Source organism: Chenopodium quinoa, unplaced genomic scaffold (genome assembly GCF_001683475.1).
Source record: "Chenopodium quinoa cultivar QQ74 unplaced genomic scaffold, ASM168347v1, whole genome shotgun sequence".
In the NCBI taxonomy this organism is placed as follows: Eukaryota; Viridiplantae; Streptophyta; class Magnoliopsida; order Caryophyllales; family Amaranthaceae; genus Chenopodium; species Chenopodium quinoa.
Window position 1 is genome coordinate 547,941 of NW_018742649.1, and position 72,089 is coordinate 620,029.

At 40.0% G+C, this 72,089-nt stretch overlaps 3 protein-coding genes across 3 annotated transcripts; 2 read left to right on the forward strand and 1 right to left on the reverse strand.

Moving 5' to 3' along the window:
- Positions 1-18,623: 18,623 nt before the first annotated feature.
- Positions 18,624-19,351, forward strand: LOC110721953. The gene is made up of 3 exons (XM_021901188.1): positions 18,624-18,869; positions 18,979-19,183; positions 19,296-19,351. The coding sequence occupies exons 1-3, from the start codon at positions 18,624-18,626 to the stop codon at positions 19,349-19,351; spliced, it is 507 nt and encodes a 168-aa protein (XP_021756880.1).
- Positions 19,352-19,927: 576 nt separating this feature from the next.
- On the forward strand, positions 19,928-21,592 carry LOC110721968 (glutaredoxin-C9-like). Its single transcript, XM_021901201.1, has one exon. The coding sequence runs from the start codon at positions 20,005-20,007 to the stop codon at positions 20,506-20,508; it is 504 nt and encodes a 167-aa protein (XP_021756893.1). The 5' UTR covers positions 19,928-20,004; the 3' UTR covers positions 20,509-21,592.
- A 209-nt stretch (positions 21,593-21,801) lies between these two features.
- Positions 21,802-37,667, reverse strand: LOC110721967. The gene is made up of 4 exons (XM_021901200.1): positions 37,193-37,667; positions 36,657-36,766; positions 33,105-33,209; positions 21,802-22,890 (listed from the first exon to the last, which is right to left on the reverse strand). The coding sequence occupies exons 1-4, from the start codon at positions 37,536-37,538 to the stop codon at positions 22,084-22,086; spliced, it is 1,368 nt and encodes a 455-aa protein (XP_021756892.1). The 5' UTR covers positions 37,539-37,667; the 3' UTR covers positions 21,802-22,083.
- Between the last annotated feature and the right edge of the window lie 34,422 nt (positions 37,668-72,089).

Here is a 72,089-nt window from a genome sequence, read left to right on the forward strand (position 1 = left end):
TGTGCTTTAACTGTAATCAAAACTTTCATACCATGAGAGTTCAAGTGATGGTGAATTGAACTTCTCTACATACCTTAATTGACTCATGATGCACTCATAATTTTCTAGATTCACATTTGGCTGAAACACTTAGCTGTAAAAGTGAGATATTAAAAGGATAGTCAGTCATGGTGGTTGATGGAAATAACTTGGTGAGTCAAGTTATGTGTAGAGGGTTTACCTGGTTCCTTGGTGGACAGGAGCATACTGCAAATGTTATGTTAATACCTTTGGGAGGCTGTGATATGGTCTTAGGAATTCAATGGCTCAACACTTTAGGGTCGATTTCTTGAAATTTCAGACAACTTACCATGAAATTCAGTAGAAACAATGATAAGGTGATGCTAAAGGGTATGCCTAGTCAGAAACTGAAAGTGTTACAGGACACCCTTTCTTCAAGGTTAATATCTTGTGCTGCTAAATCTGTTTCTTGCAGGTTTCTAATATGACAGATGAAAGTCAGCCTGCTTGTTTCCTCTAGGTGTCTGGTGAGGATAAGGAACATGAAGCATTGGAATCTTTGAAGACTTTATTTGCTAAGGTGTTTGAAGAGCCTGAGGAGCTACCACCTAGTAGAGGGGTTTATGATCGCATAATTGAGCTAGAACTTGGGAAGGGAGCAGTTAATATAAGACCCTATAGGTATCCACTCAAGTAAAAGGAAATTATTGAACAGTTAGTTCAACAAATGCTGGAGAGAGGATTGATTAGAATTAGCTCCAGCCCTTTTGCCTCCCCAGTTGTCTTGGTGGGTAAGAAAGATGGGACTACTTGGAGGTTATGTGTGGATTATAGGGAGCTCAATAAAAGGACAATAAAAAACAAATTTCCAATGCCTGTATTAGATGAGTTAATTGATGAGTTGTCAGGTTCTGTGGTGTTCAATAAGTTAGAGCTCAAAGCAGGATACCACCAACTAAGGATTCACCTAATTAATGTTTTCAAAACTGCATTCAAGACTTATAAAGGGCACTATGAGCTCTTGGTTATACCCTTTGATCTCACCAATGCTCCTTCTTCTTTTCAAAGCTGCATAAATGGTGTTTTTAGGCCTTTAGCGAGGAAGTGTCATCTGGTCTTTTTTTTTATGATATTCTGATTCACAACAAAAGCATTACAAAGCACTAGCAACATTTGAGTATTCATATTAATGTCATAATACTCATTCTATGCAAAGTTAAAGCAAATGCTCTTTTGCTTCCAATGTAGTTGAGTATTTGGGGCATTTCATTTCAGCTAAGGGAATGGAAACTAATCCTAATAAGGTAAGTGCTGTTAATTCTTTGCCAAGCCCTAAGTCTGTCAAGAAATTGAGAAGTTTCTTGGGCCTTACAGGTTATTACAGAAAGTTCATAAGAAATTATACAAGCATTTGCAAACCTCTTACTGAAATTTTGAAGAAGGGAGCATTTGAATGGTTTGATTTAGCTTAGACTACCTTTGACACATTGAAATCTGCTTTGGTAAGTGATCTTGTTTTGGATTTGCCAGACTTTTCCAAGCAGTTTGTGATGGAGATAGATGCTTCTAAGATAGGTATTGGAGTTGTGTTGATGCAAGACAGTCATCCAATAGCTTTTATTAGCAAGTTCTTGGGACCAAAGTGGAAAAGGCTCTCGGTATATGAGAAGAAATTGATTGTTATGGTCTTTGCTGTCCGAAAATGGGAACAATATTTGCTAGGGGCTTCCTTTATGGTCAGAACTGATCAAAAGAGCTTGAAATGGTTACTTCAGCAAAAGATTTCAACCCCTTTTCAACAGTTTTGGCTTTCAAAACTAATGGGGTATCCCTATGAAATCCATTACAAGGAAGGTTCTGAAAACACTGTTGCACAAGCTTTATCTAGGTAGCCTGGCTCAGAGATTTTGTTTATGGCTATCTTAGTGATTGATTCTGATCTTAGCCAGGATATTAAGTCCAACTATGCCTTGGATGATAACACTAGATCTATGGTGGAAAAGTTGAGTCAAGGTGACGTGCTAGGCACTTTCAGTTTACAGTAGGGCTGTTGAGAAGATATGACAGGATTGTCATTGGCCCTGACCTAACTCTGAAGGGAAATTTAATGACACGGCAATATGCTTTCATGGAAGATGAACATTCTGGTAGGGACCAGACTTACAAAAGATAACACAAGGTATTCTACTAGAAGGGTATGGCTACGTGTAGACACCTATATGTGTCTCCCCAAAACCAAACCCGGTGATGAGTAACTTTCACGTCGAATCATAATCGAATGAAGCAAAAGTGTGGAAAGTCTGGTGTTGCCGAAAGTTTTAATTTCTTTCCTTTTCTCTCTGTTTTTGAAAACTAATTTTAAGAAAACAGCCAATATAGTTTGGTTGGTCCATGATATGGGTCCAATAGTAGTTTAGTTGGATGGGGCTTGATAAGACCTTTCCAACGATATATTATAAGCCCAATTCCGATGAATATTGAGGGAGTTATGGCCAATTTACTAAACTGGGCCCGTTTTGAGCCTTATATGCGGCCCAATGATCTAGGGGAGGGCCTAATATGATTTATCATTCCTAATGCAATTAGGAATGGTTTTAGTCTTCTAGATTCTTCTAGAAGATTCTTTTCCTTCCTAATTCAATTAGCATTGATAAATTGACTTTTGTTGACTTTTCAGAGTTTTAATTAAAATCAAATAGCATTTTCGAGGAAATTATATGATTTTATCCTCCAGTACGGCAAACTTATCTGATTTTCGAAAACGCATTAAAAACAGGCTTGGCGCCTGGAACCAGGCCTGGCGCTAGCAATTGGCGCCTGGCGCTAGTGTTGTTGCCTAGCGCCAGTTAGCCAGGGTTTCCGCATTCACAAGATTTAGAAACACCTAGCCATATTCGAAGTTGCCTTCGCCCTAGCCGTGAAAGGTTTAATTTCTGAGGGTTTGGTTCCAAATCTCTATTTCAATTATTTAATTTGATTGTTTTAATTATTATTTTCCTTGAAGTTACTAACGTGTGTATTTTGTTATTAGAAAGAGGTACGAGGCATCAAAGTAAGTACTTTAATTGATTTATTGATGTTATGATGTAGAAATCATGTTTACATTGTTATTATGATATTCCTAGTATCATGTTTAGGGAAAAAGTTATAATATCAAATATGCTTATTATGATTCCTACATTGCTTTATATGTTCTTCCTAATATTTATGATTGTTAGTATCATGTTAGGGTTAAAGATTTTGATTTGTATTGCTTACACTACAAGAAAAATCTCTTTTCGTAGCGATTATTTCGTAGCGATTGTACATTCGCTACAATATGCAAGTATGTTTGTGAAATAATTAAGGATGTCGTATCATTTTTACAATCGCCATGGTTTTCCCATATAAAATCGATAAGGAAAACATAATAATACATATCCAAAATATTTTTACACATTTATATAATTTTGAAAAATTGTATCATTTACAATCGCCACTAAATCCTAAAAATCGATACGAAAAGCTTTTTCAACACTAGTTATATAAATATTGTTTGACAAAGAATACATAAAATATGTCATAGCTTATTGGCAAAATATTTGATATAAGAGTTTGAGGTTGCATGTTCGAATCTTGTAAAGATCATACGCATGTTTTTTTTATTTGAAGAAAATGAGTTAAACATTTAAAGCGATTATAATCGCTACAATAATCACCACGATTGGATGTAGTTTTTCGTAATGATTATTGAGGCCAACCCCAACGATATTGAAAACGACTACTAAAGGCTAAGGCAACGGGGGATATTGTATCGAATGACCATTCGTTGGGAAAGCTTTTTGTTGCAATTACAATCGATACTAAAGGTTAAAAAAATCGCTACGAAAAGGTTATTTTCTTGTAGTGTTAGTGACATGCTAGGTTTTGTTATTAATCTTGTTAGTATCATGCCTAGGATCTTGCTATTATTATTTTTATACTTTAATATTAACATGAACATGATTATGATTATAATTGTTATAATGATGATTATGAATATTATTATTATTATTATTTTGATGATGATTATTTTATTTATGATTATTATTGTTTTGTGACAAGCGCACTTTAGGGCGCGCTTTAGAGCATATTTTAGGATGATTTTGGATGTATTTGGGGCCGCTTTGGCCGATTATTACCTTGTTATGCTTACGTTCCCCATATTACGTGCTTCACGGGTTTTCGGTTTGTTTTTGATGTGTTTTCAGGTAATATCAACCGAGTTTAATCGGATCCCGAGCCCTTGATGCGTAACCGAGCTAGCCTTGACCGGAGTCCGAGGAGTTAAGGAAGTTCAAGTGCCGTGCATTGATTACATAGCACAGGCAGCACGGCCGTGTTACCATAGGCACACCCGTGCTGGCCTATAAGCAAGCAACCCCAGGCAAGGCAGCACGGCCGTGCAAGCCAATAGCACGGCCGTGTCAGTATCCACGCACCCGCACGGCCGTGCAGGCCATTAGCACGGCCGTGCCAGATGTTGCCCGTGCCCGTGTCAGCTTCAGTATGAGCCCCGTGCTAGAGCATATTCAGCACGGCCGTGTCATTTTTAGCACGGTCGTGCCAGGAAGCTGCACGGCCGTGTCATTTTTAGCACGGCCGTGCCAGGAAGCTGCACGGCCGTGCCATATATAGCACGGCCGTGCCAACTTGAAGAAGAAACCCGGTTTACTTACTGACAAGCTAGCACGGCCGTGCCAAATACAGCACGGCCGTGCTGATCCAGGGTTAACTGCGCGCTTGACTTCTCCGAATTAGAAGACGTATATAAGGCCCGATTTTAGGAGGATTAAAAGACAGTTTTTAGAGATAGTTTTGAGAGCCTTTGTAGAGAGTTATTGAAGAACGTTCTTAGTATTAGAGATTCATTAGTTTTCTTAGAGATTATTCTAGCGATTTTAGTTTTCTTGGATTGATTTGAAGTAAGATTTGTGAAGATTCTTTGTATTATTCATTGACGACGGATATCAAAGTTCTGAACTTTTCCATTGATTCGCATCAATACAATTGGTATTATTCATTCTTGTTTATTAATCAAGCTTTATTATTCCTTAATCAGAATTCATGTTTATATCTATTATGCTTTTGGAATTCATTATTGCTTTGATTATGAATATGTGTGAGTAGTCTCCTAGCTAGGGTTTCGGGATGAAACCCAGCCTAGGTAATCTATGTAATTGAGGAATGATTTTGATAAACGGATTGTGATTAAATTGATTATATGCGATTGCATGTTAATTCATTATAATAGGAGTAGCTAACCTAGAATCTTGAATTTGATTGCATGATATCCTTGATTTGAACAAGAGATTGTGAATTGAGTATTTCATTATTGAATGTGGTTTGATTATGTATCGAGTAATGTTAAGTGCATGAGAAATCCAAGCTTAGTATTGCCCGTTGTCTTCCTATCACATGATATTGATCAGACATATAGTCTTTGCATATCCCGTTTGTCTCTGTGATTCCTTGTTGCGTAGTTACCGATGGTTTGGTGAATTCCCGTTCTCCCTAGTGTCTTAGTTTATTGATTTATTCCATCTTATTAGTAGTATTTTAGAACACCATTTTCCATTGATTTCAAACTAGCTTAGGTTTAAGATTGATTTGCAATTACTCTCGTTCCTCGTGGACCGAACCTTTATTTTCCATTGTACTTGGTTATAGGGTGTTCGTATAAGTATTGTTTGATTGAGAGTTAGATTGTAGCGACCATTTTAACCCCTGTCAAAATGGCGCCGTTGCCGGGGAACGGTGTTTGTTAATTGCTTTTTGATTTCTTGAGTCTAGTTCATCGTTAAAATCACAAAAAGATTTTTCCCTTTTGGGTACACTTGTAGCCCTGCTATTTAATTGGTTTGGTTAGTGTGTATGCGCAGGTCTAAACAGAGAGAATTAATACCCTTCGATCCAGAAATCGAAAGAACTTTGAAGATCAATCGTAAATCTCGATTGACGTCATCAAACTCTCAAGGAAAGGAACACAACACACAACAGGTTCCAATGGCAGACATACCGCGCCAACCCAATCGGCCAGCACCACGACCCCTTAAGGAGTTGGGAACTCCTGGGGCGTATAGAGCTTCAAGTGGGATTGCTCCACCCACTACTGAGGCCAATGATTTCGAGATCCGGCCGGCTATGATCACCCTCATCGAGAGAAGGCAGTTTAGTGGTGCCAAGCATGAGAGCCCTTTGGCTCATTTGAACGAATTTGAGAAGTACTGCAATACCATCAAGGTTAATGGGGTGAATCAAGAGTTCGTGAGATTGAAGCTTTTCCCCTTTTCACTTATTGGGAGAGCTCTCGAATGGTTAGAGAAGGAGGTGAAGCCGAACTCTCTACACACTTGGGATGATGTCACGACAGCATTCTTGGGAAGATTTTATTCCCAAAAGAAGACGGCCGATGCTAGAGCTTTGATCCAGGGATTTCGGCAAAGGGGTGGGGAGTCAATCTACGAAGCCTGGGAAAGGTACAAGGAGTATCAAAGAGAGTGCCCACACCACGGAATCCCAACATATCAAGTTTTACAGATTTTCTATGGAGGATTGAGTCCTCAAGGGAAGACCAGTTTGGATGCGGGAGCAGGTGGCCCCATTATGAACAAAACCGAAGAAGAAGTCATTGATATCATAGAAGATGTGGTACGACACCACATGGATTGGCAAGATGGAGAGCGAGAGGCCATGAGCAAGAGTGGAGGAGCGGTCTATTCGGTAGACCATCTTAATGCAATCGGGAATTTGACATCGCAAATTGTAAATCTAGGTAAGGAAATGTCAATTATCAAAGAGAAGCTCAACGATCCACCGCATCAAAATCTTCCATCCTATTCTAAGGGAGCAGGTATGCACTCTAACTCTAATAATATGCCTGCTGGATGTATATTCTGTGAAAACTGTGGGTCTTATGACCATGATACCTCTGCCTGTAACGTAGATTCCCAATTTCAATCCAACTATAATGATGGTAATGAGTGTGATAATGAACAAGTCAATGCCTTGTCTTATGATAATAGACCTAGGAATGACAATAACAGATATTTACCACCTAATCAAAGAAGAAACAATTATAATCAACAGGGTAATAATTCTGACTACCAACAACAAAACCAGTGGGGAAACAGGAAACCAAAGGGACCAAAATCCCCAAGGGTCTTATAATCAACATGGTAATTTTGGTAATCAAAATAATTACCAACAAAATGCAGGTAATCAAGGGCAATACAATCAGAGCATGAATGCCAATAACAGGGGAAATTGGAATAACAATGGTAACAGGAACAACTTCCAAAATCAAAATCCCCAACAGTCTAATGCGCGTGGCTCCCGAGTCTCTAATGACAACTACAATGCTCAAGGACCATCGCAAAGGACTAGTTTGGAGGAGATGATGGAAGCACAGACCAAAATGTTCAACACTTTCATGGCCACCAGTGATAAAAAGTTTAATGAAGTGATGACACATAATAAAATGCTTGAAACCCAGATTTCTCAGTTGGCTAGTGCTATAAAGGATGGGGTTAGAGTGTCAAAACTCCCACCTCAAGGTATTGACCCTAAAAACTCTGTAAATGCTATCACCACTAGGAGTGGAAAGACATTGAGGGGGAGCGATGAAGTAGTACCCCCTAGGAGTCAATCTGTGACTACACCTACCACTGATACTGTTATAGAGAGTGAGGAGGAGAGGACCGGAGAGAATGATAAAACTGTAGAGGTCTTAAATGAAAAGGAAGTAACACAAGTCAAAGAGCCCAATATATTGCAAAAACTTCCTTACCCCCATAAGTTTGTGAGACATAAGTTGGATGTTCAATTCGGTAAGTTTTTAGATACTTTGAAGCAAATTCACCTTTCCATATCATTCACCGACGCTATAAAACAAATGCCTAACTATGCTAGGTTTTTGAAAGATATTTTGAGTGGCAGGAGGAATTGTGATGGGGTGGAAACTGTTAACCTCACCGCGAATTGTAGTGCAATCATTATGAACAAGATGCCTCCCAAATTGGGAGACCCAGGTAATTTCTCAATCCCTTGTGCTATTAATAAAATGAAAATATATAATGCATTATGTGATCTTGGGGCTAGTGTTAGTCTTATGCCATATTCTGTATATCAAAGATTAGGGGTAGGAGAACTTCTTCCTACCAACATTACCCTACAGTTAGCTGATCGTTCGATCAAATTTCCTAAGGGTAAGGTAGAAGATGTTCCACTACGAGTTGGGAAATTTGTGATACCTGTGGATTTTGTAGTTTTGGAAATGGATGAAGATAACCATATACCTATTATTCTTGGGCGACCTTTCCTAGCTACCTCTGGTGCTCTCATTGATGTGAAGAGTGCCAAGATTTCTTTAAAGGTAGGAGAGGAGGTCCTTGAATTTGATCTGAACAAAAGCATGCAATATCCTTTGTCTACTTCCGAAAACTACATGATGATTGACACTATTGATTCGATTGTCTCTAGTATGCATACACTATTGCTTTCTACTAACCATGATCTTGAGCCAAGTGATACCGATGAGAGCAGGTACATAGAGGAGCAAATGCTAGAGGAAGATGATGGTGATACCGGTTTCAAGGAAATTACACCCATGTATGCACTTGCTGAGGCCACCACAAAAGAGGTAAACGAGGCCCCTAAACTAGAATTGAAACCTCTACCATTACATCTAAGGTACGAATTTCTTGGCCCTGATTCAACTTATCCTGTCATTGTGAATTCTTCTTTAGATGCGGATCAAACTCGGAAGTTGTGTGATGTATTGAGAGAGCATCAAAGTGCCATAGGTTATATCATTGATAACCTCAAGGGTATTAGCCCCGCTATATGTATGCATCACATAACTCTCGAGGATGGTGCGAAGCCTTCTATTGAGAGGCAGAGGAAACTCAATCCTCAAATGGGGGAGGTGGTGAAGAAAGAGATCACCAAACTTCTTGATGTAGGTATCATCTTCCCCATTTCAAGCTCTAGATGGGTTTCCCCTGTGCATGTTGTCCCTAAGAAGGGGGGAATGACTGTAGTTGAGAATGAGAATGGTGAGCTCATCTCAACTAGAACGGTGACCGGCTGGCGGATGTGCATAGACTATAGACGTCTAAACTCATCTACCAAAAAGGACCATTTTCCCCTCCCTTTTATTGATCAAATGCTCGAAAGACTAACTAGGCACAAGTATTATTGCTTTCTTGACGGTTATTCGGGGTTTTTCGAAATACCTATAAACCCGGATGACCAAGAGAAAACGACTTTTACTTGTCCATATGGTACTTTTGCCTACAGGAGAATGCCTTTTGGACTTTGCAATGCACCGGGCACCTTTCAACGGTGTATGATGAGCATTTTTGGGGACATGTTGGAGGCCGAGATGGAGGTTTTCATGGACGATTTTTCTGTTGGAGGAGCCTCCTTTGATGATTGCCTAGTGAACTTGGGGAAGTGCCTACAACGGTGTGAGAGAATGAATTTAGTCCTGAACTGGGAGAAGTGTCACTTCATGGTTGAAGAAGGTATTGTTCTGGGAGAAGTGTCACAAGATCTCAAATGCAGGCATAGAGGTGGACAAAGCAAAGGTTGAAGTTATAGCAAAGCTACCACCACCGGTCAACGCAAAAGGGGTAAGACAATTCCTAGGGCATGCGGGGTTCTATCGGCGATTCATAAAAGATTTCTCTCTTATAGCCAAGCCTTTGACTGCCTTATTGCAAAAGGAAGTCGACTTCAAGTTCGACAAAGAGTGCCTACAAGCTTTTAACACACTTAAGAAAGCTTTGATTTCGGCACCGATTGTGCAAGGACCACGGTGGGACCTACCTTTTGAGTTGATGTGCGATGCTAGTGATACGGCTATTGGAGGTGTTCTTGGGCAACGAGTTGAGAAGAGGGTTCACGTGATCTATTACATGTCCAAGACCTTAAATGAAGCACAAAGGAACTACACCACTACAGAGAAAGAGTTCCTAGCCATTGTTCATGCATTTGAGAAATTTTGGGACTACCTCATTGGTTCCAAAACGATTGTTTATACCGACCATGCTGCCATTAAGTACCTAATTTCGAAGAAGGAATCCAAACCACGCCTCCTCCGATGGGTCCTCTCTTTACAACAATTTCATGTGGAGATCCGGGACAAGAAGGGAGCCGAGAATGTGGTTGCGGATCACCTTTCGCGCATGGAGAGGGAGCAACAAGAAGATGATGGGCTGCCCATTTGTGATGAGTTGAAGGATGATGTTTTATACCTCCTCAAGGAGAAGATTCTACCATGGTTTGCGGATTTGGTAAACTACTTAGCTTGTGCGGAGTTTCCCCCCGATTACTCCAAGCACCAACGGAAGAAGATTAGGAGAGATGCAAGGCATTACATATGGGATGATCCAATTTTGTTCAAGAGAGGTGTAGATGGTCTCCTAAGAAGGTGCGTTCCAGAGGAAGAAGTTCATAGTGTGCTGAAAATGTGCCACTCCGACCCTAGCGGAGGTCACATGGGGGCTAATAAGACAGCCCAAAAGGTTTTGCAATGTGGGCTATGGTGGCCCCATATCTTTAGGGACGCGTGGGCATTTGTGAAGACTTGCGATGCTTGCCAACGGAGTGGAAACATTTCCAAGAAGAATGAAATGCCTCAAAAACCCATACTTGAACTTGAGATCTTTGATGTGTGGGGCATTGACTTTATGGGACCTTTCCCTTCCTCCCGTGGGAACCAATACATACTTGTGGCTGTGGATTACGTGTCTAAGTGGGTGGAAGCAATTGCCTCCCCTACAAATGATCACAAGGTGGTGGTAAAACTCTTCAAGAAGATTATATTTCCAAGGTTCGGGGTTCCTAGGGCGGTTATAAGTGACAACGGGTCACACTTTGTGCATGGGGCCTTTCAAAGGATGCTTCGAAAGAATGGAGTACATCAACGGTTCGGGACAACCTATCACCCTCAATCTAGTGGGCAAGCGGAAGTCTCCAATCGACAGATAAAGTCCATCCTTGAGAAGACAGTGGCGAAGAATAGGAAAGATTGGTCCGATAAGCTTGATGATGCACTTTGGGCATACCGGACTGCTTTCAAGACCCCAATAGGCACCACCCCATACCGTTTGATCTACGGGAAAGCATGTCACCTCCCGGTCGAACTAGAGCACCGCGCTCAATGGGCTATCAAGAAGATAAATTTTGATCTAGCAAGCGTGGGAGAGCAACGGATGTTGGACCTTCATGAATTGGAGGAGCTTCGGATGGACGCATATGACAGTGCGAACCTATACAAGTCCCGATCTAAGGAGTTCCATGACCGGAAAATAGAGCGGAAGGTGTTCAATGTTGGTGACAAAGTCCTCTTATATAACTCTAGGATGAAGCTCTTCCCCGGTAAGTTGATGTCAAGATGGAGGGGTCCATTCACTGTCAAAGATGTTTTCCCTTCCGGTGCGGTTGAGCTTTATGATTCTAGTGGGTTGCAATCCTTCGTGGTTAATGGGCAAAGGTTGAAGACATACTATGAGGGAGCCCATGTTGGTGTGATAGATGTGTTCGAATGCGGTCACAAGAGTTGAATGTGACCACGTCAAGCTATCGACGTTAAACTTAGCGCTTCCGGGAGGCAACCCGATTTTCTTGCTTTTACTAGAGTAGTTTCTTTTGTTTTGTAGTTGGTTTAGCTCCTATTTTGTGTGAGTTTTGTGTGCTCTTGTGTGTTTTTGTGCAGGTAGAAGATTGGTTAGAAGTCGGAATGAAGAGAGTGATGAGTTCCTTGAAGGAAAAGAAAACCTGCAGACTGCAGCAGACAGCACGGCCGTGCCATCAGACAGCACGGCCGTGCCATAATCCTGCACGGCCGTGCCAAACCTCAAAAGCCCACTGACATTCTAGCACGGTCGTGCCATTTTCAGCACGGCCGTGTCAAGTACTAGCACGGCCGTGCTAATTTTAACACGGCCGTGCCATCTGAAATTCAATTTCGCAAAAAGCCTGCCAAGCCAACACGGCCGTGCCAAACTTCAGCACGGTCGTGCCAGTTATAGCACGGCCGTGCAGCGCGGGTTCCGGATAGTTTTTCGTGTTTTTAAACACGATTTCACTCACACTCTCTCATTATTCTCCAACTCTCCTACCCTTTTTCTCTCTAAACTAACCCAAACCCCCAACCTCCTCCCTCAATTCCTCAAATCAAACCCTAATTCTTTCAAGATCTCGGCACCCTCCTTGCATTAGAGCATTTTTCAAGTGATTAGACGCAACATTCGGCCCTCTTTGAGCTCGCCACAACTTCACTTCGTGGAGTCCTCGGTGAATTCGTTCTTAAACTCATTGATTTCCGCAATTTTTGTCCAATTTCATTCGTTTTATTGAATATTTGTTGTTGAATTGTGCTTTATTGTTGCAAGTTTGGGTGAACTAGTGGTGTTAGGGTAGTACATTGCATGCTAGGATAGCTTCTTGCTTGTTAATTGGTATATTGTGCTTAATTTCTTGAATCAAACATGCCTAGAACAAAGACATCGACTAGGAGACCGGGTCGGGACGATGCATCCTCATCCATGGTTCCACCCACGGTGGACACCATGGGTATTGTTTTTAATAACCCGTCCTTTTTGGACAAATTTGTAGGATTATCCCACCGACCGATCCGGCCTACCAAGTTCTACGACCCTTTAGCCGCTAGGGCTCTAGGGATCGAAAGCGACATGGTTCAACTATTTTCATTTACCAATTTTGATTCTTTCCTTACCATGCATGCTCTCACTTACAAGAGGCTTACCCTCGAGTTTTTGTCTTCTTTGTACGTGCATCGGGATGAGAATAACTCACCCCGGTACTTGTCCTTTCAACTAATGAACTAGGGCACCATTCAAATGTCGGTGGCCCAAGTTAATGCCGCCTTTGGGTGGACATCCGACCTGAAATATGGTCCTAAGGATGGCCACTCAAAACACTACAACTCCGGGTTGTTTTGGCGGCAAATCACAGGGAAAATGGATAGAGATCCCCGTAGGGATAAGGCGACTTCCATCGTAAATCCCGCCTTTCGGTTGTCCCACAGGACCTTCTCCTCTACTATCTTTGCTAGAGGAGATAGTTCGGGTGTAGTCTCCAGTAGGGAGTTACAGTTTATTTGTCACCTCACCCGTGGGGACGGGCGTCTAGACATGGGAGCGTGGTTACTAGACCACCTCGACGGTGTAGCCCGGGGTAGGGGTGATATTACTATCGGTGGCATGATCACCATTCTTGCGCAATGTAATGGGATTGATTTTTCTGAATTGCAGGCTATCCCAGGCACTACGAGGCTTGATATGCGCACCTTGAGAGCCATGCAGTGGCTTGAAGGGACATCCCAGCCGGATTGATATTTGTGGCTCGTAGCAGGCAAGCCATACGCCTACTTGCCCGATCCGGAGAGGACGGTGGTTTACAACAAGGACAACTGGATCTTCGACCCCGACTTCGCCTGGAACGAGGACGGAGGCACGGAGTATGTAATCCGCAATCCCCAGCCTCACCAGGGGGATGAGCAGGCCCACGGGGGCCAAGGAGGTGACGATGCTGATGATGATGATGATGACGACGAGGGTGGCCCGGATGCGGCCCAGCAGATCCCGGCGCAAGACTTCGCCTGGCTCCGCCAAGGAATGGAAGATTTGAGGCTCGAGGTAGCGGATTTGCGCCGGTCGAACGTGGATATGACCTCCGCCTTCAGAGACCTGAAGAGGAGTGTTGATGATATGGCCTCCCGTTTCCCTTATAGCCCGGGCGGGCCTAGCTCGTGATCCCTTTCCCTTTCCCTTTAGTTACCTCCCTCTCCTTACTATTGTAAGTCCTTGATGTGTAAACATTGAGGACAATGTTTGATTCTAGCTTGGGGGGGGGGGTCTTACTTGTATTTAGGGATTTGGATTTTTGGTAGTTTAGTTTTTATTTGCTTTCGAAAAAAAAAAAAAAAATATAGAAAAACAAAAACAAAAAGATTTACTGCTTTCCTAGACTAACCTTAACTTGTTTGCTAGTATGTTTTTCCTTTTTGCAGATTGGGAACATTCGAGACGCGGCATGAGTTTGAAGAACGATGCTATGGCCGTTAATTGAAGCTCCCGGGAAGCAAATTTGGTGAGATCTTTTCTTTTTTTTTTGTGTGCTTAGGATAGTTTAGTTTAGGAAGAAGTTGAATGGTTCGAGGATATTTGATCGGTTCTAAGTAACCTGGGATCGTTGATGTTGATATCATTCGATCACTTGTTTGTCGATTGGGATTATTATGTGATTTTCATGCCTCTTTATGAGCCATTTAGCTTGTTTAGATTACTTAGTTGTTTATATATGTGTGCAATATAGGAAAAGCTTCTGTTATGAGAATGGGTAGTCTAGTTTATATGATTTGCCTCATAGTCTTTTCCTATATTTTTGGATCGTGATAAACTTGTCTAATTGCATAAACTTTTGGAATAATGCTCATATTTGGATTCGAAACGTGAATGAATGTGTGTGGAATATCTATTTCTACTTAAGCCAGTAATGAATGCACAGTTTGAGTCTATTGTTGATCAATGTAGACGAGTCTAGGCGAAGGTAGTTGGTTAGAACACTTTTGTCATGTGAAACTCTATGCCTTTGGGCTGTGGTAAGATGGAGTCGCTTCCCATTTGTGGATTTGATCCCCTTAATTGGTAGTTGCTTTGTTTTTTTTTTTTAGATCCCGTGAGGTTTATTTGTTCTAGCCTTCATCATTCTTGTTGAGTGGCATATTTGGATCCTTGATTACGCATTTTTCGATCTTTGTGTTGACTAGTAGCTCCCGAGACCGACTTGACACTTTTAAGGGAGGAAGAGGGCACCTTTTTCATTTTTCTTATTTTGTTCCTTTTGTTTTATTACAAATTAATTTTCTTTTTACATCATCTTACTTGCTAACCATGTTGAGCCTTTAATTCCATTCTTGGTTACCCATGTTACAAACCCGATGGCCGATGTTTTACCAACCCTTAGTTGTGAAGCGTTTACCTCGCAAGGTTTGTTTGAGCTTAATTGTAAAGATGTAATATGAAAATTTGTTTTTGAAAAAAAAAAGGAAAAGAAAATCAAAATAAAAAAAAAAGGAGAAAAGTCGTCCGAATTGTGAAAAAAGGCAAGGACACATAAATAAAGTTTTGAAGTTTGAAAGAGGTCATTTGAGTGTGTATTATATGGATAATTCGAGATGTGTAAGAATGTGAATCAATGAGATTGTGGAAAGTGAATTACATCTTTTGAACTATTGTTTTTGAGAATTGTGATTCTTGCGCTTCATTTAGGAATTAACCCCACTTTTTTTAAATTGTTTTCACCTACCTTACCCATTGCCAATACATTACAACCCTTTTAAGACCCTTAGACTTTAGAGGTGTTCGGTTCTCAAACGGTGGAGGGAGATACCTTTTAACCCTATGGAAAGATTATGCGTAATCGAGATGTCGGGATACCTTTGTAATTTCCTCAAAATATCATTTTTTCCGGTTCCTTTGAGGAATCACGAGGGGCCAATTAGGGTGGTGATTTGAAGCAAAAGGGGAGGACGTGGCCGGTTTGGTTGGGTTTAGAGGGAAGCATGACTTCTTTGTTCTCTAGGCTTGGTTTAGGTTTTGTTTGCATTTTGATCAACGATACCTTGGATTGTGTGTCTCGTTGCTTGTTTGAGTGAGTTTTCATTCCGTGCATGGTTGTTCTAAGTAGGATCCATTGACTTCATTCCGTGCTAAATTGGATTTATATGTAATGGCAATAGTTTATTTGATCCTGTGTGTGTGTGTATCCCTTGGTTTTTGCTCGAGGACTAGCAAAAGTGTAGCATGGGGGGTTTTGACAAGCGCACTTTAGGGCGCGCTTTAGAGCATATTTTAGGATGATTTTGGATGTATTTGGGGCCTCTTTGGCCGATTATTACCTTGTTATGCTTACGTTCCCCATATTACGTGCTTCACGGGTTTTCGGTTTGTTTTTGATGTGTTTTCAGGTAATATCAACCGAGTTTAATCGGATCCCGAGCCCTTGATGCGTAACCGAGCTAGCCTTGACCGGAGTCCGAGGAGTTAAGGTAGTTCAAGTGCCGTGCATTGATTACATAGCACAGGCAGCACGGCCGTGTTACCATAGGCACACCCGTGCTGGCCTATAAGCAAGCAACCCCAGGCAAGGCAGCACGGCCGTGCAAGCCAATAGCACGGCCGTGTCAGTATCCACGCACCCGCACGGCCGTGCAGGCCATTAGCACGGCCGTGCCAGATGTTGCCCGTGCCCGTGTCAGCTTCAGTATGAGCCCCGTGCTAGAGCATATTCAGCACGGCCGTGTCATTTTTAGCACGGTCGTGCCAGGAAGCTGCACGGCCGTGTCATTTTTAGCACGGCCGTGCCAGGAAGCTGCACGGCCGTGCCATATATAGCACGGTCGTGCCAACTTGAAGAAGAAACCCGGTTTACTTACTGACAAGCTAGCACGGCCGTGCCAAATACAGCACGGCCGTGCTGATCCAGGGTTAACTGCGCGCTTGACTTCTCCGAATTAGAAGACGTATATAAGGCCCGATTTTAGGAGGATTAAAAGACAGTTTTTAGAGATAGTTTTGAGAGCCTTTGTAGAGAGTTATTGAAGAACGTTCTTAGTATTAGAGATTCATTAGTTTTCTTAGAGATTATTCTAGCGATTTTAGTTTTCTTGGATTGATTTGAAGTAAGATTTGTGAAGATTCTTTGTATTATTCATTGACGACGGATATCAAAGTTCTGAACTTTTCCATTGATTCGCATCAATACAATTGGTATTATTCATTCTTGTTTATTAATCAAGCTTTATTATTCCTTAATCAGAATTCATGTTTATATCTATTATGCTTTTGGAATTCATTATTGCTTTGATTATGAATATGTGTGAGTAGTCTCCTAGCTAGGGTTTCGGGATGAAACCCAGCCTAGGTAATCTATGTAATTGAGGATTGATTTTGATAAACGGATTGTGATTAAATTGATTATATGCGATTGCATGTTAATTCATTATAATAGGAGTAGCTAACCTAGAATCTTGAATTTGATTGCATGATATCCTTGATTTGAACAAGAGATTGTGAATTGAGTATTTCATTATTGAATGTGGTTTGATTATGTATCGAGTAATGTTAAGTGCATGAGAAATCCAAGCTTAGTATTGCTCGTTGTCTTCCTATCACATGATATTGATCAGACATATAGTCTTTGCATATCCCGTTTGTCTCTGTGATTCCTTGTTGCGTAGTTACCGATGGTTTGGTGAATTCCCGTTCTCCCTAGTGTCTTAGTTTATTGATTTATTCCATCTTATTAGTAGTATTTTAGAACACCATTTTCCATTGATTTCGAACTAGCTTAGGTTTAAGATTGATTTGCAATTACTCTCGTTCCTCGTGGACCGAACCTTTATTTTCCATTGTACTTGGTTATAGGGTGTTCGTATAAGTATTGTTTGATTGAGAGTTAGATTGTAGCGACCATTTTAACCCCTGTCATTTTGATTATTATTATTGTGAACATGATTATTTTAATTATAATTTGTTATAATAATTGGTCATGATTATTATTATGATTATGTTGCTTGATGCTTATTTATTGTTATTGCTTGATCACACCTTTTATGCATGTTTAAAGGGAATTTGTACTTGTAATCACGCTTAATAAGATAATTAATAATCTTGTTTAGGGTTTATATGATTATAATTCAAGTGATCGCCAATAATAGATTTATTTGTGCATTAATATTCAACCAACATAGATAAACAGGTTTAGGTTAATCCTATTGATTGCATGTTAATTAAAAAGCGCACATGAATACGATCAGAATAAAGTAGAGGCCTATTATTAGGGCAGGTTCAATCTCTTTTAGGTTGGATTTATACCTTCATCCCCGAACCCTTATTTGGTTCAAGACCTTATGGAGTTGACGATCTCTTGGATCGTTAAGGGGTGTAACCTTCACCCTGTTAACGGTTTACAAGTTCCTAAAACTTGTTAGCGACTCTTTTGCTCTATCTTCTTCCCTTTTGGACGCCACCGTTCTTTAGTGTATGATCACAGTGGGGTTCAAGCATGGGGTTAACACTTGAAAATATTGCCTACACTAGGGATGCGTAATTAAATTTTTTAGGAAGTGTGTGGTCTATCAAGCTTCCAAATATGACACTTTTTCTAAGCCTGGTGCATTACAACCTTTTCCTATACTTGAGCAAATTTGGACTGACATTTCTATGGATTTTATGACAAGGTTGCCTATATATAATAGGGTTGCCTATGTCTATGAGCAAAAATGTTATTTTGTGGTGGTTGATAGACTTAGAAAATATGCCTATTTCATGTCCCTTAAGCATCCTTTTACAATTGTTGAGGTAGCTCGGGTATACTTAGATTATGTGTTCAAGCTCCATGGGTGGCCTAGGAGTATAGTGAGTGACAAAAATCCCATTTTCTTTAGTTATTTTTTGAAGGGGCTATTTTCTTTGCAAGGTACAGAATTCCTTTTATCATCTTCTTATAATCTAAAAATAGATGGGCAGACTGAGGTGGTAAATAGGTGTTTAGAGACATACCTAAGGTGCATGACTAGGGATCAGCCTAAAGAATGGTGTAATTATCTCCCTATGGAAAAATGGTGGTATAATACTCATTTCCATTCTTCTGCTGGCATGACTCCATATGAAGTTTTATATTGTCAGGCTCCCCCAATTCATTTGCCCTATCTCCCTGATGAATCAGCTAATGAGTTAGTTGATAGAAGCATGCAGAAGAGAGAAATGATACTAAAGGTTCTTAAGGAAAATTTGACTAAGGCACAACATAAAGAAGTTTGAGGTGAATGATTGGATTTGGCTCAAGTTGCAGCCCTATAGGCAACATTTTGTGGGTAGCAAGAGCAATCAAAAGCTGGCTGCTAAGTACTTTGGCCCTTTCAAGGTTTCTGCTATAATTGGAAAGGTGGCATATAAGGTGCAGTTGCTTAGTTCAACAAGAATTCACAATGTTTTTCATGCATCTCAGCTAAATCCTTTACGTGGAACTCTGCGAGCAACAGCTGTCCAGCCAACTAAATTGAATCAGGAGGCTCCTATTCCATCTTCTCCTACTTGTATCTTGGAATCAAGGTCAATTCCTGTCTCTGGTATTGATCAGGTGCAATATTTGGTGTAATGGATGAATTAGCCACAGCATGAAGCTTCTTAGGTGGCAAAGGATGATTTTGAAGCCATGTTTCCTGGTTTGTTGTTGTTCAGGCTTGAGGACAAGCCTCTTAAAGGGGGAGGATATGTTACAGTATGAAGAGTATTAAGCTGAAATATTTGGGGGGAAAGTTTGTTAGAATTGAAGTTTATTTGTGAATTACTTTTTGTTTTTGTCGTTTCTGCCTTAGTTTGGTTGTTAGAAAGGAAATATTTCTGTTTTGCATTTATGCTTATTAAAGCTTAGGTGAGTTGTATTTGGCTAATTAAGAAATATAATACAACTTCTCTCTCTACATTCTCTCTTCCTTTCTGTCTCTATTCTGTTTCTCATCTCTTCTTCTTCTCTAATTTCTCTTTCTTCTTCATACTCCATCTTTTCTAGGTATTGAGCTTAGTTTCTGAAATCAGAAACTCGATAAGGAATTTGATCCTTATCACAGGCTATTTATGAGTAGTTTCTAACAAAATTTCCTCAACATTAACCCTTTCAAAATAATTTTGATCAAAATTATAAATTTTATGATGATTTGGGCATAGATGAGTTTATGTTATTAAATACTCATAATTGTCGTAAGAATGACTCAAGTTATATAGAAAGATAGGCAATGACTCAAAGAGTGATGTAATAACACATCAGCAATTACTTATATTGACGTAATGTAGCACGTAATACACAATAAAATATATGCTAACTGTCGTTGACACAAATCTTTTCTTCACATTCCATCCATAAATATGGTATAGGCTCCCTCCAATTTACATGGCCAACAAAAATAATATCAAACTCTTTTTTAAAAAATATATCTTCAAAAAGGTAACAATGTACCAAGCACTTCCTTACAAGGCATGGCACACAACAAATTTATTTCCTACACCATCATCCTTGAATGATCATGCAAGTTTATCTTTGTCGAAATGGATGGCGGTGAAGGGGGAGAGTATAGACATTAAGAGTCTAGTTGATGAAAATGCAGTGACAGTTTTTGGACGACGTGGGTGTTGCATGAGCCATGTTGTACGACGTTTGCTACTTGGCCTTGGAGTTAGTCCAGCTGTTTATGAAATTGATGAGCAAGATGAGCAACTCGTCGTAGATGAGCTTAAAAAAGTGGGGTCCAACTGTGGTGGTAGTGAAAAACTGGTGAGTTTTCCGACGGTGTTTATTGGTGGGCGGTGGTTTGGTGACTTGGATAAGGTTATGGCGGCTCATATTACTGGCGAGTTGACTCCAATTCTTAAAGATGCAGGGGCCTTATGGCTTTGAAGTATGAGCAATTAAATAAGAAGAAACTGCTTTTTTTTTTTGGGGGGGGGGGTTGTTTTTGTATTTATTGTAACTGATTTCACCTAAACCCCATAAATATAATACAAAATTTTTTAAAAAAAAAAACCGATGTATATTAATATAGTGAATGGCGGGATTGGCGGTAACAAATAAGAAAGAATTTGTTACCAAATTCTACCAAATTCCTTCACGTGCTTCCTGGCAAAACTTGAGACACATTATTTTCTCTCTCTTCCTCATACTCTACTTTCTCTCTCTTCTTCATATGGTACTTTCTCTCTCTTCTTCATACTTTACTTTCTCTCTCTTTCATTTTCATCATATTTTCCCTTAATCTTTGCGATTTAATTAGATTTTCGGCTTAGATTCCTTCTCTTAAGGTGAAGCGAGCTCTAACTCGAAGAAAGAGTCATCGTCGTCGCTTTGCTCGGTGAGATAGTCGGAAATGGTAGAATCGGCAATGGTTTCAATACTTTCAGCGTCGCTAGCGATGGTTTCGGCGGCGACTTTTGATTTGTTTGAGTGATTGTACTGTTTTTTCATGACTTGTTAATTTTGTGTTTATTTTTGTTGATTTTGATACTCTGTTTTGCATATGTAGTTTAATTACTTTTGTGAAAAAAATGGTCACTTTTGTGAAAAAAAAAAGGGTTACTTTTGTTGAAAAAAAAAGGGTTACTTTTGTTGAAAAAATGTCACTTTTGTGAATAAAAAAGGGTCACTTTTGTGAAAAAAAGGGGTCACTTTTGTAGAAGAAAAAGGGTCACTTCTATACGAAAAAAGGGTCACTTCTTGCAAAATGTTCGATGTACAATAAAATCATTGTAAACCGGGGGCATGCAAAAGGGATTGTAAATATAATCATATTTAGAATTTAATAATGATTTAGTAGTAATAAAACATTTCTTCTCTAGTCTGAGATATGTTGCCTTAAGATGAAAAGACAAAACTATGGTGTTAAATTAAGACAGTTTTTGAAGTTTTACTTGATTAAAGTTCCTACAATTTCCCACTTAAAGTTGAGTGTAGGATAAGCTACATAACATGAGGTGTGTCACAGCCTAGAAATCGCGACAACTAGATTTGTTTCAAATCGTGGCTTAAAAGTCTGCCTAATGTACAGGCTCAAACCAAGAACTTAGCTTCCCACCCACAATGGTTGGGGTCAGCCATAATACACCCACCAGCCCCGCTCCAATAACCAAGTGATGACTATACTACCTAATGCATGAATGCAACTATTGCTGTCAAAGGCAGTTGCTATACTGTTGATTAATCACCTCTTACAGAGGAAAATTCAGATAAAAACAGCTATTATTGACAAGATATCCCTCGACAAGTTTCAGAATTGTCAATGTTTCCACCTGTCCAAAGCAGAAACACATGATGTAGCAACTACGTAAGCCAAGGGCAGTGATTGTAGAAGAGTGCTAAAACAACTAGTTCAGTCAACTACAAAATCTATCAAGTAGAATAACAAAGGAAGAAAGTATAGACTTTGACAAACATGTACAATACACATCTAGAATACAAACAGGAATTCAGAAATTACAATTATATAGTATCCAGCCAAGAATCAAAATCTTCCATAGCCTTGGAGTTGGAACCGGATTGGGGTGTAGACAATGAGGGAACCTGGGTGGATCGGAAAAGACTATCCGTATTGCTTGGGTTGGATGTTTCTGCGAGGAGGTCATCAAGCTCAGTATCGAGACTACTTATGATGGGAAATGCAGGTGCAGATTGGCCCAATGAATGTTGTAATGGAGCTAAATGATTAGCTTTATGTCCCGTGATAAATGATGCAGAGGTTCCTGTTTGATTTAAGGGAGTATCAAAAAGCTTTGTCTCGTTAAATGATCCAAGAAGCATGTCAAGCTCTGCTTCTGCAGAAGCAGCTTCATATCTTGATAACGGCCTTATTTCTTGCTCACTTACATGACTAAACTCAGGCTTTTCTCTCTCATCCAGAAATTCCAAGTCGTCTGATTTGCTATTTGCAACTTGCTTAGTTACATGACTAACCTGCCCTACATCATCTAATTTGCTCTCTGCATGTTTCTTGCTACCATGATCAAGTTGTACTTTTTCTCTATCATCAAGAAATTCCATGTCATCCAATCGGCTCAATGTTATATCACCTTTAGATTCTGATTTTGATTCTGGATCTAGATCATGGCGGCTGGTATTATTTGATGAAGGCATCTTACCATCTTTCTCTACATCATGACTCTTAGCCATTCGTTCCTCTTCCAAATAAAGAGCTAGTAACTCACCAAAACTGTCAATTTTTTCTATCTTTTGTCTCTCAGATGTATGTAAAGGCGCCTGATTATCAGCTTCTCTCGCATCTTGGTGATGCTGCAAACATGAAGGAAGCATGAAGAAAAGACCATGTTAGTGTACAAAGTATATCAAGGAATCGGTTGTTCATCACAATACTAGGGGATATTTGGCATATAACTTACATAAGCTCATTTAAGCACTAAAAACTTATGTTCCAGAACTAAATTCAACATGGAAAGGTTGTCTCATGACCAACTACTAAACTCAAATTACCAAAATTGTACCCAAATGGTAACGTGCTTTTGACCTAGACCTAAATCAAGTCAATCCAAAGCAAAGTAATATTGGAGGCCATATGACTAATATTGATTGAGATTTCATTGAAAATTCATTTCTAAACTGCAATTATCTAAATCCAAATGAGTTTTTTATTTGTACACAGCGCCGATGGTACATGACTCAGCCTAATAATGTTGAGCTGAAGCATATCTAAAAGACCCATTTGCAGGCCAAGGAATTCTTATCTGCTATGGACTGCTGATTCCAACACTAGATTGATAGGTAAATAAGGGAAATAAGAGAGTAAAGCTGGAATCTTTGATTGATTAAAAGCTGAAACTACAATGGTGAAAGGTTCTACCTTGGAGGCTATTCTACTACTAAATAACGGCTACAAGATTACTTCATTCAACATGCCCTACTCTCTTACATTCCTCTGCTTATATACTCAGCATTCTCTCCTAAATCAGTGACCTAATCATTACAAGTTTTGTCTTCTTCTTCTCCAGGTAATTGTTGCCCTGTTGCCTCAACATTCCGTGGAAAATCTTCTTGTTTGTCCTCTTGTGACAGCTCATAGAATACCTGCCCTCTACCTGATTTGCGCCTTCTCTCATAAACTTTGATTTGCTTAGGAGACCTCCCTTGAGTCATAGCAATACTCCCCCCCAAAACCTTCACCTTGTCCTCAAGGTGGAAGGAAGGAAATCTGAGGTTGATCATCCCAAAGTCTTCCCAAGTGGCCTCAAAGGCAGGCAGTCCGTGCCACTTGAGCAACACCTCCAAGTCATGGCTGCTCCCTCCTGACTTCTGCCTGACCTCCAGCACCTCTTCAGGTTCCACTATTAACTCAAGGTCTGCTGAGAGGTTGGATGGAATTGTAGGGTTCACCGGAGCATCCCCTGCTGCCCAAGACGATATGAAACACGGGGTGCACCTTGCAATTGTCTGGCAGCTTAAGACGATATGCCACATTCCCAACCCGCTGCTCTACTTCAAAGGGGCCATAAAAGCGAGCAGCCAACTTCTCATAAGGCCTCTTGGCAATTGTACGCTGCCTATACGGTTGGAGCTTCAAAAACACCCAGTCCCCTACCTCGAATTCCAACTCTCTCCTCTTGCTGTCCTCAACATCCTTCATTAATTGCTGAGCGCAATTGATATTCATGCGAAGCTCATCTAAAATCAGTTCCCTTTCCAGCAGTCCCTCCTCTAAACTCTTCACAACTGTTGACCCCTCCCTTGGTTTCCAGATTTTGGAGGATCCCTCCCATAAACCACCTTAAAAGGGGTCATCTTGGTGGTGGTATGAGGGGATGTGTTATAGGCATATTCAGCCCACGGAAGCCACTGTGCCCAACTCTTGGGTTGACTGGCCACAAAACAATGAAGGTAGGTTTCAAGGCATTTGTTTACCACCTCTGTTTGGCCGTCCGTTTGGGGATGGTATGATGTGCTGCGCTTAAGATGGGTCCCCTGTAATCTGAACATCTCCTTCCAAAAGATAATTAAGAACACCTTATCCCGATCCGACACAATGGAAGATGGAAAACCATGTAAACGAACTATCTCCCTGATGAAGATTTATGCCACCTTCAGAGCAGTAAAAGGGTGCTTCAGCCCCACAAAGTGACTATACTTCGACAACCTATCCACAACCACCATGATGACATTCACACCTTTCGAAAGAGGAAGCCCTTCGATGAAATCCATCGAAATTTCATCCCAAATCACCTCAGGCACAGGAAACGGTTGTAGCAACCCGGCTGCTAATTGTTGGGACACTTTACTTCTCTGGCAGACATCACAAGTACCAACATACTCTCCCACCTTCTTGCGCATGCCCGGCCAGAACCAGTCGGCTGCCAAGCGCAAGTACGTCTTGACTTCCCCTTCATGCCCACTGACCGGTGTATCATGATATTCTCTGAGTAAGACTGGAATTAGCTTTGATTTCTTGGGCACCACCAATCTGCCCTTGTACCGTACCCTGCCATCCAATACTTAAAAACCCTTGCAAGCTTCTGGGTTCACTGATAACTTCTATTTCAATTCTGTCAGCCATGGGTCTTGGGGCTGCCTCCGCATCCAAGTCAGCCCAGTCCACCTTTTGGGTTGAAATCAAAGCCCCAAACTGGATAGCTGCTTCTCCTTTTCTCGAAAGAGCATCGGCCACCCGATTAGATGGGCCAGGCTTGTATTGTATTTCGAAGTCCATTCCCATCAATTTCCGCATCCATTTCTGGTATTCACTACCCACCTCCCTTTGCTGAGTCAAGAAGCGCAAACTGTGTTGATCGGTGCGAATAATGAAGTGCCTCCCAAGGAGGTAATGCCTCCATTTCATGACTGCTAGGCTAATAGCCATCAACTCCTTTTCATAGATGGATTTAGCCTAGTTCCGGACACCAAGTAACTTGCTGAAGTAAGCTATAGGCCTGCCAAGTTGCATCATGACAGCCCCTAATCCGAACCCTGATGCATCAGTCTCGATCACAAAATTTTCTTGAAAATTCGACATAGCTAAAACAGGGGCTGTTATCATGGCCTCCTTAAGGGTTTTAAAGGCCTGAGTTGCTTCCTTCCCCCAACAAAAACTATCCTTCTTCAACTGACTGGTCAGGGGGCTGCAATTTGGGCGTAGTGAGCCGCGAATTTCCGGTAATACCCGGTGAGGCCGAGAAACCCCCTCAATTCCCTCAAATTCCTCGGTTCTTCCCAATCTACAATGGCCTTCACCTTATCCATATCCATTGCCACTCCACCTTCCGAAATCACATGGCCCAAATAAGCCACTTCCCGCTTTCCAAACTCACACTTTTTCCAGTTGGCATACAACTCATTTGCTGCCAATTTCTCTAGCACCGACCGAACATGTCTCTTGTGTTCTTCCTCCCCTCTACTATACACCAATATGTCATCAAAAAACACCAACACGAATTTCCTCAAAAAGGGTTTAAATACTTCGTTCATCAAGGATTGAAATGTGGCGGGAGCGTTGGTTAACCCAAACGACATCATTAAAAACTCATAGTGACCCTCATGGGTTCGGAATGCGGTTTTAAGGATGTCCTCGGCCTTCATTCTAATTTGATGGTACCCCGATTTCAAGTCTAACTTCGAAAACCACCTTGCTCCATTCAATTCATCTAGCAATTCGTCGATTACCGGAATAGGAAATTTATCGGGCACTGTTCCCCTATTCAAAGCACGGTAATCGACGCGGAAACGCCACGAGCCATCCTTCTTCTTGACAAGAATTACCGAACTCGAGAACGGGCTCGTGGAGGGTTGTATTATGCCGGCTTGTAGCATCTCTTGAATCAACCTTTCAATCTCATCTTTCTGTATTTGGGGATAACGATACGGCCTAACACTGATTGGGTTGCTACCCCCCTTTAAAACAATCGAATGCTCGTGTCCTCGGTGCGGTGGCAGCCGCCTGGCATCTTGAATACTCCCTGGAATTCCCGGAGTATCTCAGTCAAAAATGCGGGTGGGGTGGACTCACTGCCTTCACCAATTTCCCCACTTCCCAAGCTGCATAACTCAATTAATAAGCCTCCCCCTTCCTTGCTCACATTTCTAACCATTGCCTTGAGGGAAATGCGGGCCTTCTCAAGTGACGGATCTCTGGTCAGCGTCACTGGCAGTCCCCCCAATCGTAACTTCATCACCTGCGTCTTGCAGTTGGTGGTGACAACCCCCAACTTCTCCAACCACTGAACGCCGAGAATCACATCTGCGCTCCCCAACTCCAGAGGAAGAAAATCATCCCAGACTGACACCCCTCCGTCCAACACCACCTCTACGTGTCGGCAAATTCCCCTCCCTTTGATCGTCTCGCCGTTGCCCAGGGCCACCGAAAATTCTCCACCCCGGGATACCGGAACCGCAGCGTCGGCCACCAGCTGCAAAGCTATAAAATTGTGGGTGGGCCCCGGATCCACCATTACTACCGCCGCTTTTCCTCCCACTGATCCAGGCAATTTCATGGTCTTGGGGTTCGAAATTCCGACCACAGAGCACAAGGACACCTCAATGTCCTCCTCGTTCTCCACCTCACCTTCTTCCTCGAGCTCCTCTTCTCCGGCCACTAACAAGACACTCATTTCCTTCCTTTTGCACCGATGCCCCACACTCCACTTTTCGTCACACCGAAAACAAAGATTTGTTGCCCTCCGTTCTTGCAGCTCTGCCTCCGTCAAGCGTCGCGTAAAGGTGGTTCGATTTTGGGAACCTCCAGTCGATTTGTTTATGTTGACTAGGTAGAAGCCTGAGACTCAGTGTTGGGTATATTACCCCACGACTTGTTGGATCCAGAATGGTTGGGTACCCCATATGTCTGGACCAACCCTAACCCACCAGATTTGTTGGGCTACAAGGACGTATTGAAGGGTTGGCCGGCCCACTTCTCGCCCAGCTTTGACTGAGCCTTTTGGGTTGACAGACCCAATTCTTTTCCTCGATCCGACCCGCCAACTCCATAGCTCCCTCCAGATTTTACGGGTTAAGGAGTCGGACCTCCGATTAATATCACCTCTCAACCCGTTTATGAATTGACCCATCATCAAGGATTCGGGTATGCCTTCTAAAGGGGCATCCATCTCTATATACTTCCTCCTATACTCCTCCACCGTCCCTTCTTGACTCACAGCCAGCCACTGTTCGTAGAGCAAACCCGAGTGCGACGGCCGGAACTCATAGAGGATACGTTGCTTTAGATCGGTCCACCCTACAAACGGCCTCCGCTTCTCCTCCCATTGAAACCACTTCAGAGCGTCGCCGTCCATGGCCACCACCGACGCTTCTAACTTCTCCCTCTCAGTCAACTGATAAAACTCAAAGAACATTTCTGCCCTCACAATCCAATTATTGGGATCCTTCCCTTCAAATATCGCCATTTCCAGCTTCCGGTGTTTCCAATGGCTGCCACCGTTAGCACCACCCCCTCCCGGCCAGTTTCTCATCTCAAACTCCTCTTCGCCATGCCCTTCTCCTTTCCATCCTCTTCGAGTGTTGGTCTGGGGTTCATTTACTCCCGTTCCTCCATTCTGGCTTCCCTCAACCTCCAAGTTGACGATGGTTTGGAAACCGAGTGGTGGTCTGTGCCCTCCTCCGGCTGCGGCCCTCTTCAACTCCTCCCTGAATTTCAGATTATTCTCCCTTTCAATCGTCGCCAGCCGCTTCGGCCTGGTCGATACGAAATCGATCAAGCCGCTCCTCCAGTGGTGGTTCTGGACAGCACGTCCTCGGCTCTTTATCTCTCCGATTCCAGAACTCCGGCCACCGCTGCCTGTACTGCACGTTCGATGGTCGACTCTTGTGTTCCCATCTTCTCCACCAGGTGAGCTTCTTGGAGGTCGAACTTCTGCTCAATGTTATGCAACCTCGATTCTACTTTTCCTATTTTCTCATCGGCTGCATTAGCCCGTTGCGAGAGCGCGGGTGTCACCATGATGAACCGCTCTGCTATGGACTGCTGATTCCAACACTAGATTGATAGGTAAATAAGGGAAATAAGAGAGTAAAGTTGGAGTCTTTGATTGATTAAAAGCTGAAACTACAATGGTGAAAGGTTCTACCTTGGAGGCTACTCTACTACTAAATAACGGCTACAAGATTACTTCATTCAACATGCCCTACTCTCTTACATTCCTCTGCTTATATACTCAGCATTCTCTCTTAAATCAGTGACCTAATCATTACAAGTTTTGTCTTCTTCTTCTCCAGGTAATTGTTGCCCTGTTGCCTCAACATTCGGTGGAAAATCTTCTTGTTTGTCCTCTTGTGACAGCTCATAGAATACCTGCCCTCTACCTGATTTGCGCCTTCTCTCATAAACTTTGATTTGCTTAGGAGACCTCCCTTGAGTCATAGCATTATCTTCCCGGAAGATAAGGAAAATAGAACAAGAAAAAGAAAAGAATGTGATTCAGACTGAATTTTTTATTTGCACTAACAAGAGATTTGGTTGATGCATTCATTTACTCTTGAAAATTTCTATCATCTTTTATTAGTTACTTCATAAGCAAAAGATTTACCGTTAAATAAACTAACAAGGGGGAAATAACAATTTTAGTTTGATATAGAAAAACCTACAAAAGAAAATAATGGAAGGTAACTGAATATCATACAAATTATGAAAGGTGATTATTTCATTAAAGAAAAGTAGGTAAAATCAATTTTTCCTAAATTGAAGACACATTCTATGATATAATAATCTAAGCAGCATTTTGATGCTTCTGCAATGAAAATAAATAAATAAATAAAACCTCTGTACTTAAAAGAAATCTGAACTAGAAAGGCCACAAACATTGAACCCAATTCCCTACTGGAACAATAAGAACGGAGAGAGAAAATCACAGATCAGAATGACCAGTAAGTAGAAATCATACATCAAAAGGAAGAATCGCCACAAAAAGATTCATCTTCGCCAGCAAATCTATGAACAAGAGCTACTGACTCAGACCCCATTGAGTTTTCAAGGATACAGAAAGGCTAATCAAGGGGTAAAATTATATAGCAAATATAAGTTCTGACTAATACTCTAGGCATGAAAGAAGCTGGTTTCTATGGGATCATAATACCAGAAGCCACCTTAGCACAGTTCATGAATTAATATATAGAGCCAAAAAATATTCTCAGAGGAACATTTAAGAATAACAATTAGTAAAGAATCACATCTTAAGTAACTCTTAGTCATTAAACCATTATGTTCGCCCTGGAAGTCTTAACATAGAACCAAAGCATATTTTACTCCTTTGCTATAACCAGCAGCTTTTCAATTGCTCGATTGTACAACCAAGAGCATGATGTGCACAGTGGACATAATGACACTCAAAGAGTAGGAATCTAGGGTAATTTTGGTTGTTCTACTGCATGTTTTTAGCCATTTTGATTCAATAATTGACTAGTTAGCATATTGAGATGTAATCAAAAGAATTACATATTTACTTGGGGTCTTACTTTAATTTGATGATAATCCCTCTTAGTCTCATACTCACTTTTGGCTTTTACATGTAGGTTTCTGGAGTGTCTCGAAGCTTGTTTGAGGAAAGGGTGCTCAAAATAAGTGATATAATGGAGCTTTGGAAGAACAAGAAACAAGTAGAGTATAGCAGAGAGGCAGTCAGTCAGAGAGCGGCACAGGCCCTGTAGTGCGCCCGCACCTAAGTTCGAAGATATGCTAATTAGTTACTGCTGCGGACAGAAGCCTTATGCGGGCGCACTATCCCTCGACCATACGCAGCACATAGCAGCAGCCGCATCCCAGCAGTGCAGGCATTAGCGCGGGCAGTCCACCCAAACTGCAAGCGCAGCTCAGCAACGGTGTGGGCGAGTAGTGTGGGAACTGCCCAAACAACCCACTTGGCGCGCCCGCACCAGCCTGCACATGACTTCTTAATTCTTTTTCATTAACCTTTTCATAAATATACTCCTTTTCTCATGTAATGAAGGAATTAGACTTTAATCATTTTACTGTTCATGTTTTTAGCTTTACCAGAGAATGTGTAGAAACAATCAAGTTCTTCAACATTTATGCAGGCTAATTCAACAGTCAAGATTTTATTCCTTGCACTTTAGTTTCAGTTTAGTTTTAGTTTCTTTTGATCATATATAGTTGTTAATCTATTAATTAGTACTAGTTTTGTTTGGTTGCTTGATTAAGTACAAAATCCTTTATTTAGTTCTCCATTTTGTTTGATTAGTTTCTTGCTGATTATTTCATATTTATAATCTTAGTATCCCTTAAATTTCTTCAATTTCCATAATTATTAGAGTGGTGAAGCTTGATCATGAGCTATTGAGTAAATTGAGATGAATTTGATGACTATTATGTGACTAAATTTGATCAATGATGGGTGGCATGTTGTTAGCTTAAAGTGGATTGATCATCCAAGGTAGTGAGTGTAATTGCATATTGATCTAACTTTGACGTGGAAATGGTAATTGAGATTGATATATTTGATTGCATCTTGGTTTAATGCTCTTGTAAATTTACCATAGAGGGATCTAGGTTGATTTTTAGAGAAGTTATACTTGGGATCTCATGATATACGTCATAAAATGTTACGATATGACAAATGCCAACATACCCTATAGCCATCCAATATTATTTGAGAAACATAACTGTCAAATAAGACTATTCTGCCAATGATGAACCTCAGGACTCGTAAAACACCAAATTTACATGTAATGAAATAAGTCATTTTTCAATGACTTAAATCATTATATAGTGGATACTATTCTCATTATTTGCAGCATCAATAACACACACAACTTTCTTAATGCTATGTTGCCACCACTCAGTCACTCTGCTCTATCAAGACCACCGTTGAACTAGTTGAAAAGGCACAAGCGCAGAACCACCTATGTCTTTATTTGAACTTTTACAAGGTCTCTTGTTATAAGCCTTTTAAATGGCATTAGTAAGAAGCAGTATCAGTTTTAACAACTAAAAGCTTCTATGTAATTTCTTTTAGCTTTAGTAGATTGGGGTTACTTTAAACATGTCTTAATGCTAAGATTTCTTCTATAGAAATCTTCAAGAGTGGAGCCAGATTTTTTTCAATAAAGCTGAGGTTTTAAATTCTTATAAAAGAGTCCATAGTAAAAACCAATACTTTTAGTTATTTGCATGAGAATAGATACACTTACAAATTGGATTTAATTTGGACTTCTTTTTCCCATTTTCAAAATGATGAGTTTTCATTACAGGATCTCAGCTCTAGAAATTGAAGTGCATAGTCCAGTACTCCCAGTCTATAATCCTTTTTTTTAGGAAGTAGGATATGTGCTTAATTTTAAAGTAAATAGCTTATCCCCAATACACTAAATGTAAGATACAATAACTCAACTAGCAGCTCATAGCTACTCTCTCATTCAGCTCTCAACAATTTGAAAAAATAACCGTATGAGAAAAAAAATTTAAGTAAAAGCCCTGACCGCTCCTTCCCTGTATAACTTTATACTAATAACATGTACAACTGTATCAAATCTTGGCCATAAACCATGGTATTAAAGTAGATAAATGCAAATTCGTTAACATTGCCCTTAAATGAGAAACTAGGAACATCATCATGATCCTATCTACATCTAAGGCCTTATTTGGCAAATGGCGGTTGGCTGGTTCACTTGGCTTGTTTGAAATTGGAATGTTTGGCTGTTTATAATGGCTTTTGAAATTGGTTGTTTAAACTGGTTGTTTATAAAAGTGTTTGCTAAATTAATTGTTGGTTGTTGGCTTTTTATTAGATAATTTGTGGGTCAATAAGCCAAAAAGTCAACAAAAAAAAAAGTTACTCAAAGCAGCTTTTTCATTTTGACTTAAAAGCCAGCTTTTTCGCTGACTAAAAAACCAATTGCTAAACACATTTTTTAGCTGTTTGATCACCTAAAAAAGCCAAAAACCAAAAGCTAACCAAAAAGCCAATTACAAAACATGGCCTAAGATATAAAAATCCTAGTGCATACCATTGATGAATGTTCTAATTAACTATATTTATTATTTTTAACTTTAGCATAGATATAGAAAGAGAGAGAAATTTGCCAAGGATAAAATTGGCCTTGGATTAAATGTGATAATGTGGATAGGATTAGATGTTTGAATCATATTGCAGTTTCTTCTCTATCAAGTTGATTCACATTTGTATTTCAAAATATAGTAATCTAGTAAAGTACATTATTTCAAGTACAATGCATATTTGGAGCAAGCCCAAAGTACTTAATTAATTATCAAACTTTTACTTCTACTTTATCTTCCAATGTGAATTAATAGCTGCTATGCTGTAATTAATTAAAATAAAAAATAAAAAAAATAAAAAAAAAAACAGACAAATGCAGGAAATGGGGTGTTGGCTACAACTACAGAAATAGAGTGCATAAACTCAAGCAAGCATCAAATCATGGTAGCGATGCCATGATGAATAAAAACTTCTAATTATGAGCATGCAGGAAGGAAATCATTGATTAACATCATAAGAAGAATGGAGATAAACGGTACATACCAACTCTGGAGGAAAAAGATCTGATTCAACGAAGAGTCTTTTGGCTAAGTCTACTTTTGATAGCCGCTCCGCAAGATCTTTTAGATCTAAGGTCAAAGATGGTATCTAGTATAGATTACAAGAACAAATAAGAAAGCTTTACAAGGCATCCTGGCATAATAATAGATGTAATCTGCTATCAGAATACAGAATGAGAGAAAGTATATTAATCAGAACACAACTGCATTAAAGATTTTTTCTATTTGTAGCCCTAAGGGTGTACAAGCATAATAGATATTCCCAAAAAGAGTACCAGCATAATAAATATTTCCAAAAAGAGTACTAATTCAGACTTTATGAGTCATGCACCAATCCAAGTGCTATCAATGGAAAAATTAATGCTTAATCAATACTATAGTATAGTCATGTAAAACCAAGTATGTATATTTCATAGCTTTCACAGTTGTCCAATTTCAGCAGTTTTACCTTCTTCAACATCCGTTTCAGAAACTTCTTAACATTTACTATTGAAACACAAATTAAGGCTAAAGACCTAAAGGAAGATAGAGTGTAAAAAAGGGGTGTGTGTGAGAAAGAGTGGAAACATAAGAAAGAATGAGAGGAAAGATGGAAGTTTGAGGGATATGAGGGGTAAAATAGTACAAGAGGTTCGCCAAAAAAATGAAATAAAGTAAAAGTGTTAAGATTTAAAAACATCATGGAATGCAAGAAAATAAAAGGTGTATTAAACTTTCTGTAACAGGGTAAGTATCCACCAGTGAACACTTTCTATCAATTTAATAAGTCATCATCTATATTCATCTCTAATGAAGAATAAAACAGACAAATATCATTTTCTTGTGCAAGTACAACGATATGATTTTCAGCATTTACTACTTTTGGGAAACAGGAAAAGATAGCCCCAGTAAAAAAAACAAAAAAAAAAAAAAAAAAAAAAAAAAAAAAAAAAAATTGCAAAAAACCACCTTTTAAATCTTATTTTTGCATATAACCACCTTTTAAAAAAAATGTTGCAAAAGACCACCAATTTAAAACTTTTGTTGCAAATTACCATCATTTCATTTTAAAACAATTGATAAATTTGGCCTAAAAAGTGGTATTTTGCAACAAAAATTTTAAAATTGGTGGTCTTTTGCAACATTTTTTTTTAATAGGTGGTTATATGCAAAAAACAAGATTTAAAAGGTGGCTTTTTGCAAAATTTCCAAAAAAAAAATCCCAAGAAATTAAAAATAGTAATGAATTAATAATAAAAGTGACACGATTTTTTTAACAGCTCTAGACTGCATGAAGCCATCACTGACATTTGATCTATAGGATTTTGCTTGTCAACAAAATGTACAAGCAGCCAACCAATAAAAGAAATATTACATATGAATGCAATAATAAGCAGCCAAAGACAAGTAAACGACCAATAAAAAAATACCTGAATAGGAAAAGAGGATTCTTTAAAGATTGTTAAAAAAAACTCAACTGTTAGCATCATAAATGAGTCAATAAAGCAGTTTTCTACTATCTGAAAAAGAAATACGCCTAATTATTCAAAACCAACTACATTACAAATTTTCAAGGTTAAATGGTTGGTGGAGGCATAGTCTGTCAAACTGCAGTTGAATGAAACACTGATGTACACTTTGTTGACAAAATGCAAAGGGAACATGAAATTTCAGCAATTAATCCCAAAATTATATGTACTATCAACTTAAGAATTCTGTGTTGGCCTCTTATAAATCTTAACCCATATATAATTGAAGAATGACAACTTTCATTAAAATAGTTTAGCAGCATGATTCCATCAGATAAAGTAAAGACCTAGCTGGAGTAGTGAACAATTATAAATACTAGAAGAACTATGAGTGCACGATAATCACTGCAGATATATCAATTCAGCAGAGGTTCTTGCTAATAACAGCAAAGACTTTTTAAAGCAGGGGTGTTTGCAAGATGCACCAAACAGTTCTAGACGTTGGCTAAGATAGCTAAGTATATTCAACTATGACTACTTAGGGGCATTGTGATAATGAGTTCTTAAAACAGCTATCTATTCCTAGCAGAAGAACACCTTTAAACTCTTGAAAACAGCATCCTGAAGTATCAAAGGAACATCAGCAACTGCAAAGCTTTTACCAACAACAATATCGATGATTATAGTTTACTTATCCTTAAGTATCAAAGGAACATCAGCAACTGCAAAGCTTTTACCAACAAGGGTATCGATAATTATAGTTTACTTCACAATCTTAAGGCTAGTTTGGCATTATTTTGTTTTAGTGTTTTGAGTTTTTGAAAAAAAAACAAAAAATTAGCTTTTGTTTTGATTTAAGATTTTTTTTTTTTTTCAAAACTCAAGAAAAAAAAAACACAAATTTAATCAAAATAAAATTTAAAAAATTGGGATACCCATTTAGCCTCTGATAATACACAAGGATGGCCACCATCGATGTTTTCCTATACAATCATCATCATTCAACATTGTTACTGTTAGCCCTATTTATCCCTTCCTTCTGGGTTTAAATTTGACATAAAAGCTTAAATTAATATAAATTATTTACAGGAAAGGGGAGGATTGTGAAAACACAAAGAAAGAGTAGATTAGTCGGCAAAGTCAATGGCAATAGAAGGCGGTGGAAAAATAAGAACGTAAAGCATGTTCCATGTCATTGCTGCGTTGGTAATTGCAGAATTTCGCTTGCCGACATCTTCACGGTTCAGACAAGAATAATAAATATTTCCAATCATCGACTTTTCAGCCCCATTGTCGATAGTACGCTCTAGAATGATAATGTTAAAGAGATGAAAAAGTTTGCGCCTTTGATTAACCTAGTATGTGTATGAATGAAAGAAGATTAGACACAGGAAAGATGTGGGGGATGAGGGTTTTCCAAAACCAAAACTATATAACAGCTTTTGGTGGTTTCCTCTTTTCCGTTGCAGTTTTATAAAAAAACTATTCAAATTTTGTTTTTTTAGGCGGTGTAGCCAAACGTTAATTAGTTTAATATTTGTTTAAATAAATGGAAAAACAATATAATAAAATAAAATAAAAAAACCGCAATAATCCCAGACACCCCCTTAACAGTTAAGTAGTTTCCTGTTTGCAACAAGGCAGCCACTCAACTTGGACACGTAGTCACACCATCACACAAAAATCCTAGTCAATCCAATGTGCCAGCACCAAAATGAGCATATATACAAATGAAATGATCCCTGAAATTCAGCCTTTAAGATTTTAAAACACCTTAATTACACTTCAGAGCTCTGGATGAGGTTGGCGCTTATTTTTGTACCCCAGGGGGTCTTTCTACTGTTCTATACAAAAGGATCCAAATCTTAAATTGGAAAGTAACAAGCAGAATTGTGGGAGCAACTTAAACATAAGCTTATTGATATAGGTAGTACAAAGTAAACTGTCAGAAAAGGAGAAATCCATACATCAACCATGCACATAAATCAAGACATGCTTGTTTAGATCAGATATCATACACTTGAAGCAAATGCAAGCAAAAGAAAGATAAAACTAAAATACCAATTGCATAGATGTTCAGTTGATACCTCTTGGATGCCAATTGCTTCATCCTGCATGAGAAAATCATCATCCCTATTCTGTAAAATGATCTTTTTCCCCCTAACAGCAAGCATTGGTGCCACTCCCTGACAAAACTCTAGAAATAATACATGTTAATATAATAAAGAGCTTACAGAAAGTCATTTAACTTTGAGTATTGGACAAACCAATTCATCAACATGAACATCAAACAGAATCAGAATGCCCATTGTCCAATTACAACACTTTAACCAAATCAAACTCCACTTTAAGCACCCAGCATGAAAATGTATCAAAACTCTAAGATTCACACAACATTCAACAAATCTTGCACTTTTCAACCCAAAAATCAAAGTACCCTTTTACAATTATAACACTTTAATTAAAACTGTGAAATGTTACTCGGCAAACATCAAACAAAATCAACACTTTTAATCATCAATTCAACCAAGGTGCCCCAATTCATTTTGACCAACAAAAATAACATAAACAATATAAAAATTGCACTCAATTAGTAAATTACAATTAAAATATGAGAATTCACCAGGCATTCTATCATCAAAAGAATTGGAAAAATGAGAGGGAGACTCCTTAGCTTGGGCAATCAATTCACTGAAATTGGCCCCTTTACTCTTGGGTTTAACCACATCATCCGAATCCAATTCAACACTGTTTTCTTCAATTTCATCATCGTATCGATCCCAATTGGAAGGGAGTGAAGGCGGTGATGGTTGAGTAGTCCTCTTCTTATCTTTACCATCTTTTGAAGTTGCAGAATTCGAAGTTGAAGAAGAAGATGAAGTATTCTTGGAAGAATGATGATGGGGTTTTCTGGGTTGATGATGTTGAGTGTGAGATCTCTTCGATTTTGCTAGAGATTTTACGTCCATTATTCTTGTTGGTTTTTTCTGCTGTTTCACCTCGTTTCTTGTTCAATACGGCTGACGAGGGAGACTTCGAAACGAGTCTCTGAGTCTTTACCCCTAGTTCTGTAGCAGTGTTGAGTGCTCCTTTACCATTAATGATATATGCAAAATCAGAAAATCTTACGCGAATATTATCGTGGACCTAAGGTTTATACACACGTAATTGACATTATATTCAACATTGTGACCCTAATTTTAATATAGTAACTAAATTTTTAATATAGTAATGTTACTATGAAGTTAAAATACGACACTATATTGAACTAATTTTATCATTGTGATCTTTATTATTCATATTGACCATTATACTAAAAATTTCATTAAAAAATTAACCTCTTATAGCTTTTGTAATGTCATACTAACTTTTATTTCAACATAATAACCTTTGTTTTAGGGCCTGTTCACATTTACTTAATTTCAGTTCAGTTCAGTTCAGCTCTAATCAGTTCAGTTCAGTTCAGTTCAGCTCAGTTCAGTAAATGTAAACAGGCTCTTAATATAGTGACCTTTATTTTTTTTATTAATCAAACAATCATACACTAGTAGAAAATATCAAAAAGGCACCCCTTAATTGGCACCGGTTCAGTCCAAACCGGTGCCAAAAATGGGCTACAAAACTGGTACAAAGCTGAACCAGAATAAAAGGCACCGGTTCACTTCAAACCGGTGCCTAAAACATAAAGGCCACCGGTTTGAACCGGTGCCTTTGCGAACCGAACCTTTTAATTATTAAAAAAAAAACCGGCCTTATCTCTCCTTAAAACCCTAAAAGCGCAGCTTGCTCCTCCCTCTCCTCTCAATCCGCCTCTTTCACTCTCTCCTTTCCCTTCTCTCTCCTCGATCTCCCTTCTCTCTCCTCGATCTCTCCGTCCCATTCACTTCTCTTTCTCTACAACAACAACAACACCACCGCAACAAGAACAACACCACCACCGCAACAACAACAACACCACGGCAACAAGGGTTTCACCACCGTAACAAACAACAACAACATTAAGGGTTTTTTGTTTCAATTTTTTTGCGTTTCTGGGTTTCAACGGGTTTTTTGTTTCAATTTTTTTGCGTTTATGGGTTTTTGTTTCACTTCTCTTTCATTTTTTTTTGTTTTCTGGGTTTTTGTCGATTAAAATCCAAATAGTAAGGGTTTTGTTCGATTTCAATTTTTGTTTTCAGATTGGGTTTCTGGGTTTTTGTTTTTTGATTGGGTTTTTGTTTTTGCGTTTCTGGGTTGTTGTTTTCAGATTGGGTTTTTCAGATTTGGGTTTTTGCGTTTTGGTTTTTCAGATTGGGTTTCTGGGTTTTCGTTTTTCAGATTGGGTTTGAATTTTTTTTTCAATTTTTGGGATTAAATTCTGGGTTTTTTTTCGAAGCTTAATTGTATTAATGTTTTTTTTTTATAATTGGTGCAGATATGTTATTCAGATATGAAATCGAAGAAGCAAGATACAAGAATGAATGGTGTTTTTGTTGTTTTTATTTTATTAACAATATTGTAATTTTTTTAAAAAAATTTATATTGTAATTTTTTTTTGTATTTATATGTTTTAATTTTTTTTTTTTGATTATGTATTGCAAATTTTCAATGATATTGATGTTGTAATTTTCGATGATATTGATGTGTTTTAATCGATATTCGATTTATGTTACGTTTTGATGTTGTTATGTATTTTAGACTAATTAATTTTTAAGTGGAAAAAACAAAAAAAAATTATATTTTTGGCACTTTTGGCCCCGGTTAACCGATGCCAAAAACAACAAAATTATTTTTTTTTTTTTGTCCATTTTTGGCACCGGTTAACCAGTGCCAATTCCAAGTTTTGGCACCGGTTCGAACTGGTGCCTTTTAAAACCCCTTTTTGGCACCCCCCACATTGGCAGCGGTTCAAACCGGTGCCTTAGGCCGGGTTTGAACCGGTGCCAAATTCATTTTTTCACGTAGTGATATTGTCTCTAATATTGGTGGTCCACAATAAATTAGTGTGAACCAGGTTCAATTAAGAATTTGTAATGCAAAATAATACAACCTCAACTATTTGTTGTCAACAGTACAACCTTTTGTACTATGTGTCTACAATATTATTATTATTATTATTATTATTATTATTATTATTATTATTTTATTTCAAAAACAAAAGTCATACAACCTACAGGAAATTTGTGGGAAGCCGAGATACAATCTAGACCCCCGCTCCTCTAGCTATAGAAAAGCCTACCTTAGTGAAGATATGAGCTGCAGCACAAACCCCATTGTCTTGCGTCGTCGAGAACCTCTGAATCCGCTTCAGCAACGCAATAGTCTCCTTCTCTAATTCCCCGAGCGAAGAAAAAGAGAAGGAGACTATCAAGATTAAAATGACTTTTCACCGATTTTCAAAAAAAATAAAACGATATTTTGATTATTTCGAAACAAAACGACCTTTGACATGCATCTTTTATAAATAAAATAAAATAAAATAAAAAATTGGTGACCTACTACATAAGTTACTTTAGACACATGTCACATTGTGATTTGTTAGGATGGATTTTTTATTTCAATTTTTACAATCTTCTGTGAAATAAAATGAATTTTATTTTATTTTTATTTTAAAAAAATTAAAAAAAAAAAACACCCTACCCTTACCCATTTCAACGATCAGGGACTCCCTTCCTTTCCTCTCCCTGTAGCGACACCAACACCAGCCACCTCCTACGCGAAGCCACCGAACCCCCTCCCCCTTTCCGCTTCCCGAGACACCCCTAGCCCTCCACCTCTTCTCCCTACAGCGCCCCAAGTCCTCCCCCTCCCCTTCTCGCAACGCCAATTGTGCGCCACGACTTGTTATCGTGGTGGGTGTTTTACAATGACGGGGGTAAGAATTGGTGATGGAAGGGTTTCGAGTGCGAAATTCCGAGCTCGTAACGGGTTGGGAAGGGGGTTTCGGCCAACAGGTTTGGGCTAGTGTGGGATTTGTCGGGGATGACGGGATGTGGAGAGTGGGGGTGAAGGCTGGCCATAGATTCCGGGGCTGGTGGACGATGAAGGTGGGGGCTGGAGTTGCGGTCCGGGGATTGGGTGCTATATGGGGTTTGTCGGGGCTGGAGATGGTGAATAAGGGTGATGGTTGGTGGTGGTTGGGTGGTGGCAGTGGGGCGGTGATGGGATTAATTAGTTTTTTTCAATAAAATAAATATTTTAATATGAAAATTGTTATAAAAAAAACTTACCTATCACATTATGACATGTGTCCTAATTAACCTATTCAAATGCATATCAAAGGTCGTTTAATTCCAAAATAATTCAAAGGGTTATTTTATTATTAGAAGACTCGTTAAAGGTCGTTTTATTCTTGACAATTTTTCCTTTATTTTATTTACTAGAGCATAGGGGTGAGTGATTAGGGGATTTTAATCCACCAATCACCGTCTGACAAGTGGACCAACCAGGTTCCGCCACGTGTCCTTCACGTAGGCCAATAGGAGCCTGCCACGTGTCAATCACAGATACGTCCTCTACGGACCAATTGAGACACGCCACGTGTCCACCCATGCCAAATGGGAAAACCGGCCAACAAGGCCCAATCTTGTTTAGAGGCCCGGTCAGCCCTAGGTTTACCCTAAACCTAGAGAGTGGCACGCTTCTCAAGACTATAAATACTTAATTAATCCTCATTAAGAGAGACAGAACAGAAACGTTACGGAACACACTAATAACCGGCTGATCTCGCTAACAAAGCAGATTACCAACATTAAACACTCTCACCTAGAGAGACCTTATTACTTTAATTTCCGCATTAATTACTCCTTAATCAGGTACTAACTTGACCGTTGGAGGCGGAGCTCTCAGGAGTCTCCGTTATTTTGCAGGTACAGGCGTCCGGTTCTAGTCTCGGAATTGTAACTCTCCCGCAGGACATCAGAAAACCCCGAAACATTTGGCGCCGTCTGTGGGGAGAGTACTTCAGAGATGGCATCCAAGTCTGTACCGACTCCTGAAGAGAGGCGTCCCGTAGACGACCCTCAAGTTCAGTCGGACCATGACACCGAAAGTGAATTTGAAGTTGAAACTCATACAGCTCCAGACGGGACCCTAAGGGCCCGACGTACCCGTCATACCGAAAGGAGGGAACGGGAGCATCTTCAAACAGGAAGCGAGCCAGCAGGCGCACCGCCTGTTCGGCAACAGCCGACTGACGGGTCTGCTCCCATCACAAGGAACGAACTCATGACCTTCATGAGGGACTTCAAGGGAGAGATTCAAGAGTTGATCAACAAGAAGCCGACTGCTTTAGTCAAGGAGCGGTCGGCCAAGAAACCCTCCACTTCACTGAAGAGGAAGCCAGTTCAAGGGCGAGAGGCGACTCCTCATCCTAAATCTAGGAAGCGGGAGCCACCTGCCCTTGATTTCACAAAATTCCGTTATCCTACAGGAAATAGGAAACCAGTTCGTCATATTCAGGCGGACGGGTCAAAGCAAACATTCACAGATGCTCGGCTGCTGCTAGAGCAGAAGAAGAGTGACCGATTGTCAGAATCGGCTTCTACTTCAAACTTTCAAGACAGTTTGCGAAATGCCTCGATGAGGCATACTCAGTCGTACCATGAGAGTCAGTCAGGCGGCACCTCCCGTCAGTCCGGCTTTCATAGTGCCCAGGCGGTACCAAACTTACCATTTGTGCCGCAACAACAGTATTTTATGCAGCCACCTCCATTTGGTGGACCTACAGCAAAAAACGTCCAACCTATGGACTGGCAGCTACGGTTGCTTAGACTTGGTGAACAGCCGTCGGCCTTCTCCAAGGAAATTACTGAAGCCGCTCAGCCGGCCAAAGTAAAAAATGTACTAGTAGGCGCCTATGACGGCACTACTAACCCAGAAGACCATCTGATGGCATTCACCAACCTGATGTACCTCCAAGGGTTGGATGATCCCACTTGGTGCAAGTGTTTCCCAGCGACTCTCAAAGGAATCGCACAGCAATGGTTCGGCAACCTGCCGACTGGTTGTGTAAACAGCTTCAGGACGCTTGCTTACTTGTTTGCCTCCAACTTCGCCATGAACATCCCTGCGAAGAAAACGACCCTTGATTTGGGAACAATTCAGCAGGGCGAGAAGGAGGGGCTTCGTTCTTACATCAGGCGGTTTAACCTGATGAGAATACATATTCAAGGGTTACCGGATGAGGTAGCTTATACAGACTTTTTTAGAGGTCTCAAAGACGGGTCTACCTTCAAATTTGATTTGGTTCGAAAAAGGGTGGCGACTCTTCAAGAGGCCTTGATTGAAGCAGAAGCCTATATACAGGCGAATGATCTTTGTACGATAAAACAGTCGGACGGGAAAAGGTTCGACAAAAGAGAAGGACGGCAGAAACAATCGTCAAACAAAGATGAGAAAAGAAAAGAGGTCTGGGCGGCTGATTCCTCTAAACAGCCGGCCCAGAAAAAGAAAAAAGAATTCAAACCATACTCCCCAAAGTATGCGTTTAACAAGGATAACCAGTTTATCCTAAAAGAAATCAAGGGACGGATCTCGATTGAGAAGCCGGTCCCCATGAAAGGTTCTGCAAACAACCGGAACCAAGATAAAATATGTGCTTATCATGATGACGTTGGTCATCACACCAATGACTGCATCAGTCTCATGCGGTACCTAGACCGCCTGGCTGAGCAAGGTGATCTTGACACTTATGTCAAGAAATCTACGGGGAACACTTCCTCAAAAAAGCGGTCGGCCAAAAAGAATCAACAGGCCGACAGCTCCGATACAGATGATGCAGTCGTCTACACCATTGCAGGCGGCTTCTCAGGAGGCGGCCCCACTATTAGGGGCAACAAAGATAATATAAGGCGGTTAGATGTAAATTCTGTTCACCAAGAACGGCCGTCCAAATATACATTTCCTGAGATTGTCATCACTGAAGAGGATATAGGAGGGGTAAGGGGGCCGCATGACGACCCTCTCGTTATTGAATGTAAAGTGGCCAGCCAGAGAGTTGGCCGAATCCTCATAGATACCGGGAGCTCCTCAGATCTCATCAGCAGCAAATGTCTGTCGAAACTGAAATATCAGACTGACTGCATACATCCGGCCTCCCACCCTTTAATAGGGTTTGGAGGAGGAGTCGTCCACCCACTGGGACGAGTAGATTTACCCATTCGCCTGGGCAAAAAAGGGGAAGGACGACACATGGTAGTCCGGTTCCTAGTAGTAGAGGAACTCTCGGCCTACAACATGATTCTGGGTCGACCAACCCTGAATAATTCCAAGGCTGTTATAATCCCGTCTCTTATGTTGCTCAAGTTTGAGAGGGATAATGGAACAGTCGGCTCCCTAAGGGGAGATCAGAGGATGGCCCGAGAGTGCTATCTCTCGGATGTCAAGCCCACTGTTATGGCCACTGGGTCAAGTGGTGAAAAAACAGACCTTGACAATGTCAAGGAGAGTGCGCCTGTTCAAGAAGCAGGCGACAAAAAGAGAAAGGCGTCCCAGACAGAGTCCGCAAGAAAAGCAAGAAAATAGCAATCATTGGCAGAGGAGCGACCGGATGAGTTCCGCCCTCAGCCGGCTGGTGAGCATGCGGACCTGATCTTAGACGACTCACGTCCTGACCGAACAGTCAAAGTTGGGACGACTGCTCTGAGAAACCTTGGTGACGACTTTCACAACCTATTGAAAGAATACAAGGACATCTTTGCATTCGAAGTCCATGAAATGCCAGGCATTAGTCCTGATCTGGCGGTACATAAACTCGCCGTGGATCCGAAAAAGAAGCCGGTACGGCAAAAGAAGCGGAACCATGGCGAAGAAAGAAGTCAGGCGGCAGCCGCCGAAGTTAAAAAATTACTTGATGCAGGGTTCATTCGGCAATGTTACTTCCCAGACTGGGTTGCAAATGTGGTGCTTGTTAAAAAGCCGAATGGCACCTGGCGAATGTGTGTAGACTACACAGACTTAAACAAGGCGTGCCCCAAAGACAGTTACCCTCTGCCTAAAATTGATAACCTGGTCGACTCAACAGCCGGCCATGCCTTGATGAGTTTCATGGACGCCTATTCTGGTTTCCATCAAATTCCCTTATGGAAGAAAGATCAGGAGAAGACGGCCTTCGTCACTGATCAGGGGTTATACTGTTACACGGTCATGCCGTTTGGTCTTAAGAATGCCCCGGCTACCTTCCAACGAATGATAAACACAGTGTTCTTTGATCAGATTGGGAGAAACGTCGAGGCATATATTGATGATATGATTGTCAAGACTAAACTTCAGAAAGATCATCTGTCGGACCTCCGAGAAACTTTCGCCACACTCAGGCGGCACCATGTCATGCTCAATCCCAAGAAATGTGTATTTGGAGTTGAGTCTGGGAAATTTCTCGTATTCCTTATCAATTAGAGAGGAATAGAAGCAAACCCTGAGAAGGTGCAGGCGGTCATTGACATGCAGTCGCCTCGTACCATCCGAGAGGTTCAGAAGTTAACAGGTTGTCTGGCGGCCTTGGGAAGATTTCTAAGCCGATCAGGCGACAAATGCCTATACTTTTTCCAGGCAATTAAGAAAAAGGCAAGGTTTGAATGGGGGCCGGATGTTGAGGCCGCCTTCCAGAAATTAAAAGTTCACTTGCATTCCTTGCCGAGGCTGGTCAGCCCTTTGCCCAAAGAGGTTCTCTACATGTACCTGGCCGTCTCTGATCATGCGTTAAGCGCTGTTCTCCTTGCTGAAAGGGACGGCTGTCAGCTCCCGGTCTACTTTGTCAGTCACGTACTGAAAAATGCCGAGTTGAGGTATCCCCTAGTGGAGAAATTTGGTCTTGCACTCTTCATGGCTGTTAAAAAATTGAAGCCCTACTTTTTGGCACATACAGTCGTCGTGTATACAGACCAACCTATCAAGCGGCCGCTGACCATCATGGAGTCGTCAGGCCGAATGATCAAATGGGCCATAGAAATACAGAGCCTCAAAGTACTTTCGAGCCTAGAAAAGCAGTGAAGGGGCAAGCCTTTGCTGACTTTATTGTAGAGATGACTCGTCCTCCTGACTCTCAAGTTCCAGACCAAGTATGGAAGGTATATGTGGACGGAAGCTCTACTTCAAATGGTTGTGGAGCAGGCGTCATATGTCAGTCGCCAGAGGGCGACAGGTACGAGTATGCTCTACGCTTCAGTTTTCAGGCCTCAAACAATGAGGCAGAGTATGAAGCTTTACTAGCCGGGATCCGCATGTGCAAGGCGGCAGGGGCAAGAAAAATAGACGCCTGTTCCGATTCACAATTGATAGTGAGTCAGTACAATGGCGAATACGAAGCAACCCATCCGGCCATGATCAAGTATTTACAGGCGGTCCGACAAGCAGTCGGCTCCCTTGAGGATTTCCATCTGATCCAAGTGCCGAGATCAGAAAACAACCAGGCGGATGCACTTTCCAAATTAGCATCATCCGCCTCCTCTGATACTCCTCGAACTGTTTTTTGGGAAGTAATGGAGAAGAGAAGCATCGAGGAAAACCCTATTGGAATCCTAGACAGAAGCTCAACCTGGATGGATTCAATCAGGGCATATCTGACAAACGGTACACTGCCGGATGATCCTCAACAGGCGGCAGCACTGAAAAAACGAGCCACCTGTTTTGAAATGATTAAGGGAGAACTTCACAAGAGGGGGTACCTTCAACCCTTCTGTGTGTTACTCTAGAAAAGGGACGAGAGATACTAGATGATCTTCACTCTGGTTACTGTGCTTCTCATATAGGTGGTAGGATGCTTGCTCAAAGGGCAAGGCGGCAGGGCTACTTTTGGCCTACTTTGGAAGCGGATGCAATGGAGATGGTGAAAAAATGTGACAAGTGCCAAAGGTTTGGCAAACTAATTCACCGTCCGGCTACTGACCTCACTACCATTCACAGCCCACTACCGTTTGCTAAGTGGGGCATGGACATCCTGGGTCCATATACGCCTGCTACAGGCGGAAGGAGGTACATGTTGCCGTCGACTACTTCACTAAATGGGTAGAGGCGGAGGCTGTAAAGGGAATCAAGACGAAAGATGTAATTTCATTCATTTGGAAAAATGTCATCACTCGGTTCGGGGTTCCCATGTCTATGGTTTTTGATAATGGTCCCCAATTTGAGACGCCTGTTCTCAAAAGCTGGTTGGGTGACCAAGGAATTGCAAACTACTTTTCATCTGTCGGCCGTCCACAAGCAAACGGCCAGGTAGAAGCCTTTAATAAAATCATCTCAGACGGTCTCAAGAAAAAGATTGAACGAGCAGGCGGCCTATGGGCGAATGAACTACCACATGTTCTCTGGGCCATTAGGACGACTGAAAAAGGGGCGACTGGAGAAACTCCATTCCTCCTAACTTACGGTGCGGAAGCTGTTCTTCCAATAGAACACTACGAGCCGACTCTTCGAGTAATGCTATATGACGAAGAGGCAAACTGGGAAGCCATGCGCCTGGCATTAGACTCACTTCCTGAAAAGAGGGGCAATGCTGTCTTGCGCCATGAGATCTATCGCCTGAGAATGACTAGATCATACAACAAAAAAGTACACAGGCGTCCACTCAAAGTAGGGGACTTTGTACTTAGAAAAATGGAAGCAGTTGGTAGGGCTAATGAGTCTGGAAAACTAACTCCCAACTGGGAAGGACCCTACCGAATCTTTGAGGAAGTCAGGGACGGTACCTACCGTCTGGAACCACCAGACGGACAACCGTTGCCTCGAACTTGGATGATGTAAAGTAAAGAGCTACTTAATAAAAGTTTGCACTTACTATTCAATTTTGTATTACGAGGGGCATGCCGTCTGTACCTTTACAGTCGGCTACTCTCCATTGAGTTTTACACTCTATCTTCAGAGGGGCATGCCGTCTGTACCTTTACAGTCGGCTACTCTCCATTGAGTATTTCACTCACAATAGGGGCATGTCGCCTAGGCATATAGTCGGCTACTCTCCATAAGAAGATGGCCGACTAGTTCCAAGCACATAGCCACCCCCCTAATACTTAGCTAAAAAGATTAGGGCCTGGCCGACCCTGTGCCTAACAGGCGGCTACCCTTCTTTTACTTAGCACCTACGTTCAAGAACTTACCAAGGCCACAGGCCGAATGATCAGACCAGGCGCCAAGCCAACTGATCAAATCTACAAAACTAATACGACCTGTCCCAACATCATAGCAGGTGTCCGACGGCATCCCTCCGGATGAAATTCGTCGCAGAGAGCAGCTCCCTTTTGGGTGGAACATTGTTCTATAAACTAATTACACGGCACCTATACGACTGTCCCCAAGGGCAACCACGTAGCCGTTTTTGAGACAAGGATAACTCTATCACTAACCAAACCAGTGGTAGCAGTTGACATCTGAGTCAGATGACCGCCTGTATTACTTGGGATAAATACAGGGGGTACCTATTGAGTTAATAGCCAACAAACATTGGCGAATCAAGGGGTCTAGCCGGCCTACGCCGCCTGGTACCTCTACTTCTCAAACAAAAGTGACGGCGACTGAGTAACTCCAACGTTAACTCATAGTCACTCCCTCAAATTTGGTATGGAACCTAAAAGGTTTGAGTCGTCCGCCTGTTTTTAACAAACAGGGGCACTCAAATCCCTATTCCTACTAGGTAACCTCTACTTCTCAATCTAGATTGTGACAAAGACTAAGTAACTCCTATGTTAACTTAATAGTCACTCAAACTTAGTATGGAGCCTAAAAGGTATGAGTCGTCCGCCTGTTTTTAATAAACAGGGGCTCTCAACCACTACTCTTGCTAGGTTAACAAATTATGAGTTAAAAGCAACAACATTGGCAATAAAGGGAAACAACCGGTACCCGCCGCTTGCTATCTTTACTAAATTCCTTGGCGACTAGGTAATAATCTATTTACTTGGTCAGACCACTTTCCTACTTGGTTAAAATTACAAAAAGACAGGCACGCCTGCCTAAAAAGGATCCAGACAAAATAGTTCGAATACCGATTGAATAAATGGCCGACTGATCGTCTATCCTGGAAACAAACAACCAGTCGTCCAGGGGCATAGGCGGCGTACTAACTATCCGTACCTGTCTGCAACGTTCGGCCATGTACAACAGTCGGTCTAGTAAACAATGGGATATTAGATATGGAATACTTGGAAAAATTTGAAGCAAAACAAAAATTCATTAAAAATAAGCCGGTCATTAAAGACCAGCAAAATATTCAAAGCCCCGGCCCCTGGCCGGGTAAATACAAAGCAAACGGCACGCAGGCCGTGGAAAAAATACATTAAGCTTAAGAAGGGGGCAGTTCAGTATTAGCAGCTGCCGCCTGGTCAGCACTCTTCTTGCTGGACTCGGCTTCAGCTGCATCCTCTTTTGATGCCTTACCCCCAAGTGGCACAAGCGCCACAACCGGCTCCTCCTCCTCCAACGCTTCTCCCAACGCCTCTTCTTCAGCAGCCGCCAGGATCTCTTGATTATATGTTTCCGAACACTGGCGGTACGTTCTTTCCCAAGAGGCAAAGTCGGCATTGGGGAACAGGCGGCCCCAGGTCATGCGCTGGATTTGAGCGGAGTCTTCCATCATCTCCCGGACGAGCTCTTTCTTCTCTTGCTCGGCTTTTTCCGAGAGCTCTTGGGTAAGACTCTTCTCTTGGCTCACCAGGCGTTCTTTTATGCTGGCCAAGGATTTCTCCATGGCTTCGTAAGAGTACATTTTTTGGCGAAGAGGTTTCAGCTCGGCCTTAAGATTTGTGATGGTCGCCTCCAGCTCGTCATTCTTCTTCTGGGCCGCCTTTAACTGAGCCCGAACAGCGGCGGTAGCCTGCGCTTGATAATAAAGAATATCAATGGTCAGTACTTCATTTTGGGCAATTTGAAACATTGCCTTATCACAGTCAGAGGCGGCCATAGCTTTTGCAGCCTTTACCTCTTTGTTCTTCCGATCAAGCGGCTTGCGAAGGCCGTTAACTCGGAGCAGGGCCTAAGTACAAAAAAAAAAAACAGGCGTCAGTTTCCAAACAAAAAAGATAATAGGCGTCCTGGAATTCAAATACTCAAAAAGTATACCTCAGCAAGGACCCCTGCAATCCCATCAAGGTCAAGGGTGCCGACACCCCTGACCGCCTCCCTTTCAGATGGAGGAACTACTTTGATCATGGACTTTGCTACCTCTACCAAGTCAGGCCCCTAAGGGCCGGCTGCATCAAGCGTAAAAAAGCAAGTTAGACCTAGTCAAGAAGGAAGCAAGTGTAAAAGTTTTCACAAGTAATTGTCCATACTTCTAGGCGGCCCCGCCGGAGTTTTAGAAGAAGTGGCCGGCTGCTTCTCAGCCGCCACTGTTTTCCTAGAAGACCCAGGAGAGCTTGCAACAGTCGTCCTCCGGGCCTTGGGGTCCGGCTGTTGCGAGGAAGAAGCTCTTGGAGTGCCCGACTGAAAAAAAAAAAAAAAAAGTTAGTATATGCATAAGACAACTCCTAAAAGAGGAAGAGTTTCGAAGCCTACCAAGGGTGCCCCCTTGTTGGGGGAGTCGGTACAAGACTGTTGCATGAGAGAGGCCCGCAACATAGCCGCCGCAGTCTTGGATGCTGTTATTTTACTCATGGCGTCAGCTGCAAAAAATAAACAGCAAAGTTAGTAAAAATCCCAAGTAAACAAAGCGTGAAAAAACAGAGTATTTGTCAGGCCGGCTACCTCTAGAGCACCGACTGCTGAGGCCACAGGCGGCCAAAAAGTACTCGTCATAGAGCCATTTGAAGCTCGGGACGCAGTTTAGGGGTACTTGCTCTCGTACCCCTGAAGTAGAGTTCACCCTAGTCTCTACTTTGAAGAGTCCTTTGTCTAGGATCTCTTTTTTAGCCTTTGGGGGAACAGGCGGCATGCTGCGGCCGCCTGCGAGAAGAGGCGGATCCCTATTCCACTTGTTAAAGCGTTTGTTCAGCTCCGTGTCTGAACCCTCGATGATAAGGAAGGTGTTCCGCCAATCCTTCCATTTGTTCGCCTTACCTCTCGTCATGAGGTAGCCCCTATGGCTTGTTAATTGATACCAGCCGGTACCTCCCGACTTAGGGGTCCGGCTGAGATAGTTCATGTGGGCGAAAGCCTCAAAGCTTGGCTCCACCCCGTACATTTCGCACCCGGCCACATAGCCGAGTACGTTTACCCAAGAGTTGGGGGCTAACTGCCATAACCCCAAATCATACCCATCTAAAATCCGCTGAACAGCCGGATGTAATGGGAAGCGCAGTCCAGCTTTGATGGCCGCCACATAGCAGCCAAAGCAGCCGTCATCATAGCTGGTACCAGCCGGCCAGACGACAGTGTCTTCTGGATCCGGCACGAACAGTAAAAATCCGGGGCCCATTCTGTGGTTAGCTATAAAGCTCTCCACTTTGTCTTGCATGGTTGGGATCCGGCCCCGGGGTACCGTGCAGTAGTAGGGGGTGTTTTCCTCTCTGTAAGAGGCGGACGGCTCCGCCCAATTGCCCCCCTTCTCAACTGCATGAGAAAGTCTCGCCTCTTGTAGGCGGCTGTTTCTTTCTTCTGAGCCTGGAGAAGCGTGGCCAGAAGAGCTGGACTCGGACTCGTCCTCTGACGAGTCCGAAGAGGACGACTCCTCCCCTCTCCCAGAGGGGCCCGCCTCCTCTCCCTTAGAAGGAGCAGGAGGAAAATTAGACATATCAACGGTGAAATGGGAAGGGACCACCTTGACCCCTCCCTCAGAACTGTCGGCTTGGCAGCCGCCTCGTTTCACTTCTACATCTGGCGCCTGGTCAGATGTTTCACTAATGAGCACCCTTTGGGAGGAGCCGTCCGAGTTTGAGATCATAGCAGTCTTTTTTGTTCTGGCCATCACGTTCTGCATAGACACAGATACAGTCGGACTTTGTATAAAGGGCAAAGATGGGTCCAGAAAAGGGCAGGCGGCACTCCTAGTCCTAGATTCAGCCGTCCCCGGTGACCGGCTGATCACTAACTTAGGTCGTGTCGTGTGCTTCCGTGGTGCCATTTCAAAAAATAAAAAGAAAATTAAGAGTAAGAGAACTGAGTTACCTGAACGAGTGACGGTTGATGAAGTTCTGGAAATCCGGTGCAGTCGGCTTGTCAGAACAGGCGGTAGGCAGAAAAAGTCCAAAATGTCAGAGCAAGTTCAGGGGTCCGAATGTTCTCGCAAAGTTCTCAAATGTGAAAATGACCGAAGTCAGCACTTCCTTATATAGGCAAAGTGAGAAGGCGAAGGGTCGCTTCCAGAATTCAAAATTTGGGCGGGAAAATCTCTCGTCCATTCGCCGACTGACACCTGTAACAGGCCGTCGCCCGTTACAGTGCGACACCTGTCACAGGTAACACGTGACCAATCACGTGCCACCTGTGAGGGGCAAATGATTAGGGGATTTTAATCCACCAATCACCGTCTGACAAGTGGACCAACCAGGTTCCGCCACGTGTCCTTCACGTAGGCCAATAGGAGCCTGCCACGTGTCAATCACAGATACGTCCTCTACGGACCAATTGAGACACGCCACGTGTCCACCCATGCCAAATGGGAAAACCGGCCAACAAGGCCCAATCTTGTTTAGAGGCTCGGTCAGCCCTAGGTTTACCCTAAACCTAGAGAGTGGCACGCTTCTCAAGACTATAAATACTTAATTAATCCTCATTAAGAGAGACAGAATAGAAACGTTACGAAACACACTAATAACCGGCTGATCTCGCTAACAAAGCAGATTACCAACATTAAACACTCTCACCTAGAGAGACCTTATTATTTTAATTTCCGCATTAATTACTCCTTAATTAGGTACTAACTTGACCGTTGGAGGCGGAGCTCTCAGGAGTCTCCGTTATTTTGCAGGTACAGGCGTCCGGTTCCAGTCTCGGAATTGTAACTCTCCCGCAGGACATCAGAAAACCCCAAAACAGTGAGCATAACAGGGTACCCTGTAAAAATTCCAGGAACCGGAACCGGAACCTGTTGCAACAGGTTCCTCAAAATGAGAACCGGAACCGGAACTTGTTGAATAGGTTCCTGGAAATTGGGAACCGGAACCGGAACCTGTAGGTTTCGGTTCCGATTCAGGGTACCCTGTATTATAATATACTCACTAACTTTTTCGCGGAATTTTTAATAAAAAACTAGTTGGTCACTAATTTATAATGTTTGCAATTTGCAAATAAGACAAACTAATAGTAATTGTCTAACAAATTTAATATATATATTTTTATAATTGTAATTTTGATATTTATTATTTAAAAATTGAGTAAGAATTAGTGTATAATTTGAAATTAGGTGATACTTTTATCAGGCACAGGGTACCCTACAGGTTCCGGTTCCAAAAAATTGAGAACCTAAATCGGAACCTATTACAACAGGTTCTCCAGTTTGCTACCCGGAACCGGAACCTCTTGTACAGGTTCTGGTTCCGGAACCTGCGGTTCCTAACAGGTTCCGGTTCCGATTAAGGGTACCCTGATTTTTTGCTCACCCCTACTAGAGCATATTTGTGCTAAAGTACATAATATGTGAATCATCAATTATTGTTACGTAGTAGGTTTTTTTTTTTAAAAAAGAAAATTAAAAATAGGAAAGTAATAGGATTTATGGATAAAGAGGTTGGAGGTTTGTCATTAAAAGTTGCAAAATTGATTGTGCAACTATATAAAAGATTTTATTTTCCAGGGTTTATTTGGTTGACCTGGGAATTAATTGTATTTCATGGAAATTTATTTCCCAAATAAAATTCCAAGGAATTTCTTGCATTTTTGGAAATCATAATTTCATTTAGGGAATTAGGGGTGAAAGTTTGGTTTACGATTTAGATTATAGCAAAAACCAAATCCAATCCGATTTGGTTATGAAATTCTTAAACCAAATTTAAACAAAATTAAGAATCAATCCAATCCAAACTACATTGAATTAATTTGGTTTTTCTTATTAGAATATATATGCGTCGTTCGAAACACGCCTACTAAAGCATGTGGTGAATATGTTTGGCAATCATAGGAAGTGAGAATTGACATTATACAACTAAAGACAAGAAAAGTATTGAGCCACCAATAAGTTTTTGGAAAAATTTCCCGGAATAATCCGACCTTTGCCTCATCCGTCCAAAATAATCCCACCTATCGATTATTTTTTAATAATCCGACCTTTATACCTCTCCCGCTCCCAATGGTCCCAAGTGACTTGAAACCGGCTAAACAAGTTACCATGTGTGACTTGGGGTTGTTTGCACACGTGTTGTTATGTGATTGGAAAAAAATTAAAATAAAAAAAATATAAAATGATAAAAAAGACAAAAAATAAAAAAGAAAATTGAAAAATAAAAAAAAAGGAAAAAAAACCCATGACCACCCTCTCGGCAGACCACCACCAAAACCACCTCCCCTACCCAACCCAACCACTTAATCCACCTCCTCTACCCATTTTTCGCCCACCACCGAAACCGTCCCTTTCCAATATGAAGGGCTGCTATTATGGGTTCCGATTGTAGAGCTAATTTGTGGGCGTTTGAAGAGGTTGGTTTGTGGTGTCTTCCGACGGTTGTTGATGCACTTGTGGTGGGTGGCTCGATTTATTGTGATGGTGGGTTCGTTTGGTGTTTGCGGCGATGAGATTGCTTGTGATGTTGTTGCTAATTTGTGGGTAGTGCGATTGCGAAGGAGAAGGAGGAGGGGGTGGTCGGAATCGGGGAGGGAGAGGGAGGGGGTGGTCGTAATCGGGGAGGGAGAGGGGAGGGGTGGTCGGAATCGGGGAGGGAGAGGGAGGTGGTGGATGGAATCGGGGATGGAGAAGGGAGGGCTGGTCAGAAACGGGGAGGGAGAGGGAGGGGTGGACGGAATCGGGGAGGGGAAGGGAGATGGTGGCCGGAATTGGGTAGGGGAGGTGGGGCTGCCGGAATTGGGTAGGGGAAGGGAGATGGTGGCCGGAGTTAGGTAGGGGAGGTGGGGCTGCCGGAATCTTATTTTTGTTTTTGTTTTTTTTTTTAAACAAAAATTCTTTTTTTTAATTTTATTTTTAATTTTTTGACCAATCGTAGAGTGACACGTGTCTGGTAACTTGTAATAACAAGTTATGTGACCGGTTAGGACCATTTAAAGCGGAAGAGGTATAAAGGTGGGATTATTTAAAAATAATCCAAAGGTCGGATTATTATTAGCGGACGGTTCAAAGGTGGGATTATTGCGGGCAATTTTTCCTAAGTTTTTATGGAACTTGTAAAATCGTTCATGGATCATTATAAAGTAACCACAATTAAGGGACAACGATAGGAAACAATGATTAACCCGTGAAGGTTACACCCCATTCATAATCTGTTCTTTTGCTCACTCATAAATAATTTTGCTAGCTTAATTTTCTTTACCCGTCGGCCGCCGCGCTTTAGTGGTGTTTAATTTCGTCTTCTTTGCCGATAAAATTGAGGTACATCCTTTCCTTTAGGGGTTCAGTTTTTCTTCGAATTTAGTCATATAGATTGTTTTTTACAATAATTTCACGAAACTATGGTCTGAAATGGGTTTGATTCATGAACAATCTTAAAAACTTGTTGGTGTCTCCCTACTTTCCTTGTCCCTAATCATATAATGTCAATTCCCACTTCCTATGAGTGCCAAGCATATTCACAACTTGCTTAACATAAGCTAAGCGCGCTTTGAATGACACCTACATGTACGAAGTGAGTCATGGAGTCACATTCGCCCGTTGGCCTTTACTCGATTCTTATAGTAAAAAGTATTTCCCGCGATCTCAAAGGCACACAAACAAAGATTCAGTTGCTCCGAACTATTATTAAGCTAAATTGGTTAAATGATATTGCAGCATATAACTCTTAAATATTGTGACCACTTCAATTAACAATAAGATTAAAAATTAAAGGATCTTAAACCAATTGTCCAAATTATCTTATTAAGTGATATATTTAATTACACATTCCTTTTAACATGCAATACGGTGATTAATAATTATAATTGAATAACCATCAACATTGGAAGCAATTTAACGATAATAGCGTTAGTCAAATCAAATCTTAATAATAACCCTAATCATGATACTAGAAATAAGGATAAAAATAAGAGTAATTAAGTAAATAAATTACTCACGTTCAGTGCTTCTTTAAATTGCTACATCATGAATAAATTGTTAGTAACTTCAATAAATATATAAATCAAATTGAAATTAAATTACATAAAAGTATAGTAGATTTGGTCCAAACCCTCAATCATTTCTACCTCAATCGTTTTTAAGTATGGAATTTCGGGTGTTGTATGGACTCCAGAGAGTGCTTAAAAGAATGGTGTAATTAGGAATATAGGTTTAAGGCTTAGAATATGAGCGAGAAAGATTAGAATGTGTGTTGGTAGCCCAAAACTGAGAAATTAGCCTCGTATTTATAGAGAAAATGTGAAGGTTGAGGTACAGAATCCTAAAAACGAGGTGCTGCATAGATACAAACCCTAGAAATTGTATGTCATGGAAAAATTGATGTGGCTTGACAAAATTTTCCATGGTGCGGCAAAAACCGCTATGGCACGGTAGTTTCCAGTTTTTACGTGTTTTTAGAACTATGATAACTTTAGATCCATAAATCATAATAAGACATATAATATATATTGTTGGGAAGATCTTCAAGGCTACTTTCCAACCCAATTATAATCATGTCATAATCTTTTGTAGATTTTAAGATATGGTCGTTCTAGTTCAAGGATGTCGGTTTAGGGCCGAGTTTTAGTGTTTTACTCATATCTTTTTCGTTTTAAATCGGAATTGGGCTGATGATATACCGTTGGAAATCTTATTGTCAGGTCTATCCAACCAAAAAATATCAAGATAAAAATTATAAGGCCACAAAATTATTTTAGCTCGATTTTTTTATGTTGACACAAAAAGAGGAAAATAAGTTATGACTTGGGGAAATGGGCTAAAGCACTCCAAAGATTAAATATTCAACTCGACCATAACCATGGTGAAAGGTTGTTCATCATTGGGTTTGGTTTTGGGGAGACATTTTTAGGAGTCTACAGAATCCAATCCAACCGAAATTTGTTTACTACGTTCGCAACATTCAAACTCAAAATTCAAAATTCACCCATAAAATTCCTACAATCATTTAAATTCTTCTTGTTAAATGCATTCTTTGTGAGAGAGTTGTAGGGTTTTAGGTAATATATTGCAGAATTTTACAAATCATATTCGTTCGCATGTAAATATTTTCTACAAGCATAACACAAAAGGAAACATATAATTATACCTTTGATGCGTGATTTCCACGTGCAACCGACACAAACTCTAGGAGAAAATAACTAAGCGCGATTCATGTTCTTGGTCCATATGTTAGGATTAGGCACAAACACCTTTGAATCACGTTCTATAGAGAGGCCGTAGGAGAAAACTGGCCATGAACCACAATAACCACCATAAAACATCACCTTGGGGAAGCCGTGCGGCTGTGCGAACGAGGGTGTAAAGGAGAGAGGAAAGAGGTTTCGTGAGGCTTGGGGTTTGGTTGCTTACTTGTTAATTCACAATAAATACTTAAGTGTTGTCTATTTCAAAGTCAAACCCTAAGCAAGGCTTGTATTTATAAATCACATGAATAATTAGAATCCTAACCAAGCCCAAAAAACTCCTTCTCTTGTCCCATATGGCCAGCCACCTCTTAATGAAGCCCAATGATGGGCCTATTTCTTAGGGTCTGTTCTGATTGACTGAACTCAGCTGGACTGACTGAACTGAACTGAGCTGAACTGAGCTGAACTGAACTTATTAATTAGTGATTTTTAAGTACGGATTAGTGATCTTGGATTATTTATTGATTATTTATTACTATACATATGTGTATATACAAATGTACATATTAAAATATTTACGAAAAATATACTATATAATTATAAAATTTATGGAAAATATATTAAAAACTTGAAACCTCTAAACATTTTAAACACATATACTATTTAATTTAAAAATAAAATAGTATTATGACAAAAGAACACAAAACACTTACATGTATCTAACCCATTTAAACAAATTTTAAAAAAATATTAAAAAAAAAAGAAAAAGAAAAAACACGAAAAGCTAACAGAGGCAACGGCCCAACAGTCCAACACCCTAACCCACTCTCTTTAATGTTTTAATTAATACATGTATCTAACTAGTATCTAACCCCAAATTATTATTAATATTAATATTATTATTATTATTGTTATTATTGTTATTATTATTATTATTTATTGATTATTATTATTATTATTGTTATTATTATTATTATTTATTGATTATTATTATTATTATTATTATTATTATTATTTTTATTACTTATTGATTATTATTATTATTATTATTATTAATATTATTATTATTTTTATATTATTATTATTATTATTATTATTATTGTCGTTGTAATATATAAGAGCTTAAAAGAATGAAATTTGGCTTTATATCATTAGCAATATCATTAGACATAAATTAAGAGCTGAACTGAACTGAACTGAACTAAACTGAACTGAACTGAGCTAAGCTGAACTGAACTGAACTGAAATGAACTGAATTTCAATAGAAGAGAACGGGACCTTAGTTCAATCCATCACCACAAAAGTGTGACCTCATATGATCCATTGTATTGGGTTTTGGACTATTTAACTAGCCCAAATATCATTTATCACATCTAGCAACAGACAATGATGACCCAAAACAGTGAACTTATTATTATCTTAATAATATTAATCCATTATATATCTAGTAATTGCATTTGACAAAGACATTAACCTTCGATCTTCCACTTGTCCGAGACAAGTGTGCAATGTTTAAATTCCTTAATTCAATTAGTGTCTTAATTGATAATATGATTGCATGACATGTCAAGATTATATTAATCTACAAATCATTTCTTGAAATTTGAGTTAGAATTGCAAAACAAATTATTATTTATAAATAATCAATTTGAGCATGGCTATATATTTTCTCAATTATTCCTCTTCAATGCAAGGATGAGTCAATCCAATCTTGTAGCAACCAAAACTCCCACTCAACTTTTAGAATAATCGAAAAGTACCCTTTATAGTCCCCTTTCGTGGCATGTTGGTGGAGTAAAGTCACAGTTAAACTATTCATCAATCAAGAACAGTGATCCACACATGTCAAAGGAATCCACTAATATATTTGGAAGTTCTATACCTTAACTTCAAGGTAGGTCAAAGTCCGATCATGTATCATTCATACATATCCACTTGATTGACTGAACATCTCTATGACCCTATAGTCTGTGAAACTGTGTTATCAATCAATCTTACATGCTACTTTATTTATTGAAATCATTTATGTCGTATTTAATGATTTTGATCCAGGAACATAAATTAATTTATGAATTCAGTTACCTATAGGGTTTCATTTATAAAATCACGTATTTCATAATCCCCTCAATTCATAGTTATTTTGGATATTTTACTTAATACTAATTTAAGACATTATTAAATAAGATTGAAGCTTTGTTTTAATTGATAAACATTGGGAAACATGACTGATCATTTTGCAATTATGATTCTGTAGCACACAATCAAAACCATCCACCATCTTGTTCATTTCAAATGAGCCTTCTGTGTCTTTAGGCTATTAAAATAGTTTAGTTAATATAACTCATGAAACATTCTCATTAACATGAATTTTGAAAATTCTATATTCTATAAAAATGTTTATCTCCATAAACTAAGAATCTTCGTTCATCCTCCTGCAAAGAATTTAGGAATTTCTAAATTGTATTCCAATGTTACATTAGATTTTGAATGAAATCAATCACCACATATTCTTAAAACATGTGAATAAAATAGACGTGTATAGTCCTTGATACGCATGACGTATCCTTTGATAATTGCACAAGGAAAATCACTCAAACCCTTAATCTCACCAGTCTTCTTGTTAAGCCATGTGCCATGTTCTATTGGATTAAAACTCATTTCAATATAATGTTAAACCTCATACAAATTTTATCAATATAATTTAAGTTTATTAACTAAGCTCAACCTCCGATCCTTCAAAACCTACCACTATAGATCTTGATTCCCAAATGTACTCATCTTACTCTATAAGGTTTTTCATAAAAATGTATTAGCCATCACTTGACCCTTTAAGAATGGAATAATCACTCTTTGTAATAAATATGTCATTCACATATTTGACCAAGAAGACTATATATCTCTCGCTTAACATTTTGTATACACAAGACCTTATTTTTTTTTTTCATTTTATGAGAACATCAAACAATTTGATTAACTCACAAAATTAAGATTCTAACTCCATGATGCTTAATTTAATTAGTCTATAAATGGACTTTTATGCATCCTTTGGATTGATCATTGAATTTTCAAAAAGATCTTTAATAGATATTAGCAACATGACTAACATAAAGGTTTCATCATAGCCAACACTATGAATTAGTTTAATCCTTTAACAATTAGTCTTTGCTTTAGAAAACATTTTTCTTCGCTGTTATAATGGGTCTTACCCAATAAGGCGTAGTAATCAAGTGTCACACACTTGCTTTTACACGTGGAATTTGTTTTAGATTTTTTCATGTTTTCAAAATCACTTGGAGTTATGACTCGTCAAATAATTCTTGTTTCATGCATGATCCTTATATTCCAAAATTAACGTTTTCAAACTCTTAGTCAATATAAAAATCATATTTATTTGACTAAGTTTTAGATATGCTAGTCATTTTTCTGGGTTTTTACGGAACAAGTGAAACGTATACAACAACTTTGTTTAATTTCAATGAGAAACGACAAGACATGGTGTGCACTTGGAACGTACTACCTTTGACACATGGTTAGTATTCCCATTACACTTAATGAGACAACGTGTTGTTATTACATGAGGTGAATCATGCTCATGTTGTTGCTTTTATTTGATTACTTTTCGAACTTTTTCAAGATTATCGAATTTTCTTTTCTCGAACTCCTTCAAGGCTTTCAAACTCTTTCAAGATTCATATATGACTCCTACTTACCTTACTGAAGAGGCACATTAGCATGGGATGAACCAAACATGGTTTGAGCCATGTTTGTTTATTGCTTTTCTTGAACTCTTTGGAGATTTATACTACTCCCTATTTACCTTTTGGAAATTACATCTTTTACATAAGGGCGCCTACTTGAGCAACAAACATTTTGTGCTAAGTATTACTTATGTAGTAGTACCTCGTCTTTATATAAGAATTGAATGTGCATTAAACGATTTAATACAACACTTATCCATGTGTTTTGTAAAGAAATTTTATTAGAACTTTTCTTATCCATATTACATATGAAGTCTTTGCTACATTTTGATTTGACGTATGTAGTTTTATTTAGTGTAATAGAGTAGTTTTAAAAGTTTATCTCTAAAACATTGGTTGGAAGATAAGTAATTTCATCCATTATCAAATATATCTATTATAGTTTGATAGCTCCTTCCACAAACACTTCACAAGGTTTTCTTTTAGAATTTGTTGTAAAATAATTTCACAACTCTTGGATGTTTATTAAGATCTTGACTCGAACTCTCATTATTACGATTATATCGCAATACTTTGAATATCTTGCCAAGTAAATGTCTTGACTTAAACTTTCTTCAAAACAATTATATTGTATTGTATTTATTATATATCTTGTTAAGTTGACATCTTAGCGTTCATCATCATGGATCAAACCACATCTAACAATGTTCGATTTCACCTTTTTGACACACCGTTTAATTGTAGTGCTCCATGAGGAGTTAACTGTGTAAAGTTCACCAAACCTTTAAATGATCATCGAATTCTTGGCTTAAACACTCTCTACCATGATCGAATTGTAGTGCTTTCATAGTTTTTCCAAGTTGATTCTAAACTTCATTTGCACTTTTGAACTTTTTAAAACTTTCACACTTATGTTTCAATTAAGCCCTAGTGATCATATCATAATGACGAAGTTTCATTGTCCGTCTCTAGCCACTGAACTGACAGGGGGAAATACTAGATGGTTGACTAATCCTCCCTAAGCCAAACAAAATTTATAATCACTTAACAAACCTAAATACAAGTATAGAGGTAAGTCAAGGGTCGAACCCAAAGGAACGGTTATGTTCAATTGCTTTCAATTTGGCGCCTAAGCTAGGTCGAAGTCAAGGGTGAAGAAGGTAACACTAACAACTACTAAAACAAATGAGCAAACAAATAAAACACCAGGGAATGGTAATCTACAAGTAATAATCATGACAATTGCAACAACTTGGGAAGAACATGCCAATCAATGGTTGTGAAGACTAATGATAAGAGATATCAATTGGATTCAAAGAGCTATCTCCTAATTGTTAAGCTAGTGGTCTCTACAAATAACAAACTAGGAGAATTACAATCCAAACCAATCGACAATTACAATTCCTAAATCAATGGTCCACATTATTAGAAATCACAATGAAATCTAGCATAATTCTTAAGGCCTAATCAAATCACACACATGCAAACTTACTTTATCACAATCAATTGTCATACAAGTTTCACTAATCCTTAACCAAACAACTACTCAAGAATCATCTTCCAATCAACAAGAAACTAAAGAAATCAAGAATCAAAAAAATATGAAGAACAATTATACTAATCAAGAATCAAACATCAAAATCAAATCAAACAAATTTGAAATTAAACAAAGCAATAAAATGAGATAGAGTTATAAACATCATTGATTGATTTTGGAGATATTCATTACAATTGTCACCTTGAATCTTCAATGTCTCAAATCCCCAATGAAATCCCTCACTTTCTCTCTCTAAATTTACTCCTAAACTAACCCTAAAACTAAAGAGAGAAACTCTCAAATAAGCTAAAATTATGATCAAAATTATGTCTAAAACTTCCTCTAAAAATTGGGTTAAAAATAGGTATTTATAAGAGGCGCAAAAAAGAAAATGAGCAAAACCGCAAACTAAGGAGGAGCGCCCGCACGGGAAGGGGTGCGCGCCCACACACGTGGCTTACGTGGCCGCGTAGTTGGGCAGCTCTCTCGCGCTTGTGGGTTGCTCCCGCGCGCTCTTCTTGGTTTCTTCGACGCTTCGTAGCTTCATGCGCTCGCTAATTAGATTTCGTGTGCGCTCGCAAGGTCTTCATGATAGTCACTAAACATGGCAGACTCAAATGGACTTGATGGTGGGTTCAACACCGTGATTTCATGAGAGCGCAAGAGCTAGAACTTGGAACATCCACTTTTTTACATCTTAAGCTTTTCCAATGTTATAAGATTTCTCCAAATGCATCTTTCCAATTCAGAAAAGAAAATCAAAATGATTTTGTTCTGGGAAGGTTAATAACAGACAATGCACTCATAGCTCTGGAAGCCTTTTACACAATGAAGAAGCGCATTACTAGTCGAAATGGGACTATCTCTCTTAAACTTAACTTGAGCAAGACGTATGATAGAATAGATTGACTTTTTCTAGATAAATTATTACTAAAGAAGGGGTTTTAGAGGTTTAGGTTAGAATGAATGGTGATGAGTTGTGTTACAACGGTGTCATACTCTTTCATCATTAATGGTCTTATTTATGGTGATTTAGCCCCATCTCGGGGTTTCAGAAAGGGGGGATCCTCTTTCATCGTGTTTATTTATTAAAATTGTTAATGCCTTTTCAGGGATGATTTGGAGAGCGGTGGAGTGTAGGTCTTTACATAGTTTTCGAGCTATTTAGGAATGGTCTAGAAATTTCCCATCTCTTTTTTGCTAATGACGGTTTACTATTTTTTAGAGCCAATTGGAGTGGAATGCTCAAATATAGTTGATATGTTCAACTTGTATGACGGAACATCTGGTCAGAAAATCAATTATGAGAAGTTAGAGGTCTCTTTTAGAAAAGGTGTGTGTTTGTCGAAGCAAACGGAGGTGATTGATTTACTGGGAATGACCTTGGTTGATGCACACAAAAAATATTTGGGAGTTCCTATTGTCATTGGTGATAGGAATGGTGTCCTTAGAACAAGTGTATTATTCTGATAGAGGGTTCATAATTATTAGAAAGCTAATTATTCAGTGAGGTCAAGTGATCGGAATGCCTAGGTGGAGGCCGCTTCCGTTCAGTATTATTAATAAGTAATTAATGTTACAACTTAATCTTGACTGAACCCTTTGAGTCACACCCAAGAAACAAACGATCTGACACAACGAATTAATTCGGAAGGAATTAATGAGTCGCTCGAGTAATTAATATTTAGACACCTGAAATTGAGTTTGGAGCGTCAAAATCGAGCGTCGTAAGTTGAGTCGAATTGATTAAAGACGAGACGGTATAATCAATAATTAATCAAAATTTACCTAAAATACCTCTAGCATCAGAATTCCCCGAGCAAACCCAGTGCTAGGGGAAAAATGTGCTTAGAGCACATACCTAGCATGCACAAAGCCACGCTCATAGCAGCAGCAGCCCACATGTGCTACTCTGCTTGTGTGCGGGCTAGTGTGCTAGTGTGCCAAGTGTAAGGAGTGTGGTCCCATCGTAAGGGGTACTCTTCTTAAATGCCCTTGGCCACTTAAAAGCCTAGGACTTTACACTTGTTAGGGTGTAGTAGGATTTGAATTCCTGACTGTTTGGGGGACCTTGAATTAGAATTGATTCTATCATCATGCTTTATTGTAAGAAACAAGTAGGAGTCGCCAATGAATTTTAGGAAAACTCATAAACCTCGTTCATGCCTTTCTTCCATGTAGAATTCATGGAATAATTAGCACGAATCATAAGTTTACACATGCCCAAATTGGTCTATAAACCAGAAATGAGTTCGAGAGCGAGGGTACTAAGATAACATTCCTTTTAGAGGGGAATCATCATCCTAGCCCTAGTACGACCTCTACTAGTTCTTCCTTTTTTACAATTTCATCACCAAACAATATATGCAACGCGATACCTAAAACTATGTTAGTTGATTTTATTTACAAAAATTAATTCACGTAGGAATTACATCGTAATGTCGTTATTCTTATTTAATTAAATTCGTGAAGAGGACAAGAAAATAAACAAGATTCGCCTTGGCTTAAGTGATCAACCAACAATTATTTAATTTAATTCTAATCTTTATTTAACGCCGCAAGATACTACGTGGAATTGATTAATTAATTATTTTAAAGGTGATCAAACAACACTAATTAATTAATTAAAGTCCTTTTAAACAAGAAAAAAAAGGTGATTTAACTAAGGGCCTGTTCTCATTGACTAAACTTAGCTAAACTGAACTAAACTGAACTGAACTGAACTGAGCTGAACTGAACTGAACTGAACCGAACTGAATTGGACTGAAATGAATATTTTATAAGAGAAGGAAATTAGGAGCTGAGCTGAACTGAAATGAACAAAATTGAACTGAGTTGTGCTGAACTGAACTGAACTAAACTGAACTGAGCTAAACTGAACTGAACTGAACTGAATTTCAACGTAAGAGAACATGCCCTAAGTGCTTGGGAATTTACCACTTCTCTTCGCTAGATCTCCATTTAGAACACTTATGGGCTCCTTCTTGTTGGGGAACCTCCACCGTAATGACAAGATATCGAAAGGGTGAGTGTTTAGGACAAGAGGGCTAGGTTGCACAAGTTCACAAGTTCTTTCGCCAGAGTTTTAGGTTAATTTTCTGTCTGTTTAAGCCTCGGTTAAAGCTCGTATTTATATGGAATGATTAGTTTTAGGGTTTCAAGCATTCTGCCGCAGTAGGTGTCGCGCGCAACAGATTGAGTTGCACTGCTATGTGCAACGCAACTAATTGTCTTGCGCGCGGCTTTATGGTAAGATTCGATTTTATATTTTCCGTATAATTCCGAATAATTCTGAATCTTCCGCAACGCAACTTTAAAGGTTGCGCACGGCAGCCCAGCACGACTCTTTAAGATGCGCGCGGCTTTTTCCAGCGGCAACACTAAGATTTAACCGAGGCGCTCCTAAATCCGTTATTATTAGGGTTCAAGCACGGGATTAAGCCTAATTATGATCGGGTTTAGTTAATTGGACCTTCGTTTTGGCTTTTTCTTTAATTTGGGCTAGTCTTTTGTGTTTTGTGGCTTAACGAGTTATCCATAAGTGTTCTTCACTTCGATCCAACACGAAGATGGTTTTATTTATCGTCATTGCACTTCCTCTCGGGATAGAAATCCAAAAGTAGATGTATATAGTTAGCCCCCACTTTGATCGAGTCTAGTATAGACGATGATCAAAGTAGTCAAGTAAATAAATCCGAGACTCATTCTGCGAAGTTCTCTAAGGATAAAGAATCTTTCAGTAATGTTTAAGGATGTCAAAACAATCCTTGGTTCACTAAGTTTTTGAAACAAGTAGCTATTAAGGCTAGAAAAAGTCCTTCCTAGTCTTAACACGCTAAAGAATCTAGATTGATCCTTTGCAATTGTAGAACGCTTTTACAAGTAAAAGTGTTCTGGGTGATGTCAGGTCATGAGAAGAGATCGGTTTTAAAAAAGATAAAAGGGGAGGATTTCCTCTCAATCGTGTCATCGTTGGTCTAAAGTCCCTCGATATGTCATTGAAATTTAGCCTGACTTTAACAAAGTAAAAGATAAAAAAGGGTTTTTGGTATTAGAGCCGAAATGGTCCGGTATTCGAGGTGGGTCCGATATTCGAGCCGGAAGTCCACAAGATAGAAATACATGTCTCACGACTGGAGGCATATATTCAAATTCAGTGAGAGGGAAGAAAGTCAACAACTCTCTCATCAGTTTTGTCCACAAGATGAGTACACGTGTCTTAGGACCGGGGGCACGTGACTACATGGGCGCGACATCGTCTCGTCGCTTCTTTATATAGGGGATGAATTCAACACCCTAACTGTCCGGTAAGTTAGTAAGCGCACTAACTACCGTATCCATTCAAGAAGTTCCTGTTCCTGAAGGTTCGGCGCGCCTATCGACTCGTTGAGCTTATGCCTACAGTAATTCTCTACCTTTTAGTCCCGAGAGGTAGATCTCGCAAAGCTTGGGCTGAGTGAAATTTTTCGCAACACCTACGCCATACAATTTTGTGCCATAGTACGATATGCCATTTGCATTTTTACGCTGCATGAAAACGCCTTCCTTTTTGCTTCGGATGTGAAAAAAGAAGAAAACCCGGACATTTGTAACGTTAGTATAGTAAAATGACAAACCTGTCTATGGGTGCTTTTACGTAAAGCACCATCACGGAACGTCTTAAGGCACTCTTGCGAAAAACGTTCAAAACGTATGCTTGGGGAAGGCACAAAGCACGGTGTGCATGCAATATGATGCAAAAAACTAACAAAAAAGAAAACAAAATACAATATGCAAAGCAATTTAAAAAGATTTTGATACATTGCGCGCCATTACGTCTAATAACGAGCAAAAACCGTTCAAAAAAATGAACAAACGGATCAAAATCAAAATCCCGGTCTTTTGGTGACCAGTATCCGAGCGCAACTCAGAAGGTTGCGCTGGCCAGGCTAGCGCATCTTTCTGAGTTGGGATGGTATGTCACGTGCAACAACTTCAGTTGCGCGCGACATTTATGTCAGTAAAGTGAAAATCGCAGACGCGATTTTTCACTTCACCCTTTCTCCTTCCTTCGCCATTTTTACTCTTTCTCTCTCTAGGAAGCTCAGTTTTTGTGATTTTCAAAGCTAAAGGAAGCAAGTTTCGTCCTTAATTCATATTTGTCGTAATCTAATGTAAGTTTTTTTTGCTAAAATTTGTTCTTTTTCGGCTGAATTCGAACAATTTTCGAATCGTTAAACCCCAAATTTCGAATTTGGGGGTTTTTGATTCAACTTATTTTTCTTGAAATTGTTTTCTCTATGTTGTTATGCCATGTTTAAGGAGTGGTTTGCAACAAATTTCATGAAAAATGGTTAAGTATTGAACCTTTTATGAGCATTTCTTTGTTCAAGTTTGTTCTTTGCAATTCTACTCGAATTTGGCTTGATTTTCTGTAATTTTGTTTGCCCATTTTGGTTATACTTGTTAATTATGCAACAATTGTAGTATTGGAACTAGCTTTGCTTCCAGAATTAATATTTTGAAAATTTTGAATCCGAAAAAATTGGCGCGAAGTGTATACTTAGCATATTTTTGCCATATTCGAACTCCAAAATTGTTTGGTAGACGATAATTATGTTTATATTACTGTTATTCGACTAGAATTAGTTGATTCTTTGAGATTTTGGAATACAATCCTTTGAATGCTTAGTTGAAACTAGTATAGGATGGCTTTTGTGGGTGTTAAAAGCCCCCATTTACTGAGTTTAACTGCAGGTATCGTAGCCCCCAAGTATGGGTGGTGTTCGATTTTCGTGTTTTTCCCTATCGGTAGCCGTTATGCTGCCGAAATGGGTCTAGCATACGTATATTAGTTTAGTTTAGGAAATAAAATAAACTAATTACAGAAATTTTATCCGTCATAGCATGGAGTCGCCTCTGTTTGTCGATGCTGAGGAGGTTCGAGAGCGACGCGTCGCGGCCGATCGACGTTGCCAGGAGGAGGTGATTTGGGAGGCTCCTCCCAACTAGGACCCTAGGGTCCTTAAGTGGGACCCAGAACACCACGTTTCGATTAGAGGGTGGCGCGGCATCGTGAGTTTTCCGCGCTTTCGTTTCTTTCTCTTTTCCTTTGTTTCTTCTCCTTTTTAAACCAAAACCGTTTTTTTATTTTTATTTAGAGTGAGCCTAGCATGCGTTTGTACGACTCTGGTGACCTGCGAGACCGTTTTGGGAGCTTGCCCGAGGTGGCAAAGGAGATTGTAGCACTTTTTGGGATTGACTCTCAGCTGGCGGCTCTTCGGGATTTATCAAGCCAGTCTGCATCGTCAGCTTTCCTTCGTGGATTGCTGGAGTTTTGGTGGGATTCCTCCAACACTTTCCACTTTCCATGGGGAGAGATGACGGTTACCCCTTTTGATTTCTCTATGATTACGGGTTTTCCTTTCGGAGGTGAGCCTGTAGTTATAGAGCTTGTTAAGGGGTTAGACGAGAGATTGCGCGGCCTTGTGGGGGACCGTCTTACGTCGGCCCTTCACGTGGACGCGCAATCTTGTTCGTACTCGGTTCTTGCCTACGAGTTGTCGGCTGACGAGCTTGACCGACAGTGTACACCTGAGCAGCTGGCTCGGATATACATTCCCCACGTTCTTTCCGTCACCATCTTGAGTGATCGAGGAGAGCGTTTCGCCATTGGGTTACTTATTTGCCTCAGCGATTTGGGGCAAATAGGTGACCTGAGTTGGGCAAAGGTGTCGTATGCTCGTATGCTTACGGCTATGGGCAAGGCGACCCAGGTCATGGATTTCGCGGCAGCTACTGAGGTGCCTCGGATCTCGCTTACGTGGCATGGTCGTATCCTTGAGGTACGTGTTTTAAGCTTTTTCGGTTATTACTTTCGCCTTTTCTTTTAGGCATCTTTTCTCGATTTCAGGCTTGGGGATACTCCTACCTGCCTTTCTTAGCCCCCAGGGTGCTTGGGGCTGCTCGTTTTCCTGATGGCCATCGATTGGTCGCTATTAAGAGGAGACGAGCTACTTATGCCGGCGACTTTCGCCAGAGGATCCTTTCGGCGACTCGTGCGTCAGTGAGTGTAGAAACCCATTTGTGTCTCCCCAAAACCAAACCCAATGATGAGTACCTTTCACGTCGAATCATAATCGAATGAAATCAAAGTGTGGAAAGGTTTAGTGTTGCAGAAAGTTTTATTTCTTTTCTCTTCTCCCTGTTTTGGAAAACTTTATTTTAAGAAAACAGCCAATCCAGTTTGGTTGGTCCATGATATGGGTCCAATAGTGGTGTAGTTGGATGGGGCTTGCAAAGACCTTTCCAACGATATATTATAAGCCCAATTCCGATGAATATTGAGGAAGTTATGGCCAATTTACTAAACTGGACCCGGTTTGAGCTTTATGTACGGCCCGATGATCTAGGGGAGGGCCTAATGTGATTTATCGTTCCTAATGCAATTAGGAATGGTTTTAGTCTTCTAGAATCTTCTAGAAGGTTCTTTTCATTCCTAATTCAATTAGCATTGATAAGTTGACTTTTCAGAGTTTTAATCAAGATCAAATAGCATTTTCGAAGAAATTATATTATTTTATCTTCCAGTACGGTAAATTTATCAGATTTTCGAAAACGCGTTGAAATCCAATTTGGCGTCCAACCCCAGGCCTTGGCGCCTGGAACTAGGCTTGGCGCCAGACGCTAGCCATTGGCGCCTGACGCTAGCCATTGGTGCCTGACGCCAGCTAGCCAGGGTTGGCGCCAACCTTGTTTTGCGATCTTCAGACTCTGTTTCGTTAATTTTATCTTTTTGGCTGATTTTCTCTATAAATAACGTATTAAAAACTCCGTTTTCGATAACGAGATTTCATCAATTCTTATTTCAATTCACGAACTCTCATCAAGATTTTCTTGATTATTCTCTCTTTCTTTCTCTTTTCTAAACTTTGTTTTTTTTATACAAAATTCCGCATTCGCAAGATCTAGAAACACCTAGCCATATTCGAAGTTGCCTTCGCCCTGGACGTGAAAGGTTTAATTTCTAAGGGTTTGGTCCCAAATCTCTATTTCAATTAGTTAATTTAATTGTTTTAATTATTATTTTCCTTGAAGTTACTAACGTGTGTATTTTGTTATTAGAAAGAGGTACGAGGCATCAAAGTAAGTACTTTAATTGATTAATTGATTTATGATGTAGATATCATGTTTATATTGTTATTATGATATTCCTAGTATCATGTCTAGGTTAATTTTAATATTAAATATGATTGCTATGATGCCTTTTATTCTCTTCCTAATATTTACTCGTGTTAGTATCATGTTAGGGTTAAAGATTTGATTTTTATTGCTTAGTGACATGCTAGGGTTTGCTATTAATCTTGTTAGTATCATGCCTAGGATCTTGCTATTTTTATTATGCTTTAATATTAACATGAACATGATCATGGTTATGATTATAATTGTTATAATTCATGATGATTATGAATATTATTATTATTATTATTATTATTATTATTATTTTAATGATGATTATTTTATTTATGATTATTATTATTATTATGATTATTATGTTGCTTGGTACATTATTTTATTTTTATTGCTTGATCACACCTTTTTATGCATGTTAAAGGGAATTTGTAATTGTAATCATGCTTAATAAGATAATTAATAATCTTGTTTAGGGTTAATATGATTATAAATTCAAGTGATAGCCAATATTAGTTTATTTGTGCATTATATTCAACCAACATAGATAAAAAGGTTTAGGGTTAATCCTATTGATTGCATGTTAATTAAAAAGCGCACATGAATACGATCAGAATAAAGTAGAGGCCTATTATTAGGGCAGATTCAATCTCTTTTAGGTTGGATTTGTACCTTCATCTTCGAACCCTTATTTGGTTCATGACCTTATGGAGTTGACGATCTCTTGGATCGTTAAGGGGTGTAACCTTCATCCTATGAACGGTTTACAAGTTCCTTAAAAACTTGTTGACGACTCTTTTGCTCTATCTTCTTCCCTTTTGGACGCCACCGTACTTTAGTGTATGATCACAGTGGGGTTCGAGCTAGTGGGACTTAAGGCTTGAAATTATTCCCTACAGTTTTTGGCGACTCCACTGGGGAGGATTTCTATTTTAATTCCTGAATTTGTTTCGACAATGATCTAGAATGAGTGGATGAGACTCGAAAAGTTCTAAGTGTTTCATGTGCGTAATTTTAATTAACATTATTGTCATATGCATAAAAAGGTTCTCATTGGAAAGACTATCCGTAATGAGTCAAAAATATAGGATTTTACACATAGGAAATTTGAGAAATGTCTTACACAACTAGGACTGAAATAACACCACGCGAAACTGGAAGATTTTATCGAGCACAGAAAGCTGCTGAGGCATGTGGGAAGTAGCGTCAGGGGCCAGAGCTTGGCGCCACACTTTTAGCCGTAGTGCCAGACGCCAGTATTGGTGCCAGGCGCTACAGTTAAAAGTTGGCGCCAGTCTCTGATTGCTGGCGCCAATTTCCCCCAATACCGAGCCAGAAATATGCGTTCTAATCTCGACCGGTTTTTCGTATTGTTTGCTCGATCCTACTTCCTGATTGAATTTTTTCTCACTTTTCTGAAACCCATATGTGTTCTACATATGGACATAACCCCTGGGAATTCTGCTCCATCTACCCGATTGAACGCTCCTGGCAACAAAGGGTACATCCGAGATGTTGCATTCACCAAACCATGGAAGTGAGTTTTTTCTAAAACTCGCGGTGTCTTATCCACTCGCGCCAACCCTTCACGGTTAGGCTTCCGCGCGGTGCATCCGGACAATTAACCATGGACCCTCTATTGACTAAACCATATCCCGAACTTTAGAGAACTAGAGCCATGGTTAGGTTGCAAACTCATTGCATCATATTGTGCCTACTTAACTAATTGTGCATTATTTGTTGTGCATATATATTCTATGTTTCTCTTAACCGTTTGTTGATTTGTGTTGAGACTAAAATTAATGACCTAAAGAATTTTGCCTAATTAATTAATTTGAGTCAATAAAATTTTTTAATCGGAATTGACC

What these genes read in the sequence shown, in the direction of transcription:
- LOC110721953 (XM_021901188.1), top strand. Translation starts at nt 18,624, where the DNA reads ATGACTAGGGATCAGCCTAAAGAATGGTGTAATTATCTCCCTATGGAA. An exon ending in CTAAGGCACAACATAAAGAA is followed by an intron (nt 18,870 to 18,978) that starts GTTTGAGGTGAA and finishes GGCCCTTTCAAG; the next exon opens with GTTTCTGCTATAATTGGAAA. An exon ending in AAGGTCAATTCCTGTCTCTG is followed by an intron (nt 19,184 to 19,295) that starts GTATTGATCAGG and finishes GTTGTTGTTCAG; the next exon opens with GCTTGAGGACAAGCCTCTTA.
- LOC110721968 (XM_021901201.1), top strand. Translation starts at nt 20,005, where the DNA reads ATGGCCAACAAAAATAATATCAAACTCTTTTTTAAAAAATATATCTTC.
- LOC110721967 (XM_021901200.1), bottom strand. Translation starts at nt 37,538, where the DNA reads ATGGACGTAAAATCTCTAGCAAAATCGAAGAGATCTCACACTCAACAT. An exon ending in TTTTGATGATAGAATGCCTG is followed by an intron (nt 36,767 to 37,192) that starts GTGAATTCTCAT and finishes TATTATTTCTAG; the next exon opens with AGTTTTGTCAGGGAGTGGCA. An exon ending in ATCTTTTTCCTCCAGAGTTG is followed by an intron (nt 22,891 to 33,104) that starts GTATGTACCGTT and finishes TCATGTTTGCAG; the next exon opens with CATCACCAAGATGCGAGAGA.